We start from the raw sequence: 55,799 nt of genomic DNA, 5'->3' as shown, positions 1-55,799 counted from the left end.
GACATCTGTTACAAAACATCAAAAAAGTGATTCGCCAAAATAAGTGACGAGTCATGCTGACAAAAGGACCTTTTTTTTTGTAGAAAGAAAAGGTGGGACAACTGAAAAAGGTCGGACGTACGGGACTGCCCCGGGATGACGTGTTATTATTATTGTTAACCTTTATTTTAACAGGGAATCAGTGCTGAGACCAAGGTCTCTTTTCCAGATGAGCCCTGTATAGCACCACAATACACGTCACAATACAACAAACACATTAAACTACACGTTATTATACACAACAATATACAAAAAGCTAAACACAATCCTAAAAAACAGACACATTCTTCAGTAAAAAGGTGACTCTATTTCCCCCAGGTCATAAAACACAACGTTTAAATGCTGTTACGAATCACATCCGAAAATCTCCAAATGTCAAACAAGGCCTTTACTTTAATGTATAGGGAGTATTAATACTGGAATGGATACATTTTTATGTTTTACATGCAAATGGAAAAAGTGTATTTCCTTCTTTTAACCATCTGGGGAGGAAAGTACAGTATGAGATATACAGTACCAGTCAAAAGTTCTAGAACACCTACTCATTCCAGGGTTTTTCTTTCTTTTTACTATTTTCTACATTGTAGAATAATAGTGAAGACATCAAAACTATGAAATAACACATATGGAATCCTGTAGTAACCAAAAAAACGTCTAACCGTGTCAATATATCCTCCAAACACCAGCTTCCATATACAACAAAGTACATTACGCATTTTTTTGTTTTCCCTTTATCCACTTAGAGGAATTGGATCAGAACCATGTGTGCCAGGGGAATCCACATCTGCTCGACAGTGTTTCTCCATATGGTAGATGGACTGTTTCCCTGACACAGTATTCTGGCCAGAGACAAGAAACCTAAAAAAGCTGAGTAGCCTAGGTATAGTTCAAAGATGCTACAGTACTGTATAGTAATTGCAACTGGCCCTCAGGTCTCCCAGGCAGGCTCGGAGTGTGTGTAGGCCTACACTATAAAAGCTCTTCTGTTGAACCACAGCTGCTCTGGTTGTGGGACTTTAATACCCTACCTCTGGCTCTTCCTTTGGATTCATCCCAGCAGAGATGGGGTCTGGACTGGAGTGTGTAGATACATAGATAGACTCCCTCATACTGACTGACTGCAGGCCTAGTGGGCCACAGCACGACACCCACAGGCACCGCGCCAGCCCAGATGGGTGGTCTGGTCCAATCACTGCCTGAATCTCTGTGGCTTAGCATGTAAGGAGCCTAGCTACCCCCCCCCTAACTACACCTTCCCCCTTTCCTACACCCAGTCCCTCAGGCTGGTCCATATGGCTGTCAGCTTTGGGCCCCCCACCAACCCCTCCACCTCCACCTCCACCTGCCCTGAGACAGTCAACATCAGGCATAATCAGGCTCACAGCAGGGGCTGCTTGTACATACACACTGCTGGATTCCCATCCATCCATCCCCCATGCCCTCAGCAACCTTAGGGGAGACCCTGCTTCTGATAGGATCGACCCTCTTGGTACCTCTTACACACAGGCAAACACGTGTGAACACACACACAAATAAATACACAGGTGTATACACACATTCTTTATCGCTCTTTCTCGTTCTCTCTCACACACACACTCAATGGCACACACACCGAGACGCAGGTAAGGCCCTAGCTCCCCTGAACCAGACACACTTTAACACATGAAAGGCCTCCTGCAGACCAGAGAAAACAGAACTGCTGCTTTGAAGTTTCCCTGACTTCTCCCCAACACCGGCTGCAAGTCTGATTCATTTCTTGCTTTGGGTAACCTGTCTTGGCCAACTGTAACTGAGCTGGGAGTTATTTTACTTCATAGATAACAGCCCCAACATCCCCAAACTGGGAAATATAAACTCTCAGTTGCATAGCTAGAAGCCAGGGGAGGAGAGAGAGTAAAAACACTCAAAAGAAACCGGATTTAGTGTTAGTACAACCAAAATAAACGTACACACGCACATGTTAACACTGAAAGCTATAATTCCAGTGACATGTCTTGGCTCAGTGGTCCATCAGCACTTTGTGAGGAGTACTTATTCTCAGGGAAAATACCGGCCAAATCCTGTGGGACAGAATTCCTGAGAAATGACCCTTGAAACACAGAGACTTTTTGGGTGGTTCCTGGCTCAAATGTGCGGGCATCGGCATGCCTTTTTAAACACATCATGAGATTAAGTATTGATAGCAGAGCAGAGACAGCCAGAAGGCACGGACAGACACACACACACACTCAGCCAAGTCTCACACAACACTAATCAAAATATAGATTCCACCACCACCGGCTAGGGACAGCAACAACACTGCCCTTGAACAGAGCTAGGTGCCTCACCTCAGTACCTCTAGTTGCCTACGAGCCATATTGAGCTTCAAAATGTGACAGGATCATCAACAATGAGCATCATTCACCTTGTTGATTTATGAATGAAAATGATTTGTGTGCCTTCATTGATACAGCCATACTTTACAACAGTCGATCGGAACTGGTCGATCTCCAAGGCTTTCCTATTCTATCGCCAAACATTCTGTATAAAACCCAACGATAAATCATCAATCTTTTTTTTCTTTCTTGTCTCCCGCTGTTGGCGGTAGGTGTACCCGATTCAGCTGCCCTGTGCGCCGGGTAGGAGAAATGTTCCAATTTTGAATAATTTCATGTGTCTGAAGGGACAAACTCTGACTTCCCGGCAGGCCAGGAGAGCAAATCAAGTGCACTAGGCCTACTGCTGGCCAATCGGATGGCTGAGATTACCGTGTCGGCAGTGACGTAGCAGGCATAAAAAAAACGCTACAGCAAAGTTGATACTATGAGATTTCAAAAAGTTTAAAACCATGACTAGAGAGAGACGGTCAACGAATACACCAAAGAGCTTTTGTTTTTATGAGTTAGTTCATGTTTAAGTTGTCTGTCAACACTGTCAACACTTTTTTTCCAACACTTTTAAATGCCATAAAATGCAATGTTCTTCCTACTTCCACACAGACAACAAGCAGTATTGTAATGAATGAGTAGGAAAGTGTATCGATAGGCTTGCATTGTTATTATTAGAGGCATGGGTCTTTTTTAATAGTGAAGAATTTCACTTTCTCTGTTCATTGGAGTAACAACAGGTATTTGTGCATGAGGCAGGATTAAAGTGGTGCAACTCAAATTTCACCATCAGCTGGAAGACGGTGTCCCTTTTTGGTCAGTGTCAGCAGAGGAAAGGGAGAGCGGGGGAACGTTGAGAGGCGGACCAGACTTCTCGCGCGCATGTTGATTTTGTGCACGCACACCAGACGCGATCAGGACACGCAGGTTGAAATATCAAAACAAACTCTGAACCAACTGTATTAATTTGGGGACAGGTCGAAAAGCATTAAACATTTATGGCAAATTAGCTAGCTAGCTTGCTGTTGCTAACTAATTTGTCCTGGGATATAAACAATGGATTGTTATTTTACCTGAAATGCACAAGGTCCTCTACTCCAACAATTAATCCACAGATAAAAGGGTAGCGTTAAACCGAGTTCATTTCTAGTAATCTCGCCTACTTCAGGCTTCTTCTTCTTTGGACTTTATATGGCGGTTGGCAACCAACTTTAAGGTGCATTACCACTACCAACTGGACTGGAGTGTGGACCTCAGTTCATCTTTCAATCACCCACATGGGTGTATGCTCCTAAAAACCAATGAGGAGATGGGAGAGGAGGGACATGCAGCGTGTGAAGCGTCACAAATAGAACCAAGTTCTATTTTAGCGCCTGGCTACGCAGACGCTTGCGAGCAGTGGGGATGCAATGATTGAATAACATATATATGCACATTTATTTTGCAGCACATGCGACGCAAGCGGTGTGGTCAGCATGTCCGTCTGCTGCTCTCTCCCTCCACCGAGACTGACCATCAGATGCAGGGACCTTCAGCCCAGTAAAGTACAAATAACAAGCTAATTATTTAAATGTATGCTCACTCAGCTGTGCCTCACGAGTAATACAACAACTGATCGATCTATTACCGGTGTGATCATATAGCCAACCTCAAATTTTGAAATATAATTTCAAAAAATGTCCCGAACAACAATGCATTGGCAGGGCAATTGAAACAAAGCCAGTATACGGTGATAATGTATTGGACCTATAGCTTACTGCATGAACTTCATTGCTACAGTACTGTTCTTAATTGGTTAATGTTGCATAGATTTACGTTTTTTAAGTCATGTTTTTTAAAAATGGAGTAGTAGATCCCGGCATGCATTTTGACTCAGAAAGTGATCTTGACTCAGAAAGTGATCTTGACTCAGAAAGTGATCTTGACTCAGAAAGTGATCTTGACTCAGAAAAGGTTAGTGCCACTGCTTTACAATTGTACAGTAGATTTGTCAATCAAACACATAGGCTGCACATACAGTTGAAGTCGGAAGTTTACATGCACCTTAGCCAAATACATTTAAACCAGTTTTTCACAATTCCTGACATTTAATCCCAGTAAAAATTCACTTTCTTAGGTCAGTTAGTATCACCACTTTATTTTAAGAATGTGAGAATGTCAGAATAATAGTAGAGAGAATGATTTATTTCAGCTTTTATTTCTTTCATCACATTCCCAGTTGTTCAGAAGTTTACATACACTCATTAGTATTTGTTAGCATTGCCTTTAAATTGTTTAAACTTGGGTCAAATGTGTCGGGTAGCCTTCCACAACACGTTGGGTGAATGTTTGGCCCATTCCTCCTGACAGAGCTGGTGTAACTGAATCAGGTTTGTAGGCCTCCATGCTCACACATGCTTTTTCAGTTCTGCTCACAAATTTTCTATAGGATTGAGGTCAGAGGCTTTGTGATGGCCACTCCAATACCTTGACTTTGTTGTCCTTAAGCCATTTTGCCACAACTTTGGAAGTATGCTTGGGGTCATTGTCCATTTGGAAGACCCATTTGCGACCAAGCTTTAACTTCCTGACTGATGTCTTGAGATGTTGCTTCAATATATCCACATAATTTCTCCTACTCATGTTGCCATCTATGTTGTGAAGTGCACCATCCCTCCTGCAGCAAGCCCCCACAACATGATGCTGCACCCCCGTGCTTCACGGTTGGGATGGTGTTCTTCGGCTTGCAAGCCTGCCCCTTTTTCTCCAAACATAATGATGGTCATTATGGCCAAACAGTTCTATTTTTGTTTCATCAGACCAGAGGACATTTCTTCAAAAAAGTATGATCTTTGTCCCCATATGCAGTTGCAAACCGTAGTCTGTCTTTTTTATGGTGGGTTTGGAGCAGTGGCTTCTTCCTTGCGAGCGGCCTTTAGGTTATGTCGATATAGGACTCGTTTTACTGTGGATATAGATACTTTTGTTCCTGTTTCTCCAGATCTTCACCAAGGGCCTTTTGCTGTGTTCAGGGATTGATTTGCCTTTCGCACCAAAGTACGTTTCATCATCTAGGAGACAGAAGCGCCTCTCCTTTCCTGAGCGGTGTTTATGGACGGCTGCGTGGTCCTATGGTGTTTATACTTGCTGTACTATTGTTGTTACAGGGATGAACCGTGGTCTTGGCTGATTTCTTTATGATTTCCCATGATGTCAAGCAAAGAGGGCACGAATGTGTTAAGGTAAGCCTTGAAGATACATCCACGGGTACCACCTGACTCAAATGATGTCAATTAGCCTATCAGAAGCTTCTAAAGCCATGACATCATTTTCTGAAATTTTCCAGGCTGTTTAAAGGCACAGTCAACTTAGTGTATGTAAACTTCTGACCCACTGGAATTGTGATACAGTGAATTATAAGTGAAACAATCTGTCTGTAAACAATTGTTGGACAAATTACTTGTGTCATGCACAAAGTACATGTCCTAACCGACTTGCCAAAACTATAGTTTGTTAACAAGACATTTGTGGAGTGGTTGAAAGACGAGATTTAATGACTCCAACCTAAGTGCATGTTAACTTCTGACTTCAACTGTAGGTAAAGAGTTGTATATCCCCCATGTGAGAAATTGAACAARAAGGTTGTCCATACCTTCCATGTGTTGTGTGGTTGATACCAGGCTGGAGGCTGCTGCTCTGTGTAGTAGGCCCCCAGGTATGGGCATGGAGGGCGGGCAGGCCGGGTTGGACATGCAGGGTGAGGAGGGTAGAGGTAGGGCCGGTGCTGCTGGGGCCAGGTATGGGGATGTGGTCCTGGGGGGCCCAAGTATTCCTGCTTCCCMCTCTCAGGCTGTCCCCTTAGTTGACCCCTCACCAGCTGCACCACAGGCAGGTCAGTCGGGGAATCGAACATGGCTCTCCACGAATGGTCTTGTCTGGGTCGAAGAGAAACAGGACAGACAAGGGCCTCTAYAGTCATTAAGCCACTCCGTAATGTTTGCCCCTGCCCACCTTGCTCACCAAATACCCATATGGGGCCATGGGGTCATGCTCGCTGGGTAATGTCCTTATCTCTTCCTAAAGCTACTAAATCTTTTAGGGGATAATGAGAGTGTCACTGTAGTAATAAAGAGCATCATGTTCTGTATAAACCAWMGAAATTACCGCGGCATACTGAATTCAGTTGATACATAAACTAAATCAAGCTGGGCAATTGAATTGGGGAAAACAAGTCTGCCAACAAACCAATGGTATCAGTAAATAACKAGAGCTATCTGTAAATGACTTAAAGTGACATATTGGGGACTATTCATCCAAATCATGATCCAGTGCAGTGTGGCCTGTCTGTAAACAGTGTAATACATTTAAATGCCATGTTTTACTTTATGTTGTACGTCAATAAGTCAATTTGGGGCCTTTCTCAGTAGTCTATTATGCACATGTGTCAAATAATTGGCCCTAACCATACAACATACAAGTTGACATCTTTCATTTTCCTGGTGGTTTKGTTTAGATATGGAGTCGGGSAACTTCTGCCGACATTGTTAATCACCTGTGGCACAAATGAGGACCTCTCAGCCAGCTTCTGCTGCCCTGGCCCATGCCTGTTTGAATGTCTGTGTGTCATCCCTATGTGTTCCCCATTAGAGCTCAGGCAGTGGAGAGACGGCCCCACACACTCAGAGACAGCTTTGAGAAATAAACAGAGCAGAGACTAGAAGGGAAGGGGCCTCTAATAGGGAGGTAMGGGAGGTGAGGTGGAAGGGAAGGAGAAGTGTGTGGGCCCTAAGCAATGGCCCTTCTCCTCTTCATCCCTTCTTTCACACGGAGATGTAATTGGCAAGGTTCTGGCTGACTCTCTCTCCATCTCTCCCTCTTTCCCCTTCTTTTTCTCTCCCCCTCACTCTCCCTCTCTCGCTTTCTCTSTCTCCCTGTCCCTATCCCTCTCTCTGTGCATAACGCAAACACTATTTAATTGCCCCTTCTTTTTTTCTGTTGCCAGCATTGCAGAACACCGGGGTGCTAGATAATTGCCCATTCTATCTCAGACACTGGACAAATGTGTTGGATGAAGTTGGGTGACGGGAAAATAAAACATATTTTGTCCACCTATCGTCCATTCCACGGGTGATCCCTGTTTTAGCCTGCCCATTTTGAACAATTGGCCTTGTCTGCACTTGACTTGGGTCTGTGTCTGTGTTAGCCATTGTTTGTGTGTAGGTCCCTCTATTAGGGAGAGGACATTCTGCCATCTCTGACAAGGAGTCCATTTTGCCAGTGGTAATATACTAATGGGCACTTGTGGGCAAGGTAATGTCASTAAACCAGGCTTTTGTTGCCAGTTACACCCATTACACTACTTAGCCATATTTAGAGGTCAAATGGCCCTAAGTCATTTAGCAGTGACTGTCTTTGTCTATCATTTACTAAACAGTTGACACCTATGTTAGGGGTGGATAGTGTTGAATTGAAAAATAAGGATGTGACTATATATGCCCACCAAAATTATTTRTATATGCATTTACACTRAACARAAATATAAATGCAACATGTAAAGTGTTGGTCCCATGTTTCATGAGCTGAAATAAAAGATCCCAGGAATGTTTCATACGCACAAAAAGCTTCTTTCTCTCAAATTTTGAGCACAAATTTGTTTACATCCCTGTTAGTGAGTATTTCTCCTTTTGCCAAGATAATCCATCCACCTGACAGGTGTGGCATATCAATAAGCTGATCAAACAGCATGATCATCATCTTGTGCTGGGGACAATAAAAGACCACTCTGAAATTGTGCAGTTTTGTCACACAATACACTGCCACAGATGTCTCAAGTTTTGAGGGAGCGTTCAATTGGCATGCTAAGAGTTGAATGTTCATTTCTCTACCATATGCTGGCTCCAACGTCATGTTAGAGAATTTGTAACCGCGCCATCCCAGGACCTCCACATCCTGCTTCTTTACCTGCGGGATCATCTGAGACCAGCCAACCGGACAGCTGATGAAACTAAAGAGTATTTCTAGCTGTAATAAAGCTCTTTTGTGGGGGAAAATTCATTTTGATTGGCTGGGCCCCAGTGGGTGGGCCTATGCCCTCACTGGCCCACCCATGGCTGCGCCCCTGCCCAGTCATGCGAAATCCATAGATTAGGGCCAAATGTATTTATTTATTTTGACTGATTTCCTTACAAGGTAAAAGTCTGTCGTTCTGCCCCTGAACAAGGCAGTTAACCCACTGTTCCTAGGCCGTCATTGAAAATAAGAATTTGTTCTTAACTGACTTGCCTAGTTAAATAAAGGTACAAATAATTTGAAAAACAAAAAAACTTGAACTGTAACTCAGTAAAATCTTTGAAATGATTTTATGTTGCGTTTTATATTTTTGTTCTGTATATTTCAATGAGATGGACCTCATACTACATGCATATTCCATATAGAATAGATTCAGCAAAATATATTCACAGTCTGCCGTAAAATCGAGGTTGAATATGATTGAGTCACAAGATGATGAAACATGACATGTTAGGAAGCKTAAAAGCTTTGAATCCCCTTGTATTGTGTTCTCTCTTGCAACTTATTGATCACAGCATGGTTTGATCACTTAATTCTCCATCAATGGGTCAATCAGATCCCAGTTACATCTTCCTGATTTAACGGGCCTCCAGGCTATTTATTTGGGGTCTTTCGAAGGCAACATGCAAATGTTATWCGGTCTCGCTCCTTTTAAAAGACACAGCTTTCGTGATTGTCCCTCTGCCCCTCTGCCCAACTCACACACACACAAATGTTTGTTTGACTATTCTTGTGGGCACCAAAAAATGTATTCCTATTCAAAATCCTATTTTCCCTAACCCTTAACATAATCTTAACCCCAAACCCCTAAACATAACCCTAACTCCTAACTCTAAACCTAACCCCTAACACTAATTGTAACCCTAAACCTAACCCCTAAGCCTAAAATAGCCTTTTTCCTTGTGGGGACCGGACACATTTTGATTGTTTTACACTATCCTTGTGAGKACTTCTGGTCCCCACAAGGATAGTGCAACCAAAAACACACACATACACACACGTCCTTCTCAGCCCCAGAGAGAGGAAGTCAGTGCATCGTTTCCTCAGGAGGATGTTATGTTCTGAGCGTCTGTGTCACAGTCTGACGAGCCACCTCTCCTCCTCATTAAAACCCATCCCATAGACACCGCCATTCTGTGAGGCTCTCTGCTCTCTCGTCACCTCCTATCCCCCACTGCCTCTATGTCTTCCTTTGAGCCTCAACCCTTTATTTTCATCAGGCAAGACATGAAGAGAAAAAAACATGTTTCTTCTCTCTTTCCTCTCTTGTCTTCAGTGGGCTGCTGGGGCTTTGTGACTGGSCTTTCAAGTAGCAAGCACCTATTTATTTGCTCTTTTCACCGCTAATTCTCCATCATTGTCCCTCCACACCTCCCGTGGAGCTGTGAACAAGGCAGCCATGAGAGACTGCTTTCTCTCCTCAGGATGTGAGTCACTGAGCTGGGATAATGATGAGGCTACGGACCCTGGAGAGATGCAGGCCTTATTCACGGCACAGCCCTGCTATTCTGTTCTGAACAGCCCAACCGTAAGCACKCTGCTACTCTACAATCACCACGTGTTATGTGTGCAAATGAACTCAGATTATAGGTCATAGTTATATCAAATTACTTCTTGACATCACTTTTCCTTTCAACTGCCGGGTAGAATAGGCCTACCAGTCCAATTCTGTGTTTCAAGATGTTTCCTGACAGTCTGATCATTCTTTGGGCGTGTTGTTCGAGAGGCATGTTGACACACGGGCTATTTGTTTTGAGGTAGCGGACAGCTCGCGTCCTTAGTCAAGATATCACACTTGTTGATTGAACCGTCTCTTCACAAATTTGTACCACCTGTGTTCCGTTATCAATCAATCAGACAGACAGACAGACAGACAGACAGACAGACAGACAGACAGACAGACAGACAGACAGACAGACAGACAGAGAGCATGTCTGCCTTGCGATTACATCATTACCCTACCCATGAGAGAGAAAATACACTTGTATCTGTCTGACTGTCTGCCTCACAAGTCAATCAGATCACTTTCATTACTTCAAAGACAAATGCGCCCCAGCATAAGAGACAGTGGAGTAGTCTCAGTGGGTGGGAGATAGATTCCTCGTCTCCATCCTCTATGTCAATCTATGTCATCTCTAGTTGGTCAGGTCTGGGTTGCAACGTATACGTTCACTGAACTCAATGAGACCCCCCCACTGGGGTAAGGTTAGCATGGTCTCCACTTGGAACTGAACTGTTAGACCATGCAATGATACAATGTTTACATTATTTGACCTCTCTCTCTCTCGCTCTCTTTCTACGTCTTAGTCTCTGTTTCTCGGGTCTCTCTCTCACTTTCTTTCTGTCCGTATTTCTGTCCGTCTCTCTCTCTCCCGTCCGTATATCTCCATCCCGCTATCTTCTCTCTATTCAAGCCTTCTTTCAGCGTTTTAGTTTAGTGTCTGTGGAGCAGTGAAGTGCCCACTCTTTTCCCCTCTACGGTAAAGTGAGTATCTGAAGGGCTCTCCCATCACCAGACATAGCACTTGATAGAAGAGTAGTGTCATCTCAAACCAAAGTCATCCTTTTCTTATCGAGGCAATGTTATTTTGTCCACTATCATTAACATTAGTATAATATCTGAACAGTGTTATATCTGAGATACTGAACACTAAGATGGTAGTGGTCCAAGATGCTCTACTTGTCTTCATGCTCATGTTGTCTTTCACCTATGATCCACAAGAGGGCAATGTATACACTATTTCCTATGCTCCTTGTGGTTCCCCTCTCTTGCCATCCTATAGGAATGCATAAAGGACTATTATACGTTTAAGACCAGTTGGGGTAAAACTATATTAAGAAATCCTATTATAGCCTAGGTATTACATGAATCATGAATTAACTCTGACTCATCCAGTAGCCTACTCCCACACAAATTACAACACACTGACAACAAACACTTTTCACATAGTGGACCACACCACTCATAATGCACAATAGGCATGTAGAGTTTTCGCTAAGTCATAGTGACACGTTCTGTAATGACTCATATGCCCCTTTAAATACTCGCACTGGGTCCCTCGCCCCTCACCAGTGTGGGGTGCAAGCCAATACATTCSTGTCTAAACAGGATGCCCATATAACATGATCAAATCAAATGCCCCATGATGAATGTGCCAAATTACAGAAGTCCGAGAGAGTTTTATAAACATATTGAGAATAATATCTGGTGACCAAACAAAACAGGAAATCCCCCCCCCCCCAAAAAAAAGGGGGAGGGGGTGGAAGGCTTTTCTTGCAATGCCATTGTGTACATTGTTGAAGTTCACTGGAACAAAAACAACAACAGCACACGAGACATGCTGCTCTCAGAAGAACAAGCACAAACAACTGCACGGCCGCAGCAACACGACTATCTGCAGTGAACACACAAGGATGAGTTCATAGTGAACTTCCAAAGCAACGCGGTGACTCACGTGTTTATTTCCTTTCCTGGTACTTCTCAATCACAAAGCGAGACGGATTTCTTCTTTGTTTGGAGAAAATCAAATGGCAGTAAACCTCAGCATTACTACATACATTTTAATCAGGGCATATAATGACTTAGAATCAAGCTTATATAATAGTAATGGAACACTAGTCACTTGAATAATGTTTAAATAATGTTTACATACTGCTTTACTCATCTCATATTTATATACTGTATTCTATTCTACTGTATTTTTAGTCAATGCCACTCCGACATTGCTCGAGCTAATATTTAGATAAATCTTAATTCCAATTATTTTACTTTTAGATTTGTGTGTATTATTGTGAATTGGTAGATACTACTGCACTGTTGGAGCTAGGAACACAAGCATTTCCCTACACCCACAATAACATCTGCCTAATATGTGTATGTGACCAATTTGATTTGATTTGATATATTATTATAGAGTTATTTTAGTTCCCAAACATCGCACAGGCAATCGGAACCATCACTTAAAAATATCCAACAAGTGTCAACAGTTTAAATGTTTCCGATGTTTGTAAAGAGCAATCCATCCTGAATAAGATATACTTCCTGTTAAGCAGGATGTGGTTAGTGGATAAGTTAGGGATGGATAAAACCAGAGTAGGTATAAATTGTATCCAACCAATCGTCTACGGTCAGATACTTCATCCCCCCTCATGCTCAAGGGTAGCATTGTGGATAGGGTTATCTGATCCTATATCTGTGGTTTGATGTACCTCCAGACAAGGGGCAGAATTCCATCATCATCCAAATTTATGGAATCCATTCAAATGAAAACCACTCAGGCCTACTGCTACAAACCTTTGCTAGCTACAATTTTTAAATCAGAAATATCTGTCTAGATAAATCTGGGATTATTGGTTATTAGAATGAAAACTGAATTAGCCTACCTGTGTTTGGAGTGGGTAGCAGGTCTGTAGGTGAAGTCAATTGAGTATTATAATGTTGCACTCTAACTTCAGCTTTGGATATCAGCCCTGGATGGACAAGTGAAAAGGCCCTAGATATTTAACCAAACCCCGTTTCCTCTTTTGTGTCTATTGGAGCGGAGTGCAAAGGGAAGTTGTTGCGTCAAATCCTTGGTCTGACATATCTTGGACAGAAATAATCACCCACAGATTTTGACAAGTCATMCCGCTGTGTACACTGATGAATGTGTGTCACATCACTCACTCCATGGCGTCTTTTTCAAAGAGGGATGCGTCGTTAGGGTGGAGTTCGAGCTGCTTGGAGTGCTGATCGAAAGTACAAGTGACATTTTCTGTAAAAGTTTCAGGTGAATTTTCAGTTTTTGACATGGCATCTATTTCCTCAATGAGGGATGTTTGTGAAAGTTCTTAACAGAATATTGTTTCCAGTAAACAGGGCTATTTGAAGTCCTTCAAGTCAGATACTGTACATTGTAAATTAGTTTTAGTATGAATGTAGGCAGAGACAATTTGATATCATGAAAGAAAAACACTAACAGCAGTTAATTGACATTCCTTTTTTCTATATTTTTTACATTTTGCACTTTATTTAGACTGTTGGAAACAGAGAGGGAGACAGTCAAGTAGGAGAACAGTTGGATAGGTGGACGCAGGAATTGAACCCCAGTTTACGGTGGGGTCTGGGGATTGGTATATGTGTCTAGCCGTCAGTGTTGCTGCTAGACTGCAGGCTCTGCACAGTTACTTGACTTTCAACTAAGTCTTGACTCCTCAATCCTCAATCATTCTTGAGACAGTCTATCCATGTCTGTCTGTCGAGTGCAGTTCCTCTTCCCATGAACAAAGAAGCACACAGGAGAACGTAATTGCCAACCTTTGTGGAACTCTGACACTCTGTTCCGTCCGGTACAAAGGCAAAGCACTCTTCTATTCCACGTCTGTTGAGCCCATGTCTGACACACGCAGTATAATCTACATAATTAGAAAGATGAACAGCCCATCAGAAGTGATTTGAGAGAAAAAGCCTCCAATTTCCTCTCAAAATATGTACTATTATGATTATGTTTATTCACACCAGTTAGGGATGGCGAGAGAGGGACATGGATGGGCACTTGTTTTGGCGAAAAAGAAGCATCTTCAGATTGTCCAYAGGGAACAAACAGTATTGAACCCAAAAAATCAAGGCGTCAGAGAAGCACTTCATTACTCTCCTTTCTCCCTGCATTATTCTGTCTGAGAGGATGAACTAAGTGGTTAATCAAGCTGAAGCCTATGCCTTGTTTGAGGGGCCAGGAGTGGACAGGAGAGGCCCGTGGCTATGGACGCTCCACGGACCGTACACAAACACACACACACACAGTACACACACACCGCATTACAAATACACAGGCAGGGAGTGGGCAGACGATGGAAGAAGACACTCAGAGGCTTGTGTCTGCCTCAGTGCACAGCAGAGGTGAAGGGTCGCCCAGCTCTGAGAGGGGCAGCAGGCGTCCCACTGGACAGAGGAGCTCTTCTGTGTGATGGTGAGGTGGATAGTGCAGACTACTTGTTGCATGTCTTTATATGACCTCTCTCCTGTTCTTTCTGAGAACTCAAGTATCATCATCAARGTCTGATTGTACAGCCAGAATTCCATCAAATGCTAAAAGAAAGAGACACGTTTATATTTAATGAACCATTGACTTTCTACAATGTTTCTGTTTCTACATTATGTGTTTTCCCGCAAATAACTTTTCTCAGAAGATGACAATCCACTGCTTTAATTTGATTCACATTGATCAGACCCAATTCAATCATAACTGCTTTGTTCGTGTTCGTTGTCTATTAACCCAGTTGAGATTGCTAGTATTCCTGGTATTTCGAGTGAAGATTTATACTAAAAGCATGATGATGAAAAGCATTATCCGTTGATTTCAGTAGAGATTTCTAGTAAAAGCCTGATGACGATATCTCCTATTTTGTGTTTAGTCCGTAGACAGAATGTCCGTGGACAGTTCACCCTGGCAGACAGACAGAGTCGGAGAGAGAGGAGGCCCGGCGAGCCGCTCACAGAGATACTGTTTGATCTCCCCAGGACAGGTCAGGACTCCAAGATTTAGTGTGTGATCTCTGGTAGGGAGCGGGAAGAAGAAGGGAAGCATGGCCACCGGCCCACAGAGACCCCATTATAACCATACACATCAGGGAGGCCAGACTTGGAGATCAGTAGATCACTAGGGGCATCGGAAAGGAATCCTGGGTCAATAGTGTGTGTTGGTCAATAGCCTGTGTGTGTGTGTGTGTGTGTGTGTGTGTTCTCTGTCCATATTTCTCTTTGTCTATATATGCTTGCCTGTACTTTAACATAGGTAATAGTAGGTATATTGTATAGCCGTATCTTGACATGGATGAGACAGTGACAGTATATATATATGTATTTAATGAATGACTTAAACATGAACTTTAGACGGAAGGTGATGAAAATTCCATCTTAAATTCAAATTCTTCAGTGTTCAGACAACTCACTACAAGTGTTGAACTTTTTGTCCAAAAGTTTCCTAGAGACAGTCAGATCAAGATTAACTAATCTCTCTTATCTTCAAAACTGATCAACCTCTTGTCCTTGATTCTGATCGATGCATTGACTCTGTTCTCCAGGAGCCGTGTCATCTCAGCCTAGTCAAGTTACACAAAAGATAAACGTAAAAAAATGAAAATGTTCCGCCTTTTTAGATGGCAATTGTATGTGGCTCCATGTCTGGCTTACCTGTGCCTCTTTGATCATGCCAGAGCATGGAGATGTGATGGCTGGGCGTTTGATTCCAGGGGTACTTTGACAGCTCACAGGCTGGCAAAAGGCTGTCGGATGTCTGCAGGCAGATCAGAGGAGACGGGGTGGAAATCAGAAGTCCAGCTGGGAGAAGATCAGAAGAGACACAAACTTCAGCGAGAGCCATTGTGAGGTACACAGACAGTGGCTCTGATAACTTTTCTGTTTCTTGTTTCTTTTCTTATTTTTCTTTTTTCCTGAAAAGGTACGTCCTTTTCAGAATTTTGAACGGCTCATTTAAAGGGTCTGTGAGGTTTTGTCTGACTTTTTTTCTTCTTTTGGTTGCCTCTCGGGGTTTGGCTTATTCGTCATGGTGGTGAAAAACTGTTCGATACTTACAGTAGGCTCCACACATTCCCATTGCACATGTTTTAAGGGATTTTCAGAAAAATAKATTTTTTTATCTTAATGAGACTAACCTGGTTAAGGGCTGGATTCAATCCATATCGCGGAAGATCTGCGTTATAGGTTAAAAATGTAAAAGCAACGTTCCCGCGTTCAGATCTCCTTCGCATAGAGTTGATCAGGCTGTTGATTGTGGCCTGTGGAATGTTGTCCCACTCCTCTTCAATGGCTGTGCAAAGTTCCTGAATATTGTCGGGAACTGGAACGCGCTGTCGTACACGTCGATCCAGAGCATCCCAAACATGCTCAATGGGTGATATGTCTGGTGAGTATGCAGGCCGTGGAAGTACTGGGAGATTTTCAGCTTCCATGAATTTTGTACAGATCGTTGCGACSTGGGGCCGTGCATTATCATGCTGAAACATGAGGTGGTGGCGGCGGATGATTGGCACGACAATGGGCCTCAGGATTTCATCACGGTATCTCTGTGTATTCAAATTGCCATCCATAAAATGTAATTGTGTTCGTTGTCTGGAGCTTATGCATGCCCATATCATAACCCCACCGTCACCATGGGGCACTCTGTTAACAAAGCTGACATCGGCAAACCGCTCGCCCACACAACGCCAAACGCGCTGTCGGCCATCCAGTAACGGATTTAGGTATGGGTAACATGGCCAGCTGCCCAGGGCGCCATCTTGGCGGGGGCGGCACGGGGCGGCCAAACAAACATTTTCGGAATGGTGACATTTGCGCGATCGGTTTTCTATCGCTCATTTGCACGTCACGTCAATGATATCATGTCACCGTGTGGGACTGTGGGTCAATTAACCTTGTCGGAGTGGGCGCCCTGATTTTAGTTTGTGAGCTAGGCAGGCTACTGCCTGGGAAGGTCTCCCACTCAGAAGTATGAGATGGGGAGGGGGGCAGGGGTAGGTTGACCTCAGGTCTCCCCACTGGAAGCCCGAGGGAGGGGGGAGCGGGGGAATCTATCAAATAGCACATCTGGCACTAAGGGGACACACAGAAATGCTGTACTCTCCATCAAATGGAAATTTCCTCAAAGAGGTTGAACTGATGGCACAATTTGATCCAGTCATGAAAGAGCACCTTAACCATGTCTAAAAAAGGGACCTCGAGTCACACCACCAACTACTTTGGCCACCAAATACAGAATGAACTCATTGATTTGTTGAGCATCAAGGTCATTTCAATTATGGTGAGTGACACCAAGCTGGCAAAATTCTTCTCTATCATTCTATACTTTGGCATCTTACACAAACTGTACACCTTGTTCTCAGCCTCCACACAGCGATGGGCCATCCCRAAAAAAAAACATGTGGACATCACTTTGAAGATGTGGACTGAGACAAGGTGGGAGAGTCAAGTTAAGAGTGTCGAGCCACTGAGGTATCAGGCAGCAGCGGTGAGAGAGGCACTGATTGAGGTGAGGGATCAAACCAAAGACCCTGTGATAAAGATTGAGGCCCAGTCCTTGTCAGAGGTGGTGGGATCATACCGCTTCACCATCTGTACAGTGGTGTGGTGTGACATCTTGAGCCAGATACAACATGTAAGCAAGCTGATGCAGTCTCCCAGTATGCATGTGGATGTTGCAGTCAGTCTTCTCAGAAAGACAGAGAGAGGTCTCAGCAACTACAGGGCAACAGACTTTATGACCGCACAAATGTCAGCCAAGGATATTTGCGAGGGTATGAACATAGAGGCCGTTCTACAACAAAAGAAGTCTGAGGTCCACAAAGCAGGCACTTTTCATACAAATCCTTTTATGAGCCTTTGAGTGATGCCCTGAAGAAGCTGGAGGTGACATTTTTCAATGTCTTTGTTGATTCTGCAACCTCAGCCCTTCAGGAAGTGTGGGAGAGAAGTTTGGAGTGCTGACAACCTTCCAACGTCTCTCAAATGAGGAGCTGACAGAACAATGTGAGGCCCTTAGTATGACACTGCAGTATAAAGAACACTCAGACTTGGATGGCAGAGAGCTTGCACAGGAACTGAAGAACCTGCCTGACTTGCCATCGAAGACCATGACCCTGCTTGAGCTGCTGATATTTATGCACGAAAGGGAGCTCTCAGAAATGGATCCACATTTGTGGACTGCTCTCAGAATTTGTCTTACTCTTCCAGTGACAGTAGCTGAAGCAGAGAAGAGCTTTTTAAAGCTGAAGCTCATCAAATCCTATCTGAGGTCCACCATGTCACAGGAACGCCTTAGTGGCCTTGCTGTCATCAGTATTAACTATGCAATTGCTGGGCAGATTTCTTATGATGATGTAATTGATGAAGGCAAGAAAGGTCAGGGTTTACATGTAGATGGCAGTTGTGCAATTTAGTTTGTGTGTTTCTTGTTTGAAGTGCAATAGTGTAATAATCAGGTTCTCTTCTTTATAAGTGTGTTATTCTATTTGTGTGATAAAGGATTTGTGCAATTTAGTTTAATTTGTGTGTTTTTTGTTAGCAATAGGGTAATAGTGTAATAATTCTATTCTCTTTTTTATTTATATACTACAATTTGTTTCTATTTATCTTTGTTACTTCTTTTTGATATTTATGAGTTATATTTTTGTGTATATTTTTTATATTTATATAGTTTTAAATGTTATGATTCATTATTTGTGTTGTTCCAAATGTCTGAATAAAAATTACAAATAGTGCAAAACGGTTCTTTTTTTGTTTGTTGTGGGGGGGGGGGACTGAAGGGGGGGGGTTCGCCCAAGGAGCCATACAAGCTAGAACCGCCACTGCTTGCCATCCGCCCAGTACATTTGAAACCGGGATTCATCTATGAAGAGCACACTTCTGAAGCGTGCCAGTGGCTATCGAAGGTGAGCATTTTCTCACTGAAGTCGGTTTCAATGCCCAACTGCAGTGAGGTCAASGCCCTGGTGAGGACGACGAGCATGCAGATGAGCTTCCCTGAAATGGTTTCTGACAGTTTGTGCAGAAATTCTTTGGTTATGAAAACTCAAGTTTCATCAGCTATCCGGGTGGCTGGTCTCAGACGATCCCGCAGGTGAAGAAGCCGGATGTGGAGATCCTGGCAAAAGAGAAATTCTCATTAACAGGGACGTAAACAAATTTGTGTAAACATTTGCGAAATAAACTTTTTGTGCATATGGAACATTTCTGGGATTTTTTATTTCAGCTCATGAAACCAACACTTTACATGTTGCGTTTATATTTGTGTTCAGTGTACTAAAGACTAGTCTATATTATACCCCCTACTTACATACTTTAGGCTTTATCTTAGTCTTTTCTTATTTTTTAAATAATAATATTGATGGCAATGCAATGTTTTTTTCCCTTGACCACTTCTCTTCCTCACATTTCACACAAGTATAGAAATCTTAGTATCAATAGCATATTAGAACGTAACCTTTTGACTTCATGCATGCATCACTAAATKCATAATTTCATTTTTTCCTTTGAGTTCAGTATTCCATTGTGTAGGAGCCATAATATGCCAGTTAAAGATGCAGTCTGTAGTTCAAACAATAACAAAGTGGCTACACTGCCCCTGAATTGGTAAATAGCTTAGGTATTGGGGCTACAGAAATGTTAATTCTCCCAAATTCATGGACAGAGCTATGGATGCAAAGACAGACCATCCATAAGATCAAAGTGTTTTAGGCAATACAGTGTTACCAAACAAAGGAGTAAAACAAGCTTATATTTTGGGTTCTGGTGCGGTAAGACAATTKAACTAAGCTCAGACGTTTATAAGTTATATTATTCAAGAATCAATGGGTATATGAATTTCAAAGTAAAAAATATCGTAACAATTGCTGATTGCACCTTTAAGCGTTTGATTGCCAGTTGAACGGTGTGGTAATGTCTCCCTCTAGTGCTTGTTACCCATAATGCTTGAGGTGAAGCAAACGTTTTTGATGAACTGTCAGACACATATTGATAAGATGCAAATGTAGAATTCAAGGTCAAGGTGTGTGTGTGGGATTGATGATTATTCAATTTGTGACAATACTATTAATAAACTATTTTGGTTCAGGATTTTGTTTTTATGAAGAAGTCATTCGTATTCTGTAAATATTTTAAATCCATCTGCAGGTTTATGTCAAAGTTGCCTGTATGACGCGATTCATTATTAAAGAGAATGACGGTGGCACTGGGTGGCGCTGTTGTCCAAGATGTTTAGCAAAATAGAATTCCAGACATAAGCAATCTATCAACAATATGAGTTGGCTGCTATACCATTCGTAATTTGCACTTTGCGCTGCACTTAACKGTTGGACAAGCACTGTCTGCAATTGCAACAAAGTATCTAAAAGGTATATTTTGCAACAAAGAGGACGATGGCAACATCCGTGAAATTGAACACCGGTGCAGAAATGCCCATTCTCGGTCTCGGGACGTGGAAGGTTCGTTCTAAATTTAGCAAGTAATCCTTTTTACTTGTAGTTTGCCAAGAAAGCTAGCTATGCTACTAGCTAGCTAGAACCAAGAACTCAAAAAGTTGGCGCTATGCTACTAGCTAGCTAGCGCCAACTTTTTGAGTTCTTGGTCTTTGAGCTATTTAGCTACTTTGGACGTTACAGAATGGTATGCATTTATGACAAATGAATACGTAGCTTTCTCTCTTCCGTTATTAATGTAATTATAATATATTGTCAATTACTTTTCTCTCTAGCACGTTCTTGACAATAACATAACTGGGAGCCAGCTGTAATTCCATAAAATGAGCAATGTCATTTGTTCGATTTATATTGTCAAGATATTGTGTGAACTCTTACGTTTTTAGGAATAGGCAATGGGCCCCATAGTTTCTGTCACGGAGCTTTTCGTAGCTGTGGTCTTGTGATTTATGGTTGAAAGGCTGCACCCATTTCTTCAAATGCTTCTATAAAAGTCACAAATGCCTTTTGTTTAATATTTTGTGATCAAGTCTGTATACATTTGAATCCACAAGGTAGGGACCATACATTTGCAGGCTACTGAATACTTGTTATTATTGGACCATCCCCTCTTCTTGGGCATGACACTACAAGCTTGGCACACCTGCATTTGGGGAGTTTCTCTCACTCTTCTCTGCAGATCCTCTCAACTTCTGTCAGGTTGGATGGGGAGCGTCGCTGCACAGCTATTTTCAGGTCTCTCCAGAGATGTTTGATCAGGTTCAAGTCTGGGCTCTGGCTGGGCCACTCCTGCATTGTCTTGGCTGTGTGCTTAGGATCGTTGTCCTGTTGGAAGGTGACCCTTCGCCCTAGTCTGAGGTCCTGAGCACTCTGGAGCAGATTTTCATCAAGGATCTCTAAGTACTTTTCTTCGCTCATCTTACCCTCTTACCCTTACCCTGACTAGTCTCCCAGTCCCTGCCACTGAAAAACATCCCCACAGCATGATGCTGCCACCACCATGCTTCACCGTAGGGATGGAGCCAGATTCCCTCCAGATGTGACGCTTGGCATTCAGGCCAAAGAGATTAAACCAGAGAATCTTGTTTCTCATGGTCTGAGTCCTTTAGGTGTGTGCCTTTTGGCAAACTCCCAAGCGGGCTGTCATGTGCCTTTTATTGAGGAGTGGCTTCCGTCTGGCCACTCTACCATAAAGGCCTGCTTGGTGGAGTGCTGCAGAGATGGTTGTTCTTCTGGAAGGTTCTCCTATCTCCACAGAGGAACTCTAGAGCTCTGTCAGAGTGACCATCGGGTTCTTGGTCACCTCCCTGACCAAGGCCCTTCACCCCCGAWTGCTCAGTTTGGCCGKGTGGCCAGCTCTGGGTAGAGTCTTGGTGGTTCCAAACTTCTACCATTTMGGAATTATGGAGGCCACTGTGCTCTTGGGGACCTTCAATGCTGCAGAAKTTTTGTTGGTACCCTTCCCCAGATCTGTGCCCCGACAAAATCCTGTCTCGGAGCTCTACGGACAATTCCTTCAACCTCATGGCTCGGTTTCTGCTCTGACATGCACTGTCAACAGTGGGACCTTATATAGACAGGTGTGTGCCTTTTCAAAATGATGTTCAATCAATTGAATTCATCACATGTGAACTCCAAGTTGTAGAAACATCCTCAAGGATGGCCAATGGAAACAGGATGCACCTGAGCTCAATTTCGAGTCTCATAGCAAATGGTTTGAATACTTATGTAAATAAGGTATTTCTGTTTTAGTTTGTTTTATCATTATGGGGTATTGTGTGTAGATTAAGGATTTTTTATTTATTTAATCCATTTTAGAATAAGGCTGTAACAAAATGTGGAAAAAGTCAAGGGGTTTGAATACTTTCCTGAATGAACTGTATATAGTATTTTCAGTCATAACATTTATAGATCATGGGCTTTTGAACCCACCCTTCAGCTGCTCTCTCCCCATTCCACCTACTGTATCTCTGTAAACCACCCTCTTATGATTTGTCAGCCACTCCTGAACCTGTGACCAAAATCTGCAGAGCTGAGATGGTTATTTGCCCCATATACATAGCATTATGTTGGTGGCAAGAATTTTGTTTAATAATTTAATTTGAATCAAGCGTTGTTTTKTGTATCAGTTCATAAACCATGTGCCATGCAATCGGAACATCTCAAATCTCTTCCCAGCTATTTTGCAACCTGTATGGCACCGCTGTCAACATTTTGGTTTTCAAATGAAACTGGTATATTTGTCCATGTGTTTGACATGGGGGAGGGGACCAGTAACTTTGTGATAATTTTTCATACTTTGGTCATCGTTCTTTGATCTGGTTTCCTTCAAATATCATCCACTTTCATGAAAAACATAATTTTTACTATTCATGACCTTTTAAGTATAACTCTTGTATGACTGAAGCTTTTATTGAGAGGTTTAATTCTTTAATATTGAATCCATTTTATCCCCCCCAAACTGTTATTCATTATATAAATATAAGTAGGCAGCGTCATACTAAACTGTGATATGACTAAAGTGTAAAGTGTGATTTTTCCATAAATACACAGGTATTTACTTCTCCATGGTTGCAAGATGTCGTTTATTTTTGCTAACTTTCTAATGAAATTTGTTGTAGTGAGTTTGTTTATTTTTGTCTACTTCACCATCAGACTGGTAAACTACAGGTAAAGTTGTCTTTTAATGATCCAATCCAATAAGTTTTCATAATTAGGTTTTAGTCCAGAGAGGCTAGAGAATCAATCAATCAAATGTATTTGTAAGGCCCTTTTTACATCAGCCGATGTCACAAAGTGCTATACAGAAACCCAGCCTAAAACCCSAAACACCAAGCAATGCAGATGTAGAAGAAGCACGGTGGCTAGGAAAAACTCTCTAGAAAGGCAGGAACCTAGAGAGGAACCAGGCTCTGAGGGATGGCCAGTCCTCTTCTGGCTGTGCTGGGTGGAGATTATAACAGTACATGGCCAAGATGTTAAAATATTCATAGATGACCTGCAGGGTCAAGTAATAATCACAGTGGTTGTAGAGGGTGCAACAGGTCAGCACCTCAGGAGTAAATGTCAGTTGGCTTTTCATAGCCGAGCATTCAGAGGTTGAAATAGCAGGTGCAGTAGAGAGAGAGAGTTGAAAACGGCAGATMTGGGACAAGGTAGCACGTCTGGTGAACAGGTCAGGGTTCCATAGCCGCAGGCAGAACAGTTGAAAGTGGAGCAGCAGCACGACCACGTGGACTAGACTAGAGAGTCATCAGGCCAGGTAGTCCTGAGGCATGGTCCCAGGGCTCAGGTCCTCCGAGAGGCAGAGAGAGAATTAGTGGGAGCATACTTAAAATCACACAGGACACCGAATAAGACAGAAGAAATACTCCAGATATAACAGACTGACCCTAGCCCCCCGACACATTAACTACTGCAGTATTAATCATCTAGATCCTCAAGGAGACTGAAGAAAAATTTGCCATGCGCATGAGATTTGAACTTCGCTCAACTTTCTAGAGTTTTCCCCATTTAGTTAACACTATCAACGTTTCCTTTTTAGTGTGGGAATTGTGATCAAATCAACACAATTTTAGCTACTTTCACTGCAACATACTGAAACAAATCAAACTATGCAAGAGATGTTGTTGTAGGCAGAGCGCATCGGAGTAGGAATCTGTTGCATTGACAGGCACGACTCAGGCCGGACCGGAGCGCCAATTGGTGAGTTATTAGCCCAGTTATAGCTAATTTGTAGTCAACAATAGGGAAGTGATTGCTTCCTACAAGAGCACAAAACGTGTACATTTCTAGACAGCAATAGGGAAGTGATTGCTTACTACAAGAGCACAAAACGTGTACATTTCTAKATATCTTTGATAAGCGAGTCAGGTAAAGAGTTGTTTTTTTTGTCTTAAAGGGGCAGTGTTGTATTTTGAGACAGGATTGAATAAGCTAAGTAGCTAATAGGCAAAGGGTAGCATAATGTGTCTGATTCTCTGTGATAATGGCATGGGAATTATAATGAATTTTATTTTGTAAAGTGATTTCTTGCATCAAACAACACAGCAAAATGTTCAGTCACCTCCTTGTCTGAAGGACAAGTGGATAAACAGGTTTTAATGTCAAGCCCTGCATGTTTTTTCCAACGTCATGGAATGTAGGCCTACATTGAACACCACACATTGGCTGCTACTGTAGGCTGAATGATAGAACAGCTATTTCCATTTCAAAATGTTATGTGATTCATTCTCTCCATAGTTTTTTTTTATGGAGGCCATTCTGGTAGCTACATTATGATCAAATAGCCTACTTGGCTGTTTAAAATAGTAAATAAAAGCGGTTACAGCCTCAGTGTTCACAGTAAACACGCACCGGAAGTTGCACAGAAATTTCACAGGGTTCAAGTTTGAGCTCAGCAGACCTGAAATTTGCTCAGTGCCGACAAATATTAGAGGAACATTGCAGTGAGGTGATCCAGATTGCGGACTTATCGGCGTACATTGACACTTATGTTTAAACTCTGGATTTTAACTAGAGGTCGACCGATTTATGTTTTTCAATGCCGATACGATTATTGGAGGATCAAAAAAAGCCGATGTCGATTTAAAATATAATATTTTTATTTTTTTACAATTTATTTGTAATAATGACAATTACAACAATATTGAATGAACACTTATTTTAACACATCAATAAAATCAATTTAGCCTCAAATAAATAATGAAACATGTTCAATTTGGTTTAAATAATGCAAAAACAAAGTGTTGGAGAAGAAAGTAAAAGTGCAATATGTGCCATGTAAGAAAGCTAACGTTTAAGTTCGCTTCAGAACATGAGAACATATGAAAGTGGTGGTTCCTTTTAACATGAGTCTTCAACATTCCCAGGTAAGAAGTTTTAGGTTGTAGTTATTATAGGAATTATAGACTATTTCTCTTCTATACGATTGTTATTTGATATATACCTTTGACTATTGGATGTTCTTATAGGCACTTTAGTATTGCCAGTGTAACAGTATATCTTCCGTCCCTCTCCTCGCTCCTACCTGGGCTCGAACCAGGAACACATCGACAACAGCCACCCTCGAAGCAGCGTTACCCATCGCTTCACAAAAGCTGTGGCCCATGCTGAGCAAGGGAAAACTCTCTCAAGTCTCAGAGCGAGTTTGAAACGTTATTAGCGCGCACCCTGCTAACTAGCTAGCCATTTCACATCGGTTACACCGCCTAATCTCGGGAAGTTGATAGGCTTGAAGTCATAAACAGCGCAATACTTGAAGCATTGCGAAGAGCTGCTGGCAAAACGCACGAAAGTGCTTGTTGAATGAATGCTTACGAGCCTGCTGGTGCCTACCATCGCTCAGTCAGACTGCTCTATCAAATCTAGACTTAATTATAACATAACACACAGAAATACAAGCCTTAGGTCATAATATTGTCGAATCCGGAAACTATCATCTCGAAAAAAAATGTTTCTTCTTTCAGTGAAATACGAACCGTTCCGTATTTTACCTAACGGGTGGCATCCATAGTCTAAATATTCCAGTTACATTGCACAACCTTCAATGTTATGTCATAATTACATAAAATTCTGGCAAATTAGTTCGCAACGAGCCAGGCGGCCCAAACTGTTGCATATACCCTGACTCTGCGTGCAATAACGCAAGAGAAGTGACACAATTTCACCTGGTTAATATGCCTGCTAACCTGAATTTATTTTAGCTAAATATGCAGGTTTAAAATATATATCTTTCTGGTATGATTTTAAGAAAGGCATTGATGTTTATGGTTAGGTACAGCTCGTGAAACGATTGTGCTTTTTTCGCAAAGCTTTGTAATCATCCCCCGTTTGGCGAAGTTGGCTGTCTTTGTTAGGAAGAAATAGTCTTCAACTACAGTTCGCAACGAGCCAGGCAGCCAAACGCTGCATATACCCTGACTCTGTTGCAAGAGAAGTGCACATTTCCTAGTTAAAAGAATTCATGTTAGCAGGCAATATTAACTAAATATGCAGGTTTAAAAATACACTGCTCAAAAAAATAAAGGGAACCTTCAACAACACAATGCACTCCACGTCAATCACACTTCTGTGAAATCAAACTGTCCACTTAGGAAGCAACACTGATTGACAATAAATTTCACATGCTGTTGTGGAAATGGAATAGACAACAGTGGAAATTAAGGCAATTAGCAAGACACCCCAATAAAGGAGTGGTTCTGCAGGTGGTGACCACAGACCACTTCTCAGTTCCTATGCTTCTGGCTGATGTTTTGGTCACTTTTGAATGCTGGCGGTGCTTTCACTCTAGTGTAGCATGAGACGGAGTCTACAACCCACACAAGTGGCTCAGTAGGCAGCTCAACCAGGATGGCACATCAATGCGAGCTGTGGCAGAGAGGTTTGCTGTGTCTGTCAGCGTAGTGTCCAGAGCATGGAGGTGCTACCAGGAGACAGGCCAGTACATCAGGAGACGTGGAGGAGGCCGTAGGAGGGCAACAATCCAGCAGCAGGACGCTACCTCCTCCTTTGTGCAAGGAGGAGCACTGCCAGAGCCCTGCAAAATGACCTCCAGCAGGCCACAAATGTGCATGTGTCTGCTCAACGGTCAGAAACAGACTCCATGAGGGTGGTATGAGGGCCCGACGTCCACAGGTGGGGGTTGTGCTTACAGCCCAACACCGTGCAGAAGTTTGGCATTTGCCAGAGAACACCAAGATTGGCAAATTCGCCACTGGCGCCCTGTGCTCTTCACAGATGAAAGCAGGTTCACACTGAGCACATGTGACAGACGTGACAGTCTGGAGACGCCGTGGAGAACGTTCTGCTGCCTGCAACATCCTCCAGCATGACCGGTTTGGCGGTGGGTCAGTCATGGTGTGGGGTGGCATTTTTTGGGGGGCCGCACAGCCCTCCATGGGCTCGCCAGAGGTAGCCTGGCTGCCATTAGGTACCGAGATGAGATCCTCAGACCCCTTGTGAGACCATATGCTGGTGCGGTTGGCCCTGGGTTCCTCCTAATGCAAGACAATGCTAGACCTCATGTGGCTGGAGCATGTCAGCAGTTCCTGCAAGAGGAAGGCATTGATGCTATGGACTGCCCGCCGTTCCCCAGACCTGAATCCAATTGAGCACATCTGGGACATCATGTCTCGCTCCATCCACCACCCCACGTTGCACCACAGACTGTCCAGGAGTTGGCGGATGCTTCATCAGGAGCATGCCCAGGCGTTGTAGGGAGGTCATACAGGCACGTGGGGCCACACACACTACTGAGCCTCATTTTGACTTGTTTTAAGGACATTACATCAAAGTGGAGATCTAGCCTGTAGTGTGGTTTTCCACTTTAATTTTGAGTGTGACTCCAAATCCAGACCTCCATGGGTTGATAAATTTGATTTCCATTGATAATTTTTGTGTGATTTCTTTGTCAGCACATTCAACTATGTAAAGAAAAAAGTATTTAATAAGAATATTTCATTCATTCAGATCTAGGATGTGTTATTTTAGTGTTCCCTTAATTTTTTTGAGCAGTGTATATACTTGTGTATTGATTTTAAGAAAGGCATTGATGTTTATGGTTAGGTACACGTTGGAGCAATGACAGTCCTTTTTCGCGAATGCGCACCGCATCGATTATATGCATTGCAGGACATGCTAGATAAACTAGTAATATCATCAAACATGTGTAGTTAACTAGTGATTATGATTGATTGATTTGTTTTTTATAAGGTAAGTTTAATGCTAACTAGCAACTTACCTTGGCTTCTTACTGCATTCGCTTAACAGGCAGGCTCCTCGTGGAGTGCAATGTAAAGCAGGTGGTTAGAGCGTTGGACTAGTTAACCGTAAGGTTGCAAGATTGAATCCCCGAGCTGACAAGGTAAAAATCTGTCGTTCTGCCCCTGAACAAGGCAGTTAACCCACCGTTCCTAGGCCGTCATTGAAAATAAGAATGTGTTCTTAACTGACTTGCCTAYGTAGTTAAATAAAGTTGTWAAAAAAAAGTTATGGAAACTTGAAATCGGCCCTAATTAATCCGCCATTCCGATTTAATCGGTCGACCTCTATTTTTAACCCCTTGATATTATTGTTGGATCTGATTTTAATAGCTAACATTTCGACGGCCATAACAAATAGATATGGAGACAATGGACAACCTTCTGAGAAGTAACCATTATTTACAATTTTACACTTGGGCTTACTATACATAACTTTTAGCCATTTGTATAAGAGATTYTCAAAAATGTAAATAGTCCAGGCATTTATATATAAATTCTAGTCATACTTTATCAAAGGCCTTTTCAAAATCTGCTATGAAGATCAGTGTTCTATTGACTTATTATCTTCAATGTATCGTCCATGTAAAAAAAAACTGCCTGATCAAGATGAATAATATCCGATATCCTTTTTCATTGTATACGCTATGCATTTTGCTAGGATTTTTGCATCACAAAATTGAGTTGTGCCATCAACCCTGGAGTTTTTCCGGACTGAAAGGAATTCACTTTATCAAGAAGTTCCTCCTCTTTAATTTGTGCTTCACACAAGTCTTTATGTACAGTTGTTCATTTTACGCTATTATTAGCAAAAAAGTCATTACAGTTAACATCATTCAGTGGAGATGGAGGAGACTGARAATGCAAAAAAATATGCTTAAAATATTTTGCTTCCTCTTTCAAAATATCATTCGGTGAATCATGGATGACTCCTTCATTTGGAATCCGTTTCTGTAAATTATTTTTGATAGCATTTCTATATTAAATTCTAAAATATTTTGTGCAATTTTCCATCCAGTTTTCTTAATGTTTTGTACACTCGGTCTAATACAAAAATAAAGAACACCTGCTCTTTCCATTAGACTGACCAGGTGTATCCAGGTGAAAGCTATCATCCCTTGTTGATGTCACTTGTTAAATCCACTTCAATCAGTGTAGATGAAGGGAAGGAGACCGGTTAAGGAAGGATTTTTAAGCCTTGAGACAATTGATACACGGATGGTGTATGTGTGCCATTCAGAGGGTGAATGGGCAAGACAAAGGATTTAAGTGCCTTTTGAATAGGGTATGGTAGTAGGTTCCAAGCACACCGGCTTGTCAAGAACTGCAATGCTGCTGTCTTTTTCACGCTCAACAGTTTCCCGTGTGTATCAAGAATGGTTGACCACACAAAGGACATTCAGACAACTTGACACAACTGTGGGAAGCATTGGTGTCAACATGGGCCAGCATCCCAGTGGAACGCTTTCGACACATTGTAGAATCCATCCCCGACAAATTGAGGCTGTTCTGAGGTGYCCTCTCTTAACCCGGACGACGCTTGGCCAATTGTGCGCCACCCTATGGGACTCCCGGTCACGGCCGGGACTGTRGTGACGCCTCAAGCACTGCGATGCAGTGTCTTAGACCACTGCGCCACTCGGGAGACCCTTATGGTACCATTTTTATTGCCATCCATCTATGCTATTCCTTATGTTCCTGAGTTATTATTCTAATCTCTTTTGACCTAAATTGTTTTTGTTTTAAAGATGAGTATTGAATTGCATGGCCTCTGAAGACGCATTTGAAAGTATCTCATACAATAAGGTGATCTACTGTACCAATGTTATGCAAGAAAAAGTCAGTTCTAAATTATTCTGTCTTGATTAAAAACAGCTTGTCATCCAGTAGGCTTGGATTAGACTTCCAATATCCCCCCCCCCCACCGCGGAAATTCGGTAAGTTATGTGGATGGTGGTCCGATCGCATTCTGTCTACGATCAACACTTTTTAAACTTTTGGTGCCAGCGAGAAGGACACAAGAAAGTAGTCAAGACGACTAGATTAATTAAGCCTGATTCCATGTATACCTCAGTAGGTCAAGGTTTTTCAGCCTCCGTATATCGACTAGTTCTAATGTGTCCATAATAGTTGTGGTCTCCTTAAGTGCACGAGGGTGTGATTTCCTTTACGGCCCATTGAAGTTACTTTAAAACTGTGTTATCTCCCACCATAATAGCATCTTTTGTTGCTTGTGAGATCGATAGATTGTTATAAATATTTTCTAAGAAGTGTGGATCATGATTATTTGGACCTTATAGATTAATGAGCCAGATCTTTTTATCGTCCAATAGCACATTTAAAAGGATCCACCTTTCCTTGCGGATCTGTTAAGACTGTTTGCACATTCGGATCGAAATTATTTGTTAGTTAATATCATCACCCCTTTTGAGTTTCTTTGCCCATGACAGAAATATTTCTTCCTCCCTGTCCCTTTTCCACACAACCTCCATCTGTAGTTGTAGAATGAGTTTCCTGTAAACAATAKATATTATATTCATTCTCTTTTAGCCAGGTAAAGACTGATAATGCTTTTTCAAAAATCTGCTAAGCCATTACAATTACAGCTAACTATACTTATTTCACCATTTACTGTAATGAGATACACATTTCAATTATACTTACCATAATATATGCCTGTAAACTTTACTACCAAAAAGTACCATGATGATCAAGCTGCTTGACACCCTGAATTTATTCATACTTACTAATACTACCAGAATCAATGCCTGACATCTATCCATGTAGCTGTACCATACTATATGCACTGCTAAAAATACTGTAGCTGCAACTGACTAAGTAGATCTCCAGTTATCTTTCCAATATCCCTTCTGGGAACGCCTCCTCCATCGGAGAAGGGGATGTTGTCCCTGATGATGTCATACCACCTCCGTACCCGTAACGCACCTTTTAGCGTCCTAAGCACACCTTCAACCGCCGATTGGCTACTAAAGATCTCGCTAATGTTGTAGTTGAAACATTTGAAAGAATGAATCATTCTGTTTCCTGCTCCCTCCTCTGTACCAGTCCCCTCCAGGTAAAGTAACTGATGCGGTGAAAGCGGCCATAGCTGCAGGTTACAAGCACATCGATGGGGCCTTCATCTACCAGAACGAGACCGAGGTGGGAGAGGGCATTCATGCCATGGTCAAGGAGGGGGTGGTGAAGAGAGAGCAGCTGTTTGTGGTCAGCAAGGTGAGATACAATGTCACTGCAGGACAGTTATCTCTGGTCTCAAGTTTGTAACACTKACATTGCAGTGAGAAGTTGAATCACTCTTTAATATGCTACTTAAAATAACAAACTTGATATCAAGGCTAAGTGATTGAAGTGATCAAATCTTGGCTAGTGAATCTGTGGTTTAGATTGAATTGAGGAAATTGGTTCGAAGTTACGCAACTCAAGCTTGCTCTCTTTTCAGCTGTGGTGCACATTCCATGGGAAGTCTATGGTGAAAGAAGGCTGTCAGAAGACTCTCAGTGATCTCAAACTGGACTACCTGGATCTTTACCTGATACACTGGCCCATGGGCTTTCAGGTGAGACTAATACCATTTTAACTTGTAGCTTTTTTGCTCAAGGAGGTTCCATCATTGGTTTATGACGGGGTTTATTCAAATCCAAGCCTGGAGGTATGGGAGTGCTGCTGTTCTACCTGATCATGTCCCAGGTCTAAATCAGTCCCTGATAAGAGAGGAAGAATGAGAATCAGCAGTAGAACTGGCTTCAAGGTCCACATTTGAATACCCCTGGTTTATGGTGTTGTAAGAGGAGTGTCTTGTGACTTTTATAATTGTTTTACTACTATCGTTGTTGCGCAGCCTGGAGAAGCACTCTTCCCTACGGACAGCAATGGAAATAATATTGATGATGGGTCCAAATTCCTGGAGACATGGGAGGTGAGCCAGTGCGAGACGACGCGTCCTCTAAGACACTGTACAGTTCTCTTCAATTGAAAATCACTTAAACTGGGTTATATTCATTAGACACCAAACGGACTGAAACAGGGACTACCTGGTCCAATAAGAAATGCACATGTTTGTTTTCTGTTGTGTGCCCTAATGAATACAAMCCTGAGTTTATTRTAATCKATCACAAATTGGGGATGCCGTATTGACCTGTGTCTGATCTGATGTTGTCCTGTATACTAGGGTATGGAAGAGCTGGTGGATGCTGGTCTGGTCAAGGCTATCGGTGTCTCCAACTTTAACAAAGACCAGATTGAATCCATCCTAAACAAGCCAGGCCTCAAGTATAAACCTGCCAACAACCAGGTACTGACGTTCATTACTGAATGAGTGTTTAGTGATAGTCACTCAAAAAGCTCACAAGCCTGGGATCAACACAATACATTGTGAAGCACACAATGCTGATCCTATATTCTTAATTGTATATTGTATCCCTCAACCTTCTTCTAAATGGGACTTTTCAGGACACTGAGCACCCAACGCTTGTTTTAAGCCCTCCCTCAAAGGGCAGAGGCCTCATTGTCAATATCCCTGCCCCATTGTCTTATTCACAGTGACAGCTCGGTCAGATAAAGGCCAGTTTAGTGCCTTATAGTCAGCCTCTTTCCCTGAGGCAAGGCAGCAATGCTTTGGTGACCTTATATTCCTGCTGTTTTCCAGGCWCATCTATCCCAATAGACATCTTGATTAACGGGTACATATCAATCTGATTATTTGAGTGGACAGACCCTCTTGTGCTTTCTATTGTCACCATACTGAACAACTTCCCAGGCTTCCTAAATAAACAGCAAAACTTTATGGGGCGTATTTTGACAGTAATACACAATGGGTCTCAATTAAAATAAATGTTATTTATTTGCAATCCACCGTATAATTTAATTATGTATGTTTATCAACGTAAAATACCACTCCACTAATTCTCTAATGCTACAATACATCCCATGTATAAGAACTGCATGTGAAGTGAATATCCTCACAAGTGATTTATGCCACCAGGTTGAATGCCACCCYTATCTGAACCAGGAGAAGTTGATCAACTACTGTCACTCTAAGGGCATCTCTGTGACAGCCTACAGCCCCCTGGGTTCCCCAGACAGACCATGGTGAGTGTATATACTTCAACTAATAATACCTAAGAGATATACTCTTGAGTATACAAAACATTAAGAACCCCTGCTCTTTCCATGACAGACTGACCAGGTGAAAGCTATGATCCCTTATTGATGTCACTTGTTAAATCCAATATTGCAACTTAATATAAGGAATGTGTTCCTTTATGYTTGGTATAGTCGGTGTACATTCACCTAGTACATGAATTCTGAACATACAAAGCCATTTACAGTTCTCCCTGTGAAAAGATTGTAACACTGTGTCAATAACAGGGCCAAACCAGAGGACCCTTCTCTGCTGGATGATCCCAACATCAAGGCCATCGCTGAGAAGCACAAGAAGACCTCTGCCCAGGTACTGTACTCTAAAACCCTTTTCACACTATCGAGCCAACCCGAACCACACTGATATTTTCTTTAACCTGGGATCACATTTACATGTCCGCTTTCCTCTCTCCGTCATCCTCACTTCAGGTCCTGATCCGCTTCCATATTCAACGGAACACGATTGTGATTCCCAAGTCTATCACCCCCACACGTATCCAGGAGAATTTCAAGGTATTCTCTCCCATAAATTCTCAATTTATTTGAAGAGGTGTGTCATCTGATTTTAGTTCACATGTAGCTTTGGGGTCATTTTTGTCTTTTTGAAACATGCAGGTGTTTGACTTTGTGTTGAGCGATGAGGAAATGAAGACCATTCTGGGCTTCAACAGGAACTGKAGAGTCTGCCCAATGACAGGGTGAGACTCTACTTGGTTTAGTTAGACCCATGTACTGTATTTTACAGTGTACACACTCTGCAGAGGCTCAAACTGATGTCCCCCCGAATTTCAGTCAAATCGTCATTTTAATGTGATGACAGCTATGTTTATTACGGTGTTACTTTTCTTTGAATGTAAATAGACTTGGTGTACTCCCTGACGAAGGCTATGCAGCCGAAACGCGTCTGAGTTTTTAAACTTTGTTTCCATTGAGCATGCCATACAAATAAGGCATTTTAATTAATTATATGAAGAGTGCCTTGGTCCTCTCTTTTTGATGACCAATTGATCCCTTTTACCAAAGAGCACCTTCTGTCTACCAAAATCGACTATTGTACCTTAGCAGCACTTTCTTTCCTTCCTTTTTCTACATAGTTAGTGTTTATTTGATTTTTGAACATGTGAACAATTGTATAAGTCTCTCTGAATCATGCTTTGTTTTTCTTTGTCACCTAGGAGCATGAAGCACAAGGACTACCCCTTCAATGCTGAATTTTAGGGAAACAAAGTTAGATCTGGTGTTGTGGCTTGCTTGAGATGTCTGGGCTCTCTGTTCTCGTTTTGATTCATTCTTATTTCTCCCTTTAAGACGGTGTGCATAAATGGCCATCCTTGAGCTAGTTTCTAGCGATTTAAAGACTGATTTAGTATCTGTGTGTTGCAGTATTGTATTTCTCATGACATATATTGTTGCCTTCTAGCCTAATACACAATAGTAATTATTTATTATAATCATGGAAACATAATTTGACATAGGATCGATATTAGTGAAGTATAAATAAATAAATAAAAAGCTTGAGTTTGGTTACTGGTTTGGTAGGAAATCTGAAGCCTTGGATCTGCTAACGCACAATAGGGTTTGTGGCTTCTCACATGACCCAGTTTGTTTGTGTCTCTTTCGATTTGAGTCTAATGGTCTCAAGACTTTTTCATCAATGAGCCTCCACATTTAAAGGCCATATAATAACCATAAAGAATTTATAGTTCAACCATATGAGCTGGGTATGTCTTACTGAAGTTACATAAATATCACAGTGGTACATGGACATTGTATGTGATGTACAGTATTACATACCAACACATCAGTTTTGTTTTTAAAAATGGCCAAAGGGTGAAACATTGGCATATAGACATAGCTTATCCTAATAGTGCATTAAGATATTTTGTTGAACACTCCTTCACTCAAATGCCTAGTCATAGGAGCCCTTTGGCCTAGAATGAATCATCCTGCCTTACAGGATGATTCACTCAAATGCCTAGTCATAGGAGCCCTTTGGCCTAGAATGAATCATCCTGCCTTACAGGATGATAAAGCACGTGTGAGACTGTTGTGAAATTCCCAGTTCCCTTTGAACAGTTTTTTTTATATAATAGCTTTCTTTGCTTCAATATTGTGTACTGTGTTCTCGTACAATATTATACATGCAGATAAGGACATATCAAGGTAGTCAGGTAGCAATTTATATTTCAGGATTAGAATCGAAATACATAAAGAAATGATGGAATGAGTCACATTTTAGTGTAAGTTGTCAATGTTAACATAGTGGTTGAGATATCTAAAGAGCACTGTCTAAGGAATTATGAATATAATTTCATATTACAACAAGGAGCACAGGGACACCGTGCTTTCAAAGGCACTTTCCAACATGTAAGTAAACGTACAACATGTTTAAACTCTGAACAAGTAAAGGCAACAATATTTGGCACTTACTACATTACACATTGACATTCTGTTCGCCTCATGAACAAGGTCACAGTAGTGCTTGAATCTATATACAACTACTGCACTTCTCGTTGTATGTCCCCAGTGTAGGAATGTGGGTGTCCACTCGGAGGTTTCAGTATTCTGCATGCAGAGGGAAGTCTTTGTGCTTGTTGCCCCTGCAGTGAGGAGGGTACGTCAGGGAAGAACAGGTAAAGAGGAAAGTGGGGTTGAAGTCAGCATCTAGACACTCTGGAACTCACCATTCCATAGCGAATCCTCTCCAGTTCCTGTTGAAACTCAGGATGACTTTCATGTCTAAGTCATTCAGCTCRAAGTCAAACACCTGTTTGAAGGCGACAAAATAACAATGTAGACATGCGAAGGAACCAGTGGCTTGAAACCAAAAGATTGTGGGTTCAAATCACACACTCCTTTTGTGTACAATTCTGCCACTGTCAATGTCAAATATATGAAGAGGTTAAAGTGTGAAGGTCTCCGTGGCTTCCAGGTTAAATCCTGCCTTGCATGTAGGTTCAAAACTCATCTTGTCCGTTTGTTTTTTTAACTCTATATCATATACACAGTGTACAAAACATTAGGAATACCTGCTCTTTCCATGCAGACTGACCAGGTGAAAGCTATGATCCCTTACTGATGTCACTTTGTCTTGACCATTCAGAGGGTGAATGGGAAAGACAATATTTAAGTGCCTTTGAACGGGGTATGGTAGTAGGTGCCAGGCACACCAGTTTGAGTATGTCAAGAACTGCAATGCTGCTGGRGTTTTCACRCTCAACAGTTTCCTGTGTGTATCAAAAATTGTCCACTACCCAGGTGCATCCTGTTTACATTGATCATCCTTGAGATGTTTCTACAACTTGATTGGAGTCCACCTGTGGAAAATTCAATTGATTGGACATGATTTAGAAAGGCGCAGACCTGTCTATATAAGGTCCCACAGTTGACCCTGCATGTCAGAGCAAAAACAAARCCATGAGGTCGAAGGAATTGTCCGTAGAGTTCCGAGACAAGATTGTGTCGAGGCACAGAGGGTACCAAAACATTTCTGCAGCATTGAAGGTCCCCAAGAACACAGTGGCCTTCATCGTTCTTAAATGGAAGAAGTTTGGAACCACCAAGACTCTTCCTAGAGCTGGCCGCCCCCAGCCAAACTTAGCAATCGTGGGAGAAGGGCCTTGGTCAGGGAGGTGACCAAGAACCTGATGGTCACTCTGACAGAGCTTCAGAGTTACTCTGTGGAGATGGTTGTCCTTCTGGAAGGTTCTCCCATCTCTGCAGCACTCCACCAATCAGTACTCAGACCATGAGAAACCAGATTCTCTGTTCTGATGAAACCCAAGATTGAAATCTGGCCTGAATGCCAAGCTTCACATCTGGAGGTGACCAAGAACCAGATGGTCACTGACAGAGCTTCATGTCTGGAGGAAACCTGGCACCATCCCTACGATGAAGCAGTGGTGGCAGCATCATGCTGTGGGGATGTTTTCAGCGACAGGGACTGGGAGACTAGTCAGGATCGAGGGTAAAGATTAACGGAGCAAAGTACAGAGAGATCCTTGATGAAAACCTGCTCCAGAGCGCTCATGACCTCAGACTGGGACAAATGTTCACCTTCCAACAGGACAACGACCCTAAGCACACATCCAAGACAACTCAGGAGTGGCTTCAGGACAAGTGTCTGAATGTCCTTGAGTGGCCCAGACTTGAACCCAATTGAACATCTCTGGAGAGACCTGAAAATAGCTGTACAGCGACGCTCCCCATCCAACCTGACAGAGCTTGAGGATCTGCAGAGAAGAATGTGAGAAACTCCCCAAATACAGGTGTGCAAAGCTTGTAGTGTCATACCCAAGAAGAGTCGAGGCTGTAATCGCTGCCAAAACTGCTTCAACAAAGTACTGAGTAAAGGGTCTGAATAGTTATGTAAATGTGATACTTCAGTTTGTTTTTATGCCAAAAAATGTACAAACCAGTTTTTGCTTTGTCATGAGGTATTGTGTAGATTGAGGGGGAAAAAACTATAATACATTTTAGAATAAGGCTGTAATGTAACAATGAGGAAAGAGTGAAGAGGTCTGAATACTTTCCGAATGGACACTTTTTTTTAAATATAGGCACATATAAAGAAAATATAGATGTGCCCACTTTTTCCAGGAGCTTTTCTCCATAATTGCTGCTTTATACAGGAGGGGACCCCAGGTATATACAACCATGAGTTCTGACAGCCTTCCAACTATCCCAGAGAGTCAACGCAATCACATTCAGGAGCTGAGCCTGGGATGGAACCTACAACCCYGTACATCAGAGGTAAGATTCTTACCAGGGCCAATGGCTCTTCCACTCTTAGAACACTGCTCTTCGTATATTTGACATTGAAAGCTGTAGAAAACAGACAAGATATGAACCTCTAGGAGGCAGGGATTTAACCTCTGACCGACTCAACTCCATCTACAGTGATAATTGTCAAAAAAAATACCTGAAAATTTTCCTTGATCCGGGAGGGCGTAGCCGACTTAGGAATGACGATCACATTCCTCTGSATTTGAAAGCGGATAAGGACCTGTGGAGAGGATAAGAACAGGGATTGGTCACTTGATTGACCCTAGACCAAGACTCCTTGTATCCAGACAAAGAATGTAACTGTTACCATGTGAGCGTTGGACCCACGCCCGATGACATGGTTTCAAAACAATGATTCTTAATGTTAGAGACTTGTCTTGGAAAACACTAGCCAAACCCTTGACAATTGATTGTCCCCATTCTAACCCCTAGCCGTTTTCTTTAAACGCTACACATGGGACCCATATCCAATTTCAGGCTAATTATTGTATATAAATCTATCAGCATATATAATTGTACTGTAATATTMTTTGGAGAGTGATCAGCTGCGTTAACCTCAACTTGAATGGACTTTTGTTGAAAATGTAGAATTTCACGAATCATGACTGGAGTAAGTATGGTTGAGAACATGGGTTGGTTATACCCTTTGTATTCCCTATAGCTAGGGCCCTGTGTTTGGTGCAATCATGTGACATGCCTGGATGTTAACTTTTTTTTATATATTTTTTTATGTAAGCTTTTTCATCAGTGTCCCCTTTTTATGCCAGATTGTCCAGCACCATCCTCAGACAATTGCTTTCATTTTTGGTGTAATTTTATATTTCTGGATAAGGCTTAAAATACCGGATCAAATTTTGCTACAGTATGTCACTAAAGGCAGAATTAGGAGAAAGTTCACTGTTTGTAGAGGTTATTGATGCTTCTCTCATACCTGTGCTGTAGTCTTATTGTGCTTATCAGCRATGGCCTTTAACTTTGGGTCCTCGAGCAGAGACGGCTCACCAGGTTTCGCCCTGTTGAAAATGTMATTTATTTTAGTCTTCCTTATGTTGACATGAAGTCAAACGCACATMATTTTTAATGGTGGGTGGGTCCTGAAAAACAAAATCTGTAAGTAGGGAAAGGGTAGGGTCCGACAATGCACACACACTCATTGAAACGTTGTCAATAACCAATTAAATACAATGCCTGTTTTGGATMATTTCAGTGTACAGGTCAATTGTACTTCATTCTATAACCTTCCTTTTAATCCAAAGTGACTGTATACACATTAGATCACAATTTTTATAAGATATTCCTATCTCACCATGGTCTGTCTGGGGAGCCCAGAGGGCTGTAGSCTGTCACTGAGATGYCTTTAGAGTGACAGTAGTTGATCAACTTCTCCTGGTTCAGATAGGGGTGGCATTCAATCTGAAGGGACAAAGATGAGGCGTTGGTAATACAGAGATAAGGGGCAATAATGCCTTGCTTAACTGTATTGACTTGTTTTGTCTGTCTTGATCACCAAAGACTACAGTACCTGGTTGTTGGYAGGTTTATACTTGAGTCCTGGCTTGTTTAGGATGGATTCAATCTGGTCTTTGTTAAAGTTGGAGACACCGATAGCCTTGACCAGTCCAGCATCCACCAGCTCCTCCATAGCCTGTTCAATAGGTCAAGATCAAGCTCAGTAAACTGTCAAATGTCTTKTAGTTTAATCCTGTTTGCTGGTGTTGGGGGATGTTTGTTTTGGAATACAGTATACCATTTTTTTTGTTTTCCTTACCTCCCATGTGTCCAGGAAGTTGCTTTCACCTGCGACTACTTGTCCGTCTTCACCAGTAGGAAATAGATTCTCTCCAGGCTGCAATGGCAAACAAACTAGTTACAGGACAATAGTCCTCTCACTCTTAACCAGGGATAGTTTGAAAGCTGAGTCATTTTCGTGACAGACACACACAGTACCTGAAAGCACATAGGGAAGTGTATTAGGTAGAGGTCCAGGTAGTCTAGTTTGAGGTCACTCAGAGTCTTCTGACAGGCTCCTTTCACCATAGACTTCTGCTGGAGAGTACACCACAGCTATTTGGGAGAAACCGTCATATTAGACTGCTGCGGCGCATGTTGAAATACAATTTAAATGTCAATACTAGCCTATGGMCAAATTTTTGAAGTGTCATGGTGATGTGTGGCAGTTGAGTAAGGGAGCACCCAGAACAAATGACAGTACTCGCGTGACATTGGTCACCATACAGAGCATGTGATGACATGCCTTAAGCCCGTATGGAGCTCTTTGTCTGCCTGGCTTCTAGGGGCAAATCATAGTGGCTCCATGACCAAATCTATAAACTTGACTAATGCGTGTAACCTTACTTTACTAACCTTACTGACGACGAAAAGCTCCTCTCTCTTCACCACCCCCTGGCCAATCATGGTGTGAATGCCAACCCCCACCTCGTCCTCGTTCTGGTAACAGTAGGCTCCGTCTATGTGTCTGTAGCCTGCAGAGATGGCTGCTTTCACTGCATCCGCTACCTTGCCTGCTTCTGCCTGCACACGGATTCAGAGGGCCTATTTTGGTAACCTCACACTTGACTTGAGCCTCTGTCAGAAAGGCTACATAATACTGTAGAAATACTAATCAGGACAGATTTGATTATACTGTATAATATAATCATCGTTAAGACGGCCTATGTTAGGTCAAAAAGTCAAGTATAGGCTAACCCCCGATTCCAAGTGTGACGGTGAAACATAAGTGCAAAAATAAGATGCTTCATCTTGGTCATCATAGTTCATTAAAACTCTCAGGATATATGGCAAATGAGAAGACTCATATTTTAACATGAACATACCGGTAGTTGCCAAAAGAAAGAAGCAGTTAACTGCCAGTTCAACAAGTATCAATGCTATCCATGCAAGATGCCTAGACGAAACTAAATTACGCTTTATCTTACCCTCCATGTCCCCAAGCCCACGATAGGCATGCTGGCCCCGGTGTTGAGAGTCACAGTGGGTGTGGGTGTCATTTTTAAAGATCTGCTGTAGTATCAATCCTAGGATTCTGGGTTGAGAGGATCCCTGTATTCAGAGTGGAAGGAATCACTATTCTCAGTGCAGCACATGAACAGCTGAAACACAGATGTGAAGAGGGTTATGGGGTTTATGTAGAGGGAGAGCATCTGGGTTTGATTGGTTACGCCTGCCTCCCGCCCCCTACAGCTAAAGCAGCGAATGGGGCCAGGAAAGGGCGAGTGAAGGAGTAGCTGAATGAATCAGCATGTATGAGTGTGTGTGCATGCGCAGCGGGTTTGCTTGTCACAATGACAAAGAACACATTGCTTGTTTAAACAATTCAGGATGTGATGCAGCATGCATTTCATGCTAATATTGATTGAGTTGAAGAACATATGATAATAATGTCGAATATACAGCTTTTTTTTTTTTTGATCAGTATTTGTAGTATGTCTAGAGCCAAATCATCTTCCTTGAACAAGGTAATAACCTGTTCACTAGTGTTTAAATACAATATTGGAGTGATTTTTGACCTTGCAATGACTGTGATTTAAAAAGGACAAGTCATGGGGATTTCAACAGTCAGTGACTCAAGCTGTAATGCTTGAGTCACTGACTGTTGAAATCAGCATCCCGTGCATACATTTTTGTATGAAGGTGTGACTAGCATAAAATGTATAACGGTGGCCTTGCATAAAAATAGATTAAATTAAACACAACAGACCCAGACCCACAGACTCCATATTTTACGCAGATCTGCAACACAAGCCTCAAAAGCATAGCTAGTTTACTAGATTTGAAACCACACGCTATCTAGGTTAGGCATAAAATGTTAGCAGTGTGGTTAAGGTTAGGTTTAAAATCACATTTTAAGAAGAGAAATTGTAGAAATGGGCAGGCTTTATGACTTACTGTGGTAACTAGTGATGGCTATGAAGAGCCTGTCTAGAAGTCTCTGGAGCCACAAACTAGCTAGCGAGCTAGTATCTGCAGTGCCCACGTTGTTTTATGCACGAGAAAAGTGGAAATCAACAAACAAAGGATGAAAAGCTGAGATTGAACAGTAAATTATATGGACTAATCTTGTGATATGGGTTCAAGCCAGGCTATTCTGCCCTTGAGTTGCGTTCCCATGCAAAACTAGACAGATAGCTAACAACGAAGTCTTCAATAAAACTCCCAAGGCTGACTTTTCTTGAATGAATATATTGAAAACGTTTATGTTGTGAAACTGCAAAATACAGAAAATAATATACTTTAGTATTCAACTCACACCGACATACTGTAGCTGTACATTATACATTTGAAGTTGCATGAATAGAAAGCACGTACTAAAGTACCATGCATCTGGCATGATGCCAAACCATATAGCTAATTGTTACTCATATGGTAATTGGCAACTCCTTTAATGACTCTAATCATGTACAACCATCTCTGTAGAATAACAAAGCATATTACACTAGAAACATTAACAAAACTACAGTATTGTATATTTTACAATTCGTTTGCATGACGCACGAGCAAAGTAATACAGCTGACGGCATACATGAAAGGCATTGCAATTTGTGTGAGTAGATGCAACCAACATTATGTAAGCAACTCTATCAATAACAAGATTATCATCACTAGCTAAATGCTTGAATCAAACTTACAAACACATATTTTCCGAAGCTGAAGCGTGACAAGAAATAACTACACTTTTTAGCTGCTTCTATGCTTGTAGAACGAATTCTCTACTTCCTGTTTGGGTACAGTCTTAAGTACCAGAAAGTTCCACTAGGGGGCGAAGAACATCATGGAACACAATGAAAATCCATTTTAACCATTGTAATAAAATAATCTGTTACCTTCTAACAGGATGGCAGCACACCGGCATATAGACTTTAGCTACCCAGACAGCAAGAAGGATCCACGCCAGATCCGCGCCTGGACCTATTGCAACATCTGGTCCGGATCCGTGAAGCGGGCCAATACCGGCGTGGATCTGGATGCCAGATCTAAAACGGAGTTTGGCCAGAACCAGCTTTTTCCCTGATTATGACTCGCTACTAATGATGAGGTGTTCTAATTTTCTTACTTTAAATACAGTATGTTGAGCAAACCATAACCTTATCCTAGCATAATTCTCATCATAACTGCCATTTTTAATAGCTTTAACACAAATACATTTTCAAACACACATACCCAAAGTATTGCAGTAGTTATTGGTGATTCTGTAAAAGCATACTGTATAGAAAATACTTAACCAAGGTAATCTACTGACTCAGATACTAAAATAAAACATGAAAAAACATTTTGATTTAAAAATGTCTTCAAATGTGTGTGCAAAGTGGTGTAATTGTTATACTTTTAAAGATATCAACCAGAAAGATTTTCAATAAGTTTACTGAATTAAAAACAAACGCAACATGCAACAATTTCAAATATTTTACTGAGCTACAGTTCATATTGGGAAAAATGTATTAGGCTCTAACCTATGGATTTCACTAGGAATACAGACTTGCATCTGTTGGTCACAGGTGCCTTCAAGAAACGGTAGGGGTGTGGATCAGAAAACCAGTCAGTATCTGGTGTGACCACCATTTTCCTCATGCAGCGCAACACGTCTTCACATAGAGTTGATCAGGCTGTTGATTGCGGAATGTTGTGCCACTTCTCTTCAATGGCTGTGCAAAGTTGCTGGACCATTGGCGGAAACTGGAACAYGCTGAAGTACATGTTGATCCAGAGCATTCCAAACATGCTCAATGGGTGACATGTCTGGTGAGTGCAGGCCATGGAAGAACTGGGACATTTTCAGCTTTTGTGTACAGATCCTTGCAACATGGGGCCGTGCATTATCATGCTGAAACATGAGGTGATGGCGGCGGATGAATGACACGACAATGGGCCTCAGGATCTTGTTACGGTATCTCTGTGCATTTTATCGATGGCAATTTGAATGCAATTGTTTGTTGTCCGTAGCTTATACCATAACGCCACTGCCACCATAGGGCACTCTGTTCACAACGTTAACATCGGCAAACCGCTCGCCCGCACGTTCCCATACACATGGTCTGCGTTTGATAAGCTGGTTTGACGTACTTCCAAATTCTCTAACGATTTCTCTCTTATGGTAGAGAAATTAACATTCAATTCTCTGGTGGACATTCCTGCCGTCAGCATGCCAATTATACGCCCCCTCAAAACTTGAGACATACAGTATGTGGCCTTTTATTGTCCACAGCACAAAGTGCACCTGTGTAAAGATCATGCTGTTTAATCAGCTTCTTGATATGCCACACCTGTCAAGTGGATGAATTATCTTGSCAAAGGAGAAATGCTAGCTAACATGGATAAAAACAAATTTGTCCACAATTTGAGAGAAATAAGCTTTTTGTGCGTATGGAACATTTTGGGGATCTTTTATTTTAGCTCATGAAACATGGGACCAACACTTTCCATGTTGAGTTTTATATTCTTGTTTGCAACACAAAGACAACGGCTTGTTACTGTCTCACCACTCCCATGGCATTCCATATGTTGCATTATGACCGGGGTTGGGGAGTAACGGATTACATGTAAACCGTTATGTTAACAGCAAAAATATTGTAATCAGATTATATACTTTTGAAAAACAAGATGATTACTTGGAGGATTACTTTTAAAAATCAGAAATGTTTGCGAGGGGAAAAAAATATTTTGACACTTCTCTGTTTGTCTGAATGACATTCAAATCAGCATTGAAAAAAGGCGCASATTTAAATGTGTTCCTCTTGAGCGAGTCTGAACACAAGTCAGAGGCCACTATGATGACACATCAAATGGGTTTGATGGATCGTGGGAAAAGAGCAGGAATAAGCTTTTTGTAGGCTACAGTCCAAGCTATGTCTTCCAATGCTATGCTGTCGAYATCCAAAGATTATCCAATTTGAATTAACACTTGGAGGTAAGGATGACAGCAGTGGTGTAGCCTACGGYGATGCGGTAATCACTTATTGATATCTACATAGTGCATTGATGTGAATCACACTGTTGCTCTCTGTTAGCTATTTACATTTTACGGATTGCGATTGTTGTGKATGGCTGTTCACAAATCTAAATGTGTATTTGAAACCAATAATGATTTGAATTCAAGACGTTTAAGGTGCCTATTAATCATTGTTTTTKAAACCAGTGGACAGCCAGTGAAAAACGTGCTMTTTCAAAAGCTGCACAGTGCCGATCCCAGCCTATGGAATAAAAGTGAGGCTTTTATTGCTCAATGTAATTCATGCTGATAAAACAATTTAATCCATGGGCCTAATGGACACATGTTCAAACTCGCACACGTTTGATAGACTTAAAGGGTCAATCTGTCGTTGCTGCATCCATTTTTGGACTTATATATCCATTGATTCTTGAAAAATATAACTTATAAATGCTTCATGAGCTTAGTTCAACTGTCACACTCCATGAGAACCCAAAATATAAACTTGTTTTTCTCCAGTGTTTGTAAACATTGTAAATGTAAACAAACACTGTATAGCCTCTTAACATGGTTAAAATATTTTTGATATCATGGATGGTCAAGTCCTTGTATCCATAGCTCTGTCTATTCATCTGAGAGTGGTTACATTTCTCCAGGCCCATCCCTCAGCTTTCTACCAAAACGGAGGTCRGGCGACCGTTTTGTTATTGTTTCATCTGTGGATTATCAAGATTTCAAACTGTCGCCAACAAAAAGTGTAACAATAGGCCTATAACAAATGCAGCATATGGCATTCATTTTTCACATGTAAATAGTACTTTTCAGTAGTGCTCAAAGCATGCCATTCCATGACTGCTGCATTTTTATTTTTCAACTCGAATCAATCAGCCCAATCAGTCCTCCAAGAAAACAAAATCATAAACAACAGAGTAGGGCTGGCTAATAAATCCTTAGTTTAGCGGTTATGCTCAGGTAAAACAATTTGGCTAATCTATACTTTCATATTTCCAAGTCCTATTCTTGAAGATCAAGGGATATAACATTTAATGAATTGACTGGAATTGTAATAGACTGGTTTTTAAATGTAAAGATATAATTTAATCGCGATGGGTTAAACTAAGCCTACATAAGCAACCCATAAAGTAAAATTTAACATTGACTTATCTTGCAATAGAYGTGGTTCAATTAGTAACATAAATGTGTCTTCTGATGCCTCTTAAGGTAATTAGTAACTAATTAGTAACTAACAGATTACATTTAGAAAGTAATCTACCCAACCCTGATTAGGTCACCGCTGGTGATTTACATAAAGTTGGGAAATGCTGAACTTCTTCACCGCCTCCCAYGCCACGTTYGCACCGCCCAACGGTCGGTTTAATGTTATGTTTCTGAAGATGAAATAATACTAGTAGCTATGCTTTTATAGTAGGTCAAGGATTCAGAATATGTAGAGGGMCGTTCCGGACCTCCCCAGGGCTGCACTACAGGTGGAGATGGGGGATATGCCATTGCAGATTAGGAGACAGCAGCTGGCAATGAATTATTGGGTCAACCTAGAGGGACATGGGGTGTCTCATCCTGYGAAAGGGATTTTACAGGCATGCTGGGAACGTGAGCGAACACGAGCATTGGGTGGGTCGGTAATACCCAGGTGAAGGAGATTACACTGTATGGAAGGGAGTTTAGTCTAACGGTAGCTATTCCTGTAAATCCACYATGGCTACTCCCATCTCCAGTAGTTGATCTAGAAGTAGGAGAGACTACAGAAAGATTTGTTGAAGCGACATCTGGATACTGTGTATCAGGATTTTGTKGCCATTTACACAGATGGTTCAAAAGATCCAAGGACAGGAYGCACTGGGWCAGCATTTGTAGTRMAGGAATGTGGGGTGGTAGTCAGGAAACGTGTTATTTGCTCTGATTMATGTGTAGTGTTGCTGAGTCTCCAGTCCTTTAGATCACGTAGCAGACAATACCTGCTTTATGAGGTACTACAAACCCATGGCAGGATTAGACAAATGGGTATACAGATAACATTTACTTGGGTCCCAGCACATGTGGAGGGGAACGAGGCAGTTGATGTACTCAAATCAAATTTTATTGGTCACATACACATGGTTAGCAAATGTTAATGCAAGTGTAGCGAAATGCTTGTGCTTCTTGTTCTGACCGTGCAGTAATATCTAACAAGTAATCTAACAATTTCACAACAACTACCTTATACACACAAGTGTAAAGGAATGAMTAAGAATATGTACATATAAATATATGGATGGTCTGTCTCTTATACACATCTAGATGTGTATAAGAGACAGTGGCCGAACGGCATAGGCAAGATGGTATAGAGTACAGTATATACATATGAGATGAGTAATGTAGGGTATGTAAACATTATATAAAGTGGCATTGTTTAAAGTGACTAGTGATACATTTATTACATCCAATTTTTTATTATTAAAGTGGCTAGAGATTTGAGTCAGTATATTGGCAGCAGCCACTCAATGTTAGTGATGGCTGTTTAACAGTCTGATGGCCTTGAGATAGAAGCTGTTTTTCAGTCTCTCGGTCCCAGCTTTGATGCACCTGTACTGACCTCGCATTCTGGATGATAGCGGGGTGAACAGGCAGTGGCTTGGGTGGTTGTTGTCCTTGATGATCTTTTTGGCCATCCTGTGACATCGGGTGGTGTAGATGCCCTGGAGGGCAGGTAGTTTGCCCCCGGTGATGCGTTGTGCAGACCTCATTACCCTCTGGAGAGCCTTACGGTTGTGGGCGGAGCAGTTGCCGTACCAGGCGGTGATACATCCCGACAGGATGCTCTCGATTGTGCATCTGTAAAAGTTTGTTTCTGGTGACAAGCCAAATTTCTTCAGCCTCCTGAGGTTGAAGAGGTGCTGTTGCGCCTTCTTCACCATGCTGTCTGTGTGGGTAGACCATTTCAGTTTTTCCGTGATGTGTACACCGAGGAACTTAACTTTCCACCTTCTCCACTACTGTCCMGTCGATGTGGATAGGGGGGTGCTCCCTCTGATGTTTCCTGAAGTCCACAATCATCTCCTTTGTTTTGTTGACGTTGAGTGTGAGATTATTTTCCTGACACCACAGTATTGGCTGAACAAGCACTTAATAGTGGGGATGTTGTAGTTTCACTGAGCAAGGCAGAGGCAAAAAGCCTGATACGGACAGTGATGGTGCAGAGATGGCAGGAGCAGTGGAATAAAGATACTTGGGCAGGCATTTATTTCAAATACAGTGGAAAGTCAGGGAGGACGGCAGGAAGGGACAAATCCTTTTTACAAGATTACTGGGACACAGCCGGTTGAATAAGACCTTAAATGTGATAGGAAAGCATTTCGCTACACCCGCAATAACATCTGCTAAATATGCCTATGTGACCAATAAAATTCGATATGATTTGAAAGCTTCCAACAGGAAAGTGTGAWTATTGCCAGGAAACGGAGACCATGGAGCATGTATTGCTACAGTGTGGGCAGTATCAAAGGGAAAGCGGGAGGCTGAGATCTAGTATGAGGGAGAAGGGGATACAGGAAATTAGTTTTAAAAGTATATTGCGTAGAACGTCATTAGATGTAGTCTTTTTTTTAAGAGCAACGGAGCTGGCAGGTAGGATTTAGTTTCTCCCGGTGGCTAATCGGGTGCGGTCTCCAGTACAGTAGGTGGAGGTAATGCACCATAACGTTGGATGCCAACCGCCGATAAACCCCACCGAATAAGAACTCTTTTGACCACACAGCATCCGCGTAGATGACAGAAACCTTGTAGACGGGTCGTGGCCAATAAATGCTTTTTGAAGGCGACATGACATGCGCATTATACACTGTTGATGACATTGCTAGCTGGTTCGACCGAACTTTGAAACTGCCAACTGGATTGCTAAAATATTGTCTCCTTCGTTAGACACGACCATGCTACAGTTCCTGGTGAGTTGATATCGAAATGAAAACGATATATTGCTAACTTTCTGCGTCTCTTTGTGTGTATTGCTGGGCTACTGTAGCTAGCTTGCAACTTAGCTAGCTTTCATAACTATGTTGTGTGCTAGCTATCATAACTATGCTGCTGACCTAGCTAGTAAAAWCAACAGCATGTATTCCGTCTTGAATAACAATTTTTATTTCTAATCTTGCAGGCTGGGTTTACTTTGGGAAACGTTGTTGGGATGTACCTCGCTCAAAACTACGAGGTACTACTAAGAGGAGCAACTAGCGCCGCGGACCTAACTCCACTAACGTTACCAACCGAATGAAGCAGAGACAAGGCTTTGTGGAGTCTAACTACATCGACAAGGTCAATACTTAAAAAATAAATATATAGATATATATTATGAAACGCCTAMCTTGTACCTATGTAGTTGCGTGCCTTTCTTTTGCTGAAATCCATATTTTTTCAATAAACGTTAATCAAATACAATCACCAACTGTTTCCTTGTTGACGTTCAATTGGCGACAAATGCGCATTTGCGCTGTGTTGGCATCTTAGAGCAACAGCAATGAGCAAAAAGTCTGTAGTTGTAGTTTAACTTCGATTGAAAAAGTATGGATTTCAGCAAAAGAAAGGCATGCAACAACAGAGGACAAACAGGTAAAAGGTAGGCGTTTAATAATTATTTTTTAAGTATTGACCTTGGGCAAATCGAAGTTGTCAGAGCTCGWTTCCACGAAGCCTTGTCTCGGCTCCACTCCATTGGCGGAGTCATCAGGAATTTCCTTCACCGTGGAGTTTAGTCCACTAGGGAACAATCCACTATAGATGTCAGTCAGTGTCAATGGTTCTGTGTATTTGCATAAAACACAATAGGCCTGGGGCCTCCCGGGTGGCGCAGTGGTCTAAGGCAGCGCTAGCTCCCAGAGACTCTGGGTTCGAGCCCAKGCTCTGTCGCAGCCGGCCGCGACCGGGAGGTCCATGGGGCGACGCACAATTGGCCTAGCGTCGTCCGGGTTAGGGAGTGTTTGGCCGGTAKGGATATCCTTGTCTCATCGCGCACTAGCGACTCCTGTGGCGGGCCGGGCTCAGTGCGCGCTGACCAGGTCGCTAGGTCTTTCCTCCGACACATTGGTGCGGCTGGCTTCTGGGTTGGATGCGCGCTGTGTTAAGAAGCAGTGYGGCTTGGTTGGGTTGTGTTTCGGAGGACGCATCTCGACCTTCGTCTCTCACGAGCCCGTACGGGAGTTGTAGCGATGAGACAAGACAGTAACTACTAACAATTGGATACCACGAAATTGGGGAGAAAAAGGGGATTTAAAAAAACACAATAGGCCTATGTTATTGAACTTYTTATTTTTGGAACTCTTCTCTGATTACTCCACCTCTGTTTAAGGTCCCCAACATATCCAAAAAGATAGAAGCCTTCAAGAAGGATGTGGCGGCAAAGAAGAAACCTCCAGCAGATTAAAGATGGTTTCCAACCATGTTGATCAGAGGCAGATTGAAGAGATGGGGACTATTTGAACAACAAAATGCACACCGCAAAGGACATATATTTTTTCATCTAATTTAATCTAAGGTTACACGGGCAGAGGAATACATTGTAAAAATGATTCTCTAATCAGGGGTTTTACAGTACAGCCTGGACTGGTACAGTGTTATTTTTTTTGTATTCTTAAAGTGCTTAGCTACATTTTTAAGATAATATTATGAGGGTTCTATTTATGAGTGGATATGCGAAGATGCTTAACTGCTGTGGGATCTAATAAACTTCAGAAACCTTGGCCTTATTCTTGCAAGCAGCTGGTCATGGCAGGCCTTTAGGTGGGGCACTGGCAATTGCATTTATATCAAGTCTAAACATGGCATTTTTACAACATACGCTTGTCCTTTTTGCCAACTAAACTGTGCAGTTACTGCTTTTGAGTGATGTTATCTAGAATTAAAGTGGGAGGCCTATTCTATGGATTCTATTTCTGTGGGTGTTATGGTATTGAGAATGAGTCACTCATGTAAATTGCATTGTTTGGTGTCTATTCTAAGCTAAATGCTGTTCTCTAACATCGTAGGCCTTATTCAGATGTGCCTAAATCTGTTCAGCCTGCATTAATACATTTGCTGATGTTGGTTCTGGTGGTCCCGTGTGGCTCAGTTGGTAGAGCATGGCGTTGGGCGCTTGCAACGCCAGTGTTGTGGGTTCATTCCCCACGGGGGGACCAGGATGAATATGTATGAACTTTCCAATTTGTAAGTCGCTCTGGATAAGAGCGTCAGCTAAATGACTTATATGTAAATGTTCTGTGTCAAATTGAAAGGTGTTACATCACATAAGATAGGTCCCTTGCTTGACAACACTAACCCAATACTTCATCACCATCCAGTAAAATGTATTTATTTTGTAGGGCCTTTTTCACCCCTTTTTTTCTCCCAAATTTCGTAGTATCCAATTGGTAGTTACCGTCCTGTCCCATCGCTGCAACTCCCGTACGGACTCGGGAGAGGCGAAGGTCGAGAGCCGTGCGTCCTCTCAAACACAACCCAAACAAGCCGCACTGCTTCTTGAYACAACGCCCGCTTAACCCAGAAGCCAGCCGCATCAATGTGTTGTAGGAAGCACCGTACACTCGCCGTCCGTGTCAGCGTGCTTAGCGGCCTGCCACAGGAGTCGCTAGTACGCGATAGGACAGTAACATCCCTGCCGGCCAAACCCTCCCCTAACCCGGACGAGGCTGGGCCAATTGTGCGCCRACCAATGGGTCTCCCGGTCACAAACTAGGCTCTCTAGYGGCACAGCTAGCAGGGCCTTAGACCTCTGCGCCACACGCGAGGCCCTATTTTGTAGGGCAGTTATTCTAACTTGCCATGTTTATGCTTGACCKCCATTATCCAGAGAAGCATTCTTCACCCGCCGTCACAGCTATGTTTTTCTTGAGAGCATCTGGGTATGGTATGCCRGCAGAGGTCAACATAGTTCCATGTTTTCGTTCCCCTCTTCTCTGTAAATAACAACCAATSCACCAGAGGTCACCAAAGTGATATTTTGAATTTGAACAGAAAAKATCAACTAAAATCTACATTATAATTGGGGCTCTATTCAATCTGTTAAGCTGAAGTGTTACAGATTCTGCAATGTAAAGGTAATTTTCTATTTAGCCAAAATAAGCAGTGTTTAGCATGAATGCAGTSTCTGCTAAATCGGGAACAGTGGAGACTGCTGAGGGCTCATACTGGCTGGAATGGTGTTAATCCATTCCGGGCCATTACTATGAGCTGTACTCCCCTCAAGCAGCCTCCACTGATCGGGCACATTGCCTTTACATTTATATCACGCTGTAAAGTTGGATTTCCGCCGTGCGGATTGAATAGAGCCCGTACTAAACTATAATGTTTGTTTTGGTCTTGGCAAGGTTTATGGTAGAATCACTTTTTGTTTTCTTGCTCTTCATTCCTCCTATTTTCTTTTTTGTTGACTCAGGCCATCCAAAGCCTCGGATCTCCAGACAGCCAACTGCATTGTGTGAAATGTAGTAAACATTCTGCATGGCTGCTGGACTGAGAATGTCCACTTCTGACTTGGTGTCTTTGGCACTGACTGATCTCTTCTTGGATGACCTTCTACTCAGCCTTTTTGGCAGGCCTGCCACTATGTGACCTTGACTTTTTGGATTCTGTTGATTTTTCTTGATTGTGTAGGCTRTGGACAAACCATTTGATAATCACTATAGATAACATGGAAAGTTCATGTGAAGCAGTATGTTTTAGGCTACTTGCTTTACACTGTACCCTTGACCAGTGATCAATGTATGCAACAACTGCATCAAAGTTACTGCACCATTGTGTGGACAKTCCTCTCCTATATGATTTGCGAGATTGTTCATTCCCTGAAAATGTGTCAAAGAAACCTGGAAACATCAGGGACATCACACAAATAGGTTACTTTTACTTTTCAAGTAAAGGATGCATGCCCACATCCCAAACCTTACCAAGTTGCATTTTTGTGAACAAGTGAAAGCTATTTTTATGTCAAATGAAATCACACAAGTATTGAAATAACCTAGAATTGTAATATAAATAGTTACGCTTACCAACCTTTCGCCGTAAAAGTCTGGCAGAGATGACATCCCATGTGTTTGTATCCTGTTGTTGTAGACACTAGGCTTGTTCTTGGTGTTTGAATAGGCAGCCACTTTTACAAGGTTGTCCCTGACCTCTGTGCTGCTGGGCATGACGTTAGTTGTTGTATCACATGTCCTTTGTCTCCCACAAATTATTTGTTTTCATCACCATGGTAATCTGCTGATTATCTCCTGGCATCATGAATATTAAATTACAAAAACACCATTCCTTATTCACAATCAATAAATAGACCTATACCAAGGGGGGAACTATTTTGCTTACCTTTTTAACTTTGGGATTAAAAAAACACTGACAGGAAAACATCACGTATTCTCACACTACCTGATCACGGAAACCTTGTGTGGAACGCACATAAATCAGACAACACTATCCTGAATAGGTTGTAAAAAGGGCTGGAGTCTAGAGTGTAGACTTCATAAACATTTTCCATAATAAATGTATACATATTAAAACCAGTGATCTCTTTATTTAGAAAATACAGAATATATTGGACAGAATTATCTTACAAGTTTCAACTTCCGATATGTCTTTCAACAGAATAATGCCTCTGTACAGGACAGTGATACCCCTGAACAAAATCAATATTATTATTGCACTCTCCTATAATTTTGACAAAAACACAAATATCCAAACACTGCAAAACACATCTAGGAACACTTCCTCCAACTGTGCCAGAACTCAAACATACATGTACTGTAGAGTATTTCCAGTGATTGTACAATTTCAGGTAGAAAAAGAGATTGCGTTGTTTTGAATGAGAGGTGCTCGGAGTAAGGCATTCATTCATAATCAAAACTGGCACTCATTACTTTGTCACATGAGGTTAGGGTTTCTGAAAAAAAGTTGTAACTGCAACAAAAAGTGTAAAGAAATTATCCACATTGTGTTAGGTTACTGTTTGTGCCAATCCAAGTGTAGACTACTTTTCAATGCTTCGATTGTTATTACCATGTTATTGCAAGTCCACCAGTTGCATTCATACTTACATACTGTATAGGTAGTGAGGAGGAAGCCAWAGTTGTACACCCTGAACTTTAGAATTATTGTACACACTGAAAACCTGAGAACCTCAAGATAAGCAGTTGTTTTTTAAAATCTTTTGCATTCAAGAAAACCCAGAAGTAAAAGGTCAAAATGACTTTCTCTTTGCCTGTGTGGGATAAACTTGACATGTCTTTTGAGACGTACTCCAGACTGTGCTGACTCAATAGACAATAATGTAGGTGCATTTACCGAAACACCCTACATTTTGAATTTGTGTTCTAAAAACAGAATTTTAACAAGTCACATTTTGAAATATTGTATCAAATTTCAGAATACACTTTTAAATATGAAAGCTAAAACTGCAGCCCTGCAGACTTAGTTTCCACAAAGAATCACAATTCAGTTACACAATCATTGTTCAATACAAAGATAATACAACCAAGGACATCTCAAGTTTGCCTGTGTCCTTATCCTTTATTTTCTCTCTATCTGGCCTAAGGCTTCACAGACCTTTATAAACATAAATGAACTACCACATACTACTAACAGCATGGTTCCCCCCCACTTGCTGGCCGTGGGCCGAATTTGGACAACCCCCAAGTTCTTTTTTCTTCTTCTCATTGTTAGACATGAAAAACTCTAAAAACACCAGGAAATCAGCTCCAAGTGATTTTAATTTTGGAAATCTGTTCGCCAAGTATTCCCACACATAATAGAGAGATGTGATCGTATACAAATGTAAGCAAGTTTATCATCTTTGTAAAATACTAAAAAAAAAAAAATTTATGTCAACAAATTATTTGTAATTATGTTTCGGCACCCTGACCATCCGCTGAAGAAGAAAAAAAATCATCCCGCAGCTGAATCTGGTTGATGATCAATGACTTACAGAAATTTTGTTTGTGATTACACAAATTAAAATACTATTAATCTAGAAAAGGGGAAATGTTGTTAAATTCTCCCAAAAACGTGATTTTCCTGTGTTTTATATATATTTCCACACTGAGGTTGGAATAATACGGTGAAATTGTGAAAATTATGATAATGCCCTTTAAATGTAACAGCTGTTTCTTCCTGTTTTGGTAGGATGGAGTTTTGGTCTGCCTGGTGACATCCACAGGAGGGGTAAATTAGTTCAAAACCTGTCTACCAATCACACAAATTTCCCCCTCCCTACTCAGACCAACTCCAGACAGTCCTGGCAAAATTCTTGCTTGAGAAATTGCTCTTTGCTATTTTAATTGAAAACAATCACAGTAAGGTACTTAATCRTTAGCCTGTTAATACACAGTACTTTCTTTACAAATAGCCATTTTTGTCTAGAAATATCAACCACAACATCATCTGCAGCTATGAGATTTACATACTGAAACATAATGGCTGTGATCATAAATAAAKACACATGTAAAACATTACAACATAAACTAAACATAGTGCCAGTACTTCAAATGTACATCTTCATTAAACAAAAGAGGACATGCCATGGATATAAAATTAATTATTCCACAAAGCACAGAAGCGAACCAAATTGAGTGAGAAAAAAATGTACTGGTGGTTTGGACATAGTGGTTGGATTGGTTGTCGTAACTGACAGAATAGTGACAGTATTCCACATAGTTGTACTGTAAGAGCCTGCTCCTGCCAAGTTGCCATGACATCATT

General features: G+C 41.8%; 4 protein-coding genes and 1 long non-coding RNA gene across 13 annotated transcripts in view; 2 read left to right on the top strand and 3 right to left on the bottom strand.

Annotated features, from left to right (window-relative positions):
- Positions 1–14,915: 14,915 nt before the first annotated feature.
- Positions 14,916–16,556, bottom strand: LOC111981131 (uncharacterized). Of its 2 annotated transcripts, XR_002879540.2 has the most exons (3): positions 15,625–16,526; positions 15,384–15,533; positions 14,916–14,987 (listed from the first exon to the last, which is right to left on the bottom strand). It is a non-coding gene; the product is annotated as an uncharacterized lncRNA (long non-coding RNA). The 2 variants fall into 2 exon arrangements; XR_002879538.3 differs by lacking the exon at positions 14,916–14,987 and having other exon boundaries at positions 15,281–15,533; positions 15,625–16,556.
- A 3,669-nt stretch (positions 16,557–20,225) lies between these two features.
- LOC111950663 (aldo-keto reductase family 1 member B1) lies at positions 20,226–34,861 on the top strand. Its single transcript, XM_023968439.2, has 10 exons — positions 20,226–20,429; positions 31,250–31,417; positions 31,644–31,760; positions 32,043–32,120; positions 32,373–32,495; positions 33,186–33,292; positions 33,572–33,653; positions 33,773–33,856; positions 33,959–34,041; positions 34,519–34,861. The coding sequence occupies exons 1-10, from the start codon at positions 20,364–20,366 to the stop codon at positions 34,559–34,561; spliced, it is 951 nt and encodes a 316-aa protein (XP_023824207.1). The 5' UTR covers positions 20,226–20,363; the 3' UTR covers positions 34,562–34,861.
- Positions 34,862–35,501: 640 nt separating this feature from the next.
- LOC111950640 (aldo-keto reductase family 1 member B1) lies at positions 35,502–42,868 on the bottom strand. Of its 5 annotated transcripts, none has more exons than XM_070434533.1 (12): positions 42,775–42,868; positions 42,035–42,172; positions 41,065–41,188; positions 40,493–40,660; positions 40,076–40,192; positions 39,897–39,974; positions 39,651–39,773; positions 39,435–39,541; positions 39,060–39,141; positions 38,265–38,348; positions 36,028–36,110; positions 35,502–35,943 (listed from the first exon to the last, which is right to left on the bottom strand). In XM_070434533.1, exons 3-12 carry the CDS (start codon positions 41,134–41,136, stop codon positions 35,901–35,903), a joined length of 957 nt encoding a protein of 318 aa, XP_070290634.1. In that variant the 5' UTR covers positions 41,137–41,188; positions 42,035–42,172; positions 42,775–42,868; the 3' UTR covers positions 35,502–35,900. The 5 variants fall into 5 exon arrangements, with proteins under 5 accessions (XP_070290634.1, XP_023824187.1, XP_023824171.1 ...); XM_023968419.2 differs by having other exon boundaries at positions 42,035–42,109; positions 42,775–42,865; XM_023968403.2 differs by lacking the exon at positions 42,775–42,868 and having other exon boundaries at positions 42,035–42,281.
- A 5,964-nt stretch (positions 42,869–48,832) lies between these two features.
- LOC111950633 (short transmembrane mitochondrial protein 1) lies at positions 48,833–51,143 on the top strand. Its single transcript, XM_023968380.2, has 3 exons — positions 48,833–49,012; positions 49,222–49,275; positions 50,410–51,143. The coding sequence occupies exons 1-3, from the start codon at positions 48,998–49,000 to the stop codon at positions 50,482–50,484; spliced, it is 144 nt and encodes a 47-aa protein (XP_023824148.1). The 5' UTR covers positions 48,833–48,997; the 3' UTR covers positions 50,485–51,143.
- A 4,344-nt stretch (positions 51,144–55,487) lies between these two features.
- Positions 55,488–55,799, bottom strand: part of strip2 (striatin interacting protein 2) — a 42,477-nt gene continuing 42,165 nt past the window's right edge. For all 4 annotated transcript variants that reach the window (XM_023968359.2, XM_023968350.2, XM_023968342.2 and 1 more), the window contains one exon: positions 55,488–55,799. This exon is cut by the window's right edge and continues 392 nt beyond it. The gene's annotated coding sequence lies outside the window, so the exon portion shown is untranslated.

This window comes from Salvelinus sp. IW2-2015, linkage group LG3 (assembly GCF_002910315.2).
Source record: "Salvelinus sp. IW2-2015 linkage group LG3, ASM291031v2, whole genome shotgun sequence".
NCBI classification, from domain to species: Eukaryota; Metazoa; Chordata; class Actinopteri; order Salmoniformes; family Salmonidae; genus Salvelinus; species Salvelinus sp. IW2-2015.
This window is presented reverse-complemented; position numbering and strand designations above follow the sequence as displayed.

Excerpts from the sequence above, each read along its gene's own strand:
- LOC111950633 (XM_023968380.2), top strand. Across the intron at positions 49,276-50,409 it reads ACCTCGCTCAAAACTACGAG|GTCCCCAACATATCCAAAAA; the intron begins GTACTACTAAGA and ends CCTCTGTTTAAG.